We start from the raw sequence: 57,419 nt of genomic DNA on the forward strand, positions 1-57,419 counted from the left end.
AACCACTTTCTCCACTCTTCCTCTCTTTTACTTGATGTTTATTATATTTATGGCTTTAATGTATGTAACTATGAGTTGTGAGTAGAATAAATTTGGGGCTAGGGCTTTGTATATGAACAATGTGATTTGATGTAGTTTTGAGCATGCTTTTGAATTTCTATATTGCTAGTTTAATTTTCCCTTCATTTATGTCATTACAAGTCAATGATCTATGTGGTGATTAGACGATAACCAAGTGAATTGCTTGATTTCCTTACAAATGAATCTTAATACATGTATGTGTGAACTTTTGTAAACCGATAACCAAGGAACTTAGGTTTTATTTATGTGGATTTTACCTTTAATCAATAACCAAGGGATAGGTAAAAATAATAAGCATGTGGAATTGCTATTTTCAGTAACCAATGGTAGTTTAACACATGTAAAAGCCTAATGTCTCTCGGCATCTACTTGTTGGAGCCGGGAGATTTGATCAAAAGCTTGTCCAATTTGCATTTTGTCACAAAGTTTGGCACAAGGGAGGCTAGGTGCGATGCTTTGGCACCCTTTTATCTCATTTGATCAAAACTCTATGCCTGTTAGTTTAGTTTAGTTTAGTTTACTTTTTGGCACTTTAGTTTAATTTAATTTTTAATTATTAACTCAAATTCGAACCACTAATATCCTCATTAATATCATCATTTTTGTGATGTTGGCTTCCAAATGGCCAAAACCATTAATTTGTAAAAGGGTTTTTTGCACCAACAGTGTCTGGAGACTTGGGTGACTGACAATATGATACCCGAACTTACAAAGTTATCAAAGTGATACCCAGACTCAATTTTTCGTATCTCCGTCGTACCTACGTCAAATTGTTGTTACTGAGCCGTTAAGTTTACCATGTGTGATGCACGTGAGGTACAAAATAGAGGTAAAAAGACTGATTTGCCCTGTAACTAACATTTTGTTAAAGAACAATCGAAAACTAAACAGAGAGAAGGAGAGAGTGTAGATGGAGAGATTGAAGAGTGAATTGGTGAGTTTATTCTTCTCACATTGGAGGGTTTATATAGGGATAAAAAGCATAGAAAATACACTATTATATCCCCACATTCCATTACACTTATCTCTTTACTATTGTACCTAATACATGATATAGACATTAATAGTATAAAATCAATTACACTATAACACTCCCCCTTGGATATATCATGTTAAATAGTATTGTCTTGGTGATGTGCTTCTAAGTTGCCTCGTTAAAAACCTTGCCAAGTAATAAAACCCTGTGGGAAAAAACAATCATGGTCGAAGGAGAAAAAGAGCACAACGCGCATGAGTGTGGAGTAGCAATACCGTATCTTCGGAGATAAGTGGAGTCTTCTTATCAGCATCATAAGTAGGTAGTATGTCTACGAGAGGGATGCAGTATAAGTGGGGCGACCATACTAAAGATGTGCCTCATTAAAACCTTGCCAGGTAAAAACCCAGTGGGAAAAATAACCCTGGACGAAGGACAAAAGAGTACACGATGGTCTGGATATTCCCCCCTTGTGTCGCTTAAACTCGGCGGTGACGCTTCATCCGTTGCCTCGTTAAAACCTTACTCGAGTGTAAAACCCTGTGGGACAAAAACAAGCTCGAGGAGGAAAAAGAGTACAACACGTCCTTCGCTCTTCGAGATCGAACATGTAGACATCATAACTCCCCCTGATGTCGATATCTCCCCCTGATTGCTTCAATCATGGGAGTTCGGATAACCTTTCCAATCCGATGCTTTTCACATGTTTCTCGAAGGTGGATTTAGGTAACGACTTTTAGTGAATAAGTCCGCTACATTATCCTCTGATTGGATTTGATTCATTTCAATCTTGAGGAGAGTCTGTTGTTGCTGATTATGTTTGATGTTGTCGCTTTTGATGTAGTCTTGCTTCATTTGTTCAAAAATAAGCAGCATTATCCTAAATGCTTGTAGGCTCATCTGTGGTAGACTTCAAACCACAACTATTCGAACATGCGTAACTACGGATCCAATCCATATACATTCACGAACCACTTTGCGAAGAGTAATAATCTCTGCATCGTTCGAAGATATAGCGACTAAGGTCTATTCTGTAGACCTCTAAGATATCGCGGTCTCATCCATGGTGAACATTTAACCAGTTTTTGGGAAGACCTTTGTATGGGTTATGAGATACCCAACATCAGCAAAACCTTCCAAAACACTTATGTTGTTTTGGGGTGGGGATAGAAAACGAAGGCCAGCGTTGGCGGCGTTTCTGGTTGTAGGGATAGAATAAGCCCATATCGATCGTATATCTCAAGTACCGAAAGATATCTTTTTACACCAATCTAATGGCGTTGCGTTGGCGCAGAGCTATACCTTTAGCTAACAAGTTTATGGCAAAGTGAGATGTCCAGTCTTGTGCATTTGAGCTAAGTACAATAATGCGCTTTATTGTACTTGAGTAAGGCACTTCAGCCTCTCTAGCACATCTTCGTCCGATCATCCATTCAGACGAAGAGGATCCTTTTCAGGATCAAGACTACGAATGATCATGGGGTGCTTGAAGGCTTGACCTTGTCAAAATGCCTAAGCATCTATCAACACCGTACGGTGCTCAAGTTCAAAAAACCGAGGCTTAATCGTGTTTCCCCAAAAATCCTTCATCTCAAACTCGGATTTCAAGTGTTCAACGGTTTCCCTTAACTCTTTAAGAGCTTCTAATGAAGATCATGTTTAACATGAAAACCGTGATAGAATCCGAAACTTGTTATGGAAACGCACGGGCATATCCCTTCCCAATCAAGTAGTCACTTTAGTGAGCGTTTCAATTCTATTGCAAACGCGCTCCGTGGTCTAGAGCCACTTGATTTGGGTAAATAAAGTTTCACTATGAACTTTCATGTATATTCCGTATCTAGATCCCCATAGAGATACGTAGTGACCATATTTATAAGCTGCATGTTCAGTTATTTGGAAACTACCAAACTGACAGGGTAGTGGATGTAATGTCATCCATTACGTGAGAATATGTCTCATCGTAGTCAATTCCAGGGCGTTTTGTGAGAAGCCTTGCGCCATAAGGTGAGATTGCCATCTCGTTTTCTCAACATGCTTTCTAACGAAGACCCATTAATCAATAGGTTTTATGTAAGGAGGTGTTGGCATCACTGGCTCAAACACCTTCCTCTTCGTTTAATCTGGATCGCATCTTTCCATTTAGGCTAAATTTCTCTACGTTGGTATTCATGCTTCAACGGAGCGTGGTTCGATATCATCGGTCTCAACAAACTCATGCGCAACAGAATGCGCAACTACATCATCAATTATGATGGAGTTATTGTTCCACGTCTCATGTACACTAGTGTAATTTTCATAGAGCTCTATATTCTCAGGAATAGGTTCTGACGTTGAGGCGTCCCCCAACGATAACCATAATCCAGAAGATACTCATGAGACGGATGTTGAGTGTCGATGATCTGAGGATGCCAAAATATCCTTCGAATCCACGGGCTTCCCACGCATCCTAGCTGGGGCTATGACCTGTAACGCCAGAGTGCCACTTTCTATGACGTTGGCGCCTTGCCTACCTCTGTGTAGGGTGGGGCTACGTCCTCTTATAGGGACGTCCTTCCTTGCAGGCATTTGTGCAGCAAATGTGTGTGATCTCGTCACTTTAATAGGGATCGAGATGAGACATAGTGGGGACAGACTACGACATTTCCTGTCGTTCCTGCTGAACAGTTTGTGTTCTTATCTCCCCCTAACGACGGGAAGACTGTCTCATCAAAGTGACATCCGTAAATCAAACGGTAAGGAGATCGCCTTGCAAGGGCATTAAGTGGCGGACGATTGTTGGAGTCTCAATTCCAACTAAGTTGCTCACTTGTTTTTAAGGACCTACCATAGGCGCTGTGGCGGCGCAATTGGCACATAAATGGCTCACATTGGCACATAAATGACTCACTCGAATGTGCGTAAGTACAAAATATTTGTACCCAGTCACTAGCTGTAACGCAGGGATACATTGAGTGGGGGTAGGTCATAGAGGAATTAGCATAGTTATATGCGATATTGCATCACCCCAAGCGGATATAAAGAGATTGGTGCGCATCGCCAATGTCTGAACTACCATCGTAGTTATTTCCACGAGACCATTTAGGTGTGTATATGGGAATGTGATGTCCAACATCACTCCCTTTGCAATAACCATCGAAAATCTTCGATGTATACTCACTAGCATAGTCAAAATCCAAATGACTAAATAGGATGATCCGGGGAGTGAGCCCGTTGTCATATTATATGTGCTATGAGTATAGCATAAGCAGCTTTTATAGATGGACAATGGCACAACACGTGATTAGTGTGTTTGCGTGTCAACCAACATCATGAGATATTTAAACGTCCGCAAGTTGGTTGAATATGTTCACAAATATCACCTTGAATTCTTTGCAAGAATGGCATATTTTCTTTAGTGTCCTTTGCATAGGATGGTCTCAATCCTATTTTTGCTAAAAATAGCAAGCTTTGCAAAACGAATGATATCTTTTAGAAGTAACTCTTTGGACCAATCTTTGGTTCGTACTTCTTTTCACTGTGAAGAATGGATGTCCGTGTGAAGTCTTTAATATACGGAGCATCATATCACAACCTGGATATCTCAAACGTTCTTGCCAAAGCCTATATGTGTCAGAATCCCATAAGTCATCTCTTATGACATGGTTTGATTCAATGACTTGAATAGTGGTTGCATGCAACCCACTAGAGCGACACATAAGTTTCTCTAATACTCGTTTTATGTCCGTAGTCATTAGAGGTGATGCAAAGGAACTCTTGTCCATTCTCACAATGTGTTTTCACATGAAAACTATTGGCTCTTTATATAAAGTTCGGAATTTAACACATGTCCATGACATTGAATAATAATGCGACACTTTATTAATAAGGAAAATAGCCAATGATTACATCAAAGTTTTCCAAAGTCTATTCCATAATAAAATCAAACTTTAGACAAATTGTAGTTACTCAATCCGTTTGGTAACTCCAATGAAATATGACCAGGAAAGTAGAGAGATGTTGGTGGAGCGAGGCTCGCTTAAGTACCCCGATCTCAATTACTTTCCTAGACATCATACTACATTGGATGCGCCACATGAGAAAAAGTTTTAATACAATTGTCATTTGACTAAGGCACATTTGCCATTCTTGGAAAATAGAAAGGACTATTCTAATCAAAGTCTGCGGCATCCTCGTGCTCTTTATCTGCAGCTTTGAAGTCCTCAGTGGTGAGAGTGATATCTTCACCATCTTCATCGTCAGCAAGATTGATATCTTTACCTTCAGCAAGATTTATATCTTCATCTTCAGCAAGATTGGTTTCTTGCTCTCTCAATTGCCTATACTCCTTGTAGCTTGCAGCTAGTTGGGTACTTGCATGGCATTGCTTGAACCAGTGCTCAATTGATCCACATCGATGACACATGTCATTGTGGTTAGCTCCCTTTATTTGAGGTGCAATATAATTCGCCTCACGAACGCTCTTGGTTCTGATGGGCCTTGAATTATAATTCTTTACGAGGATGTTGTCGTGCTGTTCAGCTACCGACAAAACATTTATGAGTTCATTAAACCTCATAAGTCGTCCAGCATTGAAGTCAGTGCGATGTTGCTTTGACAGTATAAATGCTACAACAGGGAAGGTGGAGAGAGTCTTCTCAATTAGCTCTTCTTCTGTGAGAGGTTTTCCACAAAACCTTAACATGGCTTTGAGGCGAAGAGCTTCTGAATTGTATTCAGAGACAGACTTGAAGTCGGAGAAGCGTATATCATTCCACTGAATCTTCAAGTCAGGGAGGAGGGTATCTTGGATATTGCCAAAGCGCTCTTCTAGCGCTACCCATAGCTCTCTTGCATTCTTGTTCGACATATACTCCAACCTGAGTGCTTTGTCCATATGACGTCGCATCAAGATAACTGCTTGAGCATGCTTTGTGGGCATTCGTTGGAACATAAGTCCCTGGCAAGGTGCCTGGATTATGGGCAATATCTCCCTCGAAGTGAGGTGGTTCTCAACATCGGTTACCCAGCTATAGTAATCTGAGCCTGTTGAGTCAAGCATAGGAAAATCGAGTCCAGGTCCATTCGACATCCTGAGAAGAAGATATATTAGTTTCGGAGTTAAACTTCCACGAAAACTAAGATTTCCGAGCTATGCTACCAAGAAATCAACTTCCAAGAATATTTAAATTAGACCGAAACAATGATGTTTATATGGTCATAAATCGATGCTTACGGACGCTCTTAGTCCGAAGTCTTATGAACACTCTTAGTTCATTGATTACGAACGCTCTTAGTTCGTATAACGTGAATCCCCACGATTCCGCTTTATATAGTCATACATTGATGCTTACGGACGCTCTTAGTCCGAAGTCTTATGAACACTCTTAGTTCATTGATTACGAACGCTCTTAGTTCGTATAGCGTGAATCCCTACGATTCCGCTTTCTAATTGCAAGTTCCCGAGAAAAAGAAACATAGGAAAAAGGTAAAACTCAAAAGCGGGAACTTTTAGTAAGAAATACCTCGAAATAGTGTTGTCGAAAAATCACCGAAAAATGTCCAAAAAGTTGTTGGAAAAGTGTTCGGAAAGTCGCCGGAAAAGTGTCCAAAAAGTCGCCGGAAAAGTGTCCGGAAAGTCGCTGGAAAAGTGCCGGAAAGTCGCCGGGAAAGTGCCGGAAAAGTCCCCGGCAAGTGCCGGAAAGTCGCCGGGAAAGTGCCGGAAAAGTTGCCGGAAAAGTCGCCGGCAGGTGGCTCGGCAGCTACTCGGCAGCTGCTGCGCAGCGTCTCGGCAGCTGCTCGGCAGCTGCTGCGCAGCGTCTCGGCAGATGCTCGGCAGCTGCTGCGCAGCGTCTAGGCAGGTCCGCTCGGCAGGTGTCGGCAGGTCCTGCGCAGCTGCTCGGCAGGTCCGCTCGGCAGCTTCTGCGCAGCCTCTCGGCGGGGTGTCGGCAGGTCCTGCGCAGCTGCTCGGCAGGTCTCGGCAGGGCTTCGACAGCGGTTCGGCAGCGGTCCGATTTTTCCGGTCGCCGGTTTAGGCCGTTTCCGGCCGGTTCTGGTGGTTCTGAGACCGGTTCTGGGCTCCTTGGATCAAGGGCTTTGATATGTGGTAGGTTTTGGGGGTTTTTTGTAGGTTTGGAAAAATGACTTTGATCGGATGATGAACTTCCTCTATTCTTGTTTTTTCGATTCTAATTCTAGAGCAATCGTGCTGATAACGTGTTAAAGAACAATCGAAAACTAAACAGAGAGAGTGTAGATGGAGAGATTGAAGAGTGAATTGGTGAGTTTATTCTTCTCACATTGGAGGGTTTATATAGGGATAAAAAGCATAGAAAATACACTATTATATCCCCACATTCCATTACACTTATCTCTTTACTATTGTACCTAATACATGATATAGACATTAATAGTATAAAATCAATTACACTATAACACATTTTAAATATTTTTAATAAAAAGATCTATTTACCTTTAATTTTTAATTAATTTTTTTTTACCCTTCCACCTCTCGTCTTCTTCCTCTCCCCTCAGTCAACGACTCTCTCTAAAACGACTGACTTCGCTCGCCGATTTGTCCCGCAAAAACACCTCTGTCCTCCTCGATTTCAGGCACACGACCCCGACAAAAGGATAAGCGGGGGCGCACTCCATCGCCAATTTCAGATCTCCAACGAGCGATGCTTCCAGAAAACTCTGTCCGCCATTCTGGAGGACAGAATTGAAATTGGGATTGGGATTTGGATTTGGGTTGGGTTCTCTGTAAATTTTGACGATGGAGGGGATCGGTTATTAGATCTCAAAGCGGGACTTGAGGTTGAGGAAGGAGGAGGACGAAGAGATTGTCTATATCATTGCTTGCTAGTCTTGTTGTTTGAAGAATTGATGGACTTTCAATAATGGATAATTATGGAGATCTACAATCAGTTGCCAAAGTTTCAAGAGTCTTGCTTTCTTTTCATGGCATGTTATGTTCATTGTTTAATTGTCAAATGTGATAGATGGAGAATCTAATAAGTGAATTGCAAGCTAATTCTGAATTTCTCCTTGCGACCGGAACGGATTCCAAAAATACCAATTGTTTTAGTACTAGTTTCCACTTTCCAGAATACCTTGGTTCTTCTTGCTTTTATGGAATGGGATTTGGATGCAGAGCCTCCTACTTCTACCAAGCTTCCAATGTTTTTCAATTTTAATTTGATTATTACTGATTAGGAATCTAGAATTAATGTTGTTTATGATATTTCCAATGTAAGCTAAAATAAAATGAAGAGGAATGAGTAGGTACGGGTTGAAGCTCAAGCAACAGTAGAAGAAGGTTGGATGAAGAACATTCATTGTGTTTTTGATCTGGGTAGGAAGACGAGGGAGAGATGAAGAGGGTACTGTGTTTGGTTTGGGGTAGTCAAACGAAATGGAACAAAGAGAATATAAAACAATAATATTTATATTGATTAATTGTTTTTTATTAACAGCTTCAGTTTATTTTCTCAAATTTTTTTTATTTAAAATGGTGTAAGAAGACAATTTTACCCTTGAAAATAAATTCACATGCGTAGCACGTGCCTCATTTTAACGGCTCAGTGACGGCAATTTGACGTAGGTACGACGGACATACGAAAAATTGAGTCTGGGTATCACTTTAATAACTTTGTAAGTTCGGGTATCATATTGTCAATCACCCAAGTCTCCAGACACTGTTGGTGCAAAAAACCCTTTGTAAAAAGATAGACTTCTATGTGTTTTTTAAGTTTTGTACGTTTTCGCGGTAATCTAGCTTAGTGGAGTTTCGTTTACTAAAACTTAATCTCCTATACTTGGGAGTATGGCACATCATACATAAGTTTCCATACATTTCCATACTCAAGGATGTCTCCATCAGTCATTTTCTATAAAACTAGTTCTTTAACAATCTTTTACTAAGTTACTTAAAATACATGTAAGATTAATCTAGTCTTAGTAATAATGCTAATACTATCATGAAAATAATTATGTTCGCATTTCTTAATATGCATGTATGTGTATTGAAAATTAGAATATATTTAGCTAATATTTAAATAATCGGTAGAGTCGGTATTTATCAAAACCAAAACAATTTTTTCGGTAATATTTGATTTCGGTTTTATCAGTCGATTACTAAAAAGTTGGTTTACCAAACGTAAAATATCAGTTGGTATTCGATCGGTTCAATAGTTACCAAATCAAATGGCAGCCCTAGTATTAATGTGAATTTTGTTGGCACATTTTTGAGATTTCTTCATCATTATCGACATTCAAACACGTGTTGTTCCCCTTACATGCTTTGTTCTTAACATTGCTGCATATAGTCATGCTTTGTTTCTAATTGAGCAATCCAAAACGACCAAAATTGAGGCTTATTTATCCATCAATATCGCCATTAATATGTCAGAGATAAAGTTGAACTCAGCCTCTTGGACAAGAAAGACCTCATCTCGCTGACCCTCCTCATTGCCATTATCTTGGTCATGTAAAGAATCCAATGTACTCGATCGACTAATTGTTTATGTCTTCTGAATTCTATCTACATCAAAGTAAAAGAGGATCAATACAAGAGAAAGAGACCTATAGATAAGATTTGACTTTCTCAGATGTACATTGCTTGCAAAGGGAGGAAATTCAAAAAGAGGAAAGGAGGAATCACTGAGCACGTGAACTATTATTACCCTCCCGAGGTTCCCTATCCCCCCTTCGCTATCTCTCTTTATTGCATGTCTGGTTGCTTTAGCAAGTAGAGGAAATAATTACGCCGAATTGAGTTTTCCCAGGTCATTGGACCAAGAGAGACTCTCATAGCATTATATCTTTATCCTTCCAAGTCCCCATTTTCCCTCTTTCGTGTCTATGTCTCAGGTTTATTAATTCAAAATTTAAAAGATGATAAGTGGTCTCCCTCTTACATCTTACATATTTGTCTCCCATTTATTGCTTTGTTCACTTGCACAATGGCACTACTACCCTTACTTTATCTCCTATACTAAAATATCTACGGGCTTTTAAGTCATTTTTATGTGGAATTAAATACTAGATCCACATTTTATTCTTCCATATTTGTTCGTTCTCTACCCTTACATTACTACCCTTACATTATATCTAACCCTTCATTTTATTCGTTCTCTCTCCATTTATCACTTTTGGCCTATATATAGACTCTCCCCTCACTTTGGACGTTTCTTATATTCCTTCATCCATTTCATCTCCTTTCTCTCTCCATTTTCCTTAGTTCTTCATCTTATAGTTCATAGTTCTTAACTTTTGTGTAGAGAAAATTGTATAGCTTCTTGGGTTTTGTTCTAAAACCGAAGAGTCTATACATTTTTGATCAATCATAACTTTTGTTTTCGTACATTTTATTCTTTGTTCTTCATAGTTTCTAAGAGCTTAGTGGATTTGTATGGCAATTTGGGTTTGAAATAACCAAAATTTTCATAGTTTGAAACATCTCTCACTAGTTTTGCATCAAAGGGAGCTAAATAGAGGTCTTAAAATTTCGGTTTGGTATCAAAACTACCAAATGCGTTGGTAACCGTAACCAACCACATTCTCCACTCTTCCTCTCTTCCTCTCTTCTTCTTGATGTTTATTATGTTTATGGCTTTGATATATGTAACTATGGGTTGTGAGTAGAATAAATTCGGGGTTAGGGCTTTGTGTACGAACAATGTGCTTTGATGTAGTTTTGAGTATGCTTTTGAATTTCTATGTTGATAGCTTAATTTTCCCTTCATTTATGTCAGTAGAAGTAAATGATCTATGTGTAATAATTTAAGATGAAACAATAAATGTTGAATCGCTGACAATTCTTAAAATTTTTGAAATAAACGTCTAACTTTGTTTTTTATGGCTGCAAACCCAATGGGAGGCTAGGCTATCACGCCTTATATACATTCTTTGTACGTACATATCATACATTACACCTTTAATTACATGAGTAACTTAGAGAGAACCACATAGATGACCTACGAGGTACAAAATCTGCACTATCTTCATCATCTCTATGTGTAGGAATGTATATTTAAGATACCAAATATTAAAAATAGTAAATGTCATTTATTAGAACAATGAAATTAAACAATAAGAACCAAATGCTTAACAATGTTAAGTAATTACTTACCAAGTTTTGGTTCACTATATATAAGCATAAGATTTTGGAAGTGCAGAAGAAGTAGTAGGAGAAAGAAGTGAAGAAATAAACTTGTAGGTTCATTTGGTGCAAGAAATGAATGGAATTTTGAACTATTTATAGAAGTAAAAATTTGAAAAGTTGTTGCAAAAATTTTGAACTATTGGTAAATAGAAATCTTGGTAAAAATTGATTGTTGTAAGTTAATTATTTATTGGATATTTATCTAAGTTTTCAGATTCGTAGGAAGAATATATATTAGAATGTTGCAAGAACAAAACAAATGCAGGTGCAGCATAGATGGCCAAGGCTTTTAAGAGTGTTAACGATGACCAAGGTTTGAAACTTAATGATCCCTATTTGGCTTTTCGATTGGAATTTTAGTCCAACTAATTATCAGTCATGTGGTAGAGTCATGAGGTTGGCTTAGCATGTGAGAAAAGGAGATGGATTCGGAAGTTTCCGGAAATAATTCAGAAAAATCCCGATATTTCCCCAAATTTTAGAAAATTTTGAAAATCTCAGTCGAAAATCAATTGGTAGGCAAAAATAATATCGCCTCTTCAAAAAAATGAAAATATCGGAGATATTTTTGATATTTTAGTCATTGCTTTTTATTAATAATAATTATATCAAATTGATTGTTGTAGGCACAAGTCTTTCAGTGGGTACGTTTTACTACATGTTTCATCACCGACAATCGTCAATCAAAGAACAAGCTCTGGGAAAAAATTCATGCCGACTTTAAGGAAAATTTTATAAGGAAATCCCACCAATTCAAAGCCAACAAGCTCTACAATCCTATTGGTGCAATTTGAAAGTCACAGTTAAAGTTTGGCATGAAAGTTTGCAAGATATCATGATGCTTTGAAGAGTCGACAATTTAAACAAACGAGCACCGTCCAATAAATTATGAACTATGAGTTTTTTTTTTATCACAAATTGTTTAAGTATGTATGCTATTACATTTTTAGTTTATACTAATTAATGTAATCGGTCCATCTCAAAATAGTTATTTGGTTTTGGATAAATGGATGATCAAGCACTTTAAATTTTAGATTTACATGATAAGTTGAATTTAGAGTAACATATATGGCCTCACTCACCTCATATTCTATGATTCTATCCCTTGACAAAATTAGAACGATTCCAATGTCACTTAACACAACTCGATCCAATACCACTTATGCATGACCAAGAAAAAGACATAAAGTCCAATGCTAAACCTCATTCTATGATTCTAATGGCACTTATCCCTTGACAAATTTAGAACGATTCCCACACAGCTCAATCCAATATCACTTAGGCATGACCGAGAAGAAGACATTAAAATTTAACTTTATCTCTCTCAATGTAAGCGAAACCGTATTTTTTGTGCAACCCTAAGAAGACCATACTAGGGGGTTCGGTGCGCCACTAGAAAGATTGAACCACCATATTGGCATGACAAGCCTACTGCAAATCTGCTGCTAGCGCCATTGTAAATTCACCCTAGGGCAATCATCAGAGCCACCAAATCCACCGGTAATGTATATATATGCAATAATTAATTGACTTCTTAAATGTGACGCCTTCCATGAAAGATTTAGCAGCCCATTTTGATCCAAACTTGCTAGCTTGAAAGAGTTGAACACCCTTAATTAACATTGGGCAGAGCTACCTATTAGTACGTGTGACGAAGTACACCTCCATAATTTTGATTATAAAAGAAAAGAAAACAACTTCTTCCTACCACCCTGCCCATAGTCTTAATCATATATATTATTTTGTCAGTAATAGATAAATGATTTGGTCATTTCCCATATGCTGCCATCCATTGGTAGTGATCACCAGAGATTAGTAAGCTTTGATATTGAGTCACTAGTACAGAGATCCCATCCATAGAATTCAAGACAAGTCATCAAAATAAAGTTGGAAACTAACATCCTTTCTAGTTACTAATGCACTTTTTAGATTTATGGGGTGAGATTCTTAACAATTATTTCTTGGAACCCAAGTTTATATGAAGGAGTGCATGGTTCACCTCCATAAAGAAAATAAAATCTTCTTAATTCCAAAGGTTGCTCCTTGATTCTGTAGGTTAACTGTAATAACTAATAGTCGAGTAATATATAAACGATGTATGTAGGATTAAAGTCTCAAAAACCTATGATTGCTTGTCATGCAAGTAATGGCGAGTTGTTTACATTTAGGGCACCGTCCAAGATAATCAACCGAGAAGTACACTACAAATTGGAGGACTGATACGTGAAGCCCTATTTATCTCTATCATATCTCTCTCTCTTCTTCATTGACAACGTCTTAGTAGAGGTCAAACAGTCAATGGGGTGATTCCCCCCCCCCCCCCCCCCCAAAAAAAAGTTTTACAGCCTTAAAGTTATTGTGTTCCCCAACACTCAAATTCTTGCTAGATCCACCACTGCTACAGTTGAGTTAATTAGGAAAAGGGATGAGGATGCCCAAAATCACGTAGTGAAAGTATTGGCACTTGAGGGGGGAAAATAATACACACAAATTATGTCTACCGATACTTCTGCAATGACTTCGGACTAAAAGCAATGGTGGAAAAGAAGAAAGGTTGTGATTAAAGCAAAAGCAAGGGATGATGTCTGTAATAGTGTTAAAGACACACAATGGTTCGAAGACACCCCATGATTTTTATTATTCTAAATAAAATGTTGCTAGTCTTAGCTTGTTATTTATATATGTAATTTTCAATTTATGGAATAAAATTTTGACATTATGAAATAATGTTACTTTTATTAATGATAAAAGCATATCACACAATTTAGAAAAGAATTAATTAAAATTACAAAACACACTAAGAATGACAATACATTTACCAATAATTTAACAAGAAAGTTTAAAATCCACTTCGATCACTATTCATGAGCTACTAAATTCCAATTGTGCACAACTAAAGCATCTTGAAGAGTCTTGTGGAGATAGGCCGAATGAAGTTGCTCTACACGGTTAATGAGTTGTGCAAGATTTTGTTCGTCTCTTCCCACTGGCTGGAATGGTACATGATGTCCTTCCTCGTCTAAGGGATAATCATAGACGTTTGCCCCTTCCGAGTTCATGTTGTCAAATTTCGTTAGACTCTATAAAGTCATCTTCAACATACTCATCCTCCACAATCATGTTGTGAAGAATTATGCAAGATATCATGATGCTTTGAAGAGTCGACAATTTAAACAAACGAGCACCGCATGTAGTATCACAAAACGAGATTGAAGGATACCAAAACAGCTCTCCACATATTTCTAGTATGCTTCTCGCTTTTTGGAAAATAATTTCCCCGCAAAATCCCTTGGATTGAGAATTGTTTTGAAGAAATTTAACCATCAAGCGTAAATTCCATCAGCTAGGTAGTATGGTTTGGAAAATTTTATGTCGTTAACCTTGAATGTCACTGGAGGAGAACTTCCAGAGATGACATGTTGGAACACTTTAGATTGTCCGAGCACGTTGATGTCATTTTGAGCTCTTGGAGTTCTGAAAAATACATGCCATATCCATGTGTTGAAGGACGTCACTGCCTCAAGAATAATTGTTGAGCAACCTTTATGACTAGTGTAAAATCCGGCCCAGCCAATCGGACAATTTTTTCACTCTCAATCATGCCCGAAGGACCACATTTATCTCCTCTTTAGAGAAGCCTGTGGAGGTCTGCTAGTGTTAGAGTGCGAAGGTAGCACTTTGAGTAAAGAGTTTGTTTGGTCTTGTTGGCAAAACTTCTTCAAAGATTTCAACATGGTATATTCCCCCATCCTGGTTATTTTGATATATTGATCGGCAGATGCACCATATGCAAGCATATACATAAGGCACTCGTCATTTTCTGTTGGGGTAGGAATCCATTTTGGCAGAGTAATCGGGTTTTTATTGCCAGAACTTGTCGTGGTTGAAAAGACTCTCCATGATGCGATTAAAGATTGATCTTCTCATTCTGTACCTCCTCCGAAATTCCACTTCATCGAAAATTGGACATTCGATGAACTAATCCTCCATAAGACACTGGCCACGTGATCCCCTATATATGTCTTTCGACATTCTGACCACGACCAGACCGTGAACCACACTTTCTTAGTGGATAAGAAGAATCATGCTCCGTCAAATTTGCAACAACCTGAGTGCATGTGGCTTGGATCCACTCAATGTCTTCTGTACTTTCTTGTTGCCTGTGCAACAACCAATTGCTCAACTCTTCCATTTGAAGGAGGAGGAATGTGGTGAAAAGTTTAGGTGGAAGAAGAGATTTCAGAAGAAATAGAGATGTAGAATGAGGTTATGTGAGTAGATGATGAAATATGTAGTCTATTTATTATTAATCATTGTACTGAAGTTATGGGTACAAGACAAAGACAAAATCTGAACATATAAGGACAAAAGCAAGTGGATCTGCTCATACAGGGACAACAAGAAGTGGTCCTGCTGTACATGCTACCTTGTTTGTCATTTTGGCAAAAAAAAAAAAAATTTGGTACAATCATTTTGGCAAAAATTTGGTTGCATGAGATTTACCGATTTACGCCATTTACAGATTTACTTGTGTAGTTTCTGGTAATTCCCTCAAGATTGCCCGCACCATGTAAAAAATGACATGTGCCAGTCACTAAGAAACTATGCGTTAGAGAGTTTTTTTTATTAATTATTATTATAATTTGTGTGCATCCACTCAAGTACCATTGCATTTTCACTCGTGGGAATTGCTTCGAAGGATCTTTTCTACTGTGACTACTGGTTGGTTTGTGTTTGGGGATTTCAATGAGGTGCTAGCAATAGAAGAAAAAAGGGGCTGTAGAGCGAGACCATTGGGGCAAATCTTGAGGTTTCGTGCAGTGATTGAGGAATGTGCACTACTAGAAATTTCCCCATTACACACCAATAGGAATTAGTCCCTTCTGTCCCAATACACACTGATAAAAGTGGCTAATTGCATTAGCCACTATGCAGCCACTAATGAAGAATCAGTGCCCTCTATTGTAGGTGCTATTGGGGCAATCCACACTGATAAAACATCAGTGGCATACCAAAACCCAATGCAGCAATACACCTTTATCTTTCCCACTGTTACAGAATCAGTGTGTTTTTTCAATGCCACCAATATCAGTGGCTTAATTTGGAGAATAAATTAAAAAAAAAAAACATTTCAAACACCTACAACCACGTATTTATACAATGAACTGTACACATTGTATACAATTTTAAATAAAATACATCAGAAAACATAAATCTCTTCATGTTCCTCTCCATGGCTGCATCTGTTATCTCTAGCAACTTTTCTATGCTCTATCAAACAAACATTGAAGGCTCAGATTTGAAAAGCAACCCTGTCAAATAAACATTGACCCAATTAATTCTTGAGTGTAACGGAACATATTTATATATCCAGTATAATCTCCACAAAAAGCCAATGTGGCAAACAAAAGCACCCAAAACCAATGATCTAATCTAATTGGTATCCCAATCTATGTTCTGTGGAGTAGGGAGCTACCAAGACAACCATTTTTCAGTGTATAAGCAAAAAGAACTACAACAACCATGAATAGATAGAATCATCATTAACCTAACAAGTTCCTAGCAAAATGATGTGCATGCAATTGAAAGCTTAGGCTGATAAGGGACAGTAAATTCTCAATGAATATTCTTGACTCACACAGATTGATAGAAACTAGTTTAGGCCGGGCCAGCTCCGGTAGCATTGTTAGGATTAAAATATATACAATCATGATCGAGGGATGACAAAGATATATAAAGTAAAAAAGGCATGTCTTATAGTGCAATATGTTGGCGTTGACGCATTAACCACTACATAAGATGGCAGAAGGTGCACAAATAACAAATATAAAGTTTTACAATGCAATCAATATCTTAATCAATATCAGAAATATATACCTTCAACAAATTGTGATCAGAAAAATTGTTGGTAAAGATAGACATCACAATTTTATCTACAACCCAAATAAATATAGTTACCAAAGAAAGACAACAACATACCATCGGAATCTAATGTATGGATGGCATTGATTAAGAGTTGGAAGCAGGTTAACAGCATCTTGTATATATGTTCCCCCCCTCAACTGGTTTCCCTACAAAACCAAGTAACTTCTTTAGTTCCAATTTTCCAAATAACAAACCAGACACCGATAATTAAAATTCAAAAGTGATCCTCAAACCAGATTAAAGATAAATACACTTACATCCTACACTACAAGAAGAACTTCATTATTTTCAACTTTAAAAACAAAATCACAACTTACAGGGATATCAATTGCAGCATGTAGTCGAGAGGCAAGAAGCTCAAGCAACTCTTGATGGGAAACTTGATCCTTATCTAGACTCAACCCCAAGTTGTTCTTGAGAGAAAGAACATTACCTATAAAAATAAGAACTTGAACAATGTTAGATTAAATAAGAACATTAGTTATATTAGCCTGGCTTTGGAAACAGTAATGATGTCATGAAGCTACTACCAGGCTTCACCAGATAAAGAATACGGTACATATATGATAAATGCAAAACAAAAAAGAAGTACCACCTTGGTTATTCTGTCCCTCTTAATCTGGTTATTTTGTCCCTCTTAATCTGGCACAGATAATTGAGAAAAAATAAAACTCAATTATTTGAATCATTCAATTAGACAAAATACACATATATTGGTACTCTATTTTTGTAATTTCTCATGTCCTTCACAATGATAGGACCAACCAGTCAACCAACCTAGTCATTACACATTATTTCTACAAGACTTAGAACACTCACTTGATGAAAAACTTCCTCAGTGAACGGGAACCAGTACCGCATTCCCACATAGACATTCACCGGCATGTCCTTTGATTCATATATCCAAAGCCATTTTCAGTGCATTTGCCTATATATCACGTAGTAAACAAACTTTTTAGCACAAAAATTCATGAACAGAATAGAACTTGAATACCAGCAAATACTATACAAATAGATTCATTCTCGCAGAGCAATACAGACTATGCAAACAAAAGTTAAACAAAGAATTTCAACAAAAATTAAGCCGCATTATATCTACCTGCTCGTCTGTCATCTTACGCAAGGGTGAACCACCTCCTATAGAAGCATACCCTTCCTTGTTTAACATCAACCCCTGCAAACTATAATTAATTAATTTAACTACATCAATAAGGTCCTCACACAAAAGCACTATTATAAAAACTAAAGACAAATAAACAAACAATAGGTTCTAATAACTTTTACATTTCCAACAATTGCATTCGAAATAGATAACAAATGTAAACTTCAATATAACAGAAAAAGAGACATGAAGTCCCAGATTTTGCAATAATTCTCAAGTTCTTGATCAAGCCACCTGATGAAGAAGAGTCAGATATGTTAAGCAAGGAGTACGCATGAAAGTAATTACGAATAGAGGCTGAGAGAAGCATTCAAAAAACTAAACTAGTCCCAAGAGATTAAAATTTCACAATTCTTAACTTAATAAAACACCCAAACTGAAAATTAACAAAATCCCACCACATAAGACCCAGAAAAGCCATAAATTGATAGATCGGGTATGTTAGCGAGCTACTGATGTACGAATAGTCCTCAATCATTCACCTTAAGGCCTTAAAAGTAAAGGGGACGGTGACGCATGTCGTGTATCCGGCGATATCGAACCTGGGAAGTTGGAGGCTTTTGTAGATCTGAGTCTTCCAGGTTCGAAACGACGTCAAACAACCATTACTTTACCCTAAGTAAGTATCTCTGCAATTACTTTACCCTAAGTATTCAGATGTCAAAACAAAATCAAAAAACTCAAAGTTAATACCTCGCCTAGACCTGCAAATCTGCAATCGAACAAGAAACCAAGCCCAGAAGGCCGGAGAAGTCGCCGGTAGCGAGGAACAGCGACGTAGGCAGAAACAACCCAGAAACCAAAATGTCAAAACTCGATCTAATTGGAAAACTAATCGTATTGGGGTGTAGAGCATGACGAGGAGGTGAGGTTTCATACCACAGGTGGCCCAAACGGTGGCCGAAAATTGCAGACCTCTTCGGAGAAGTCTCGAAGCTTTCAGTCGTCGAGTCTCCTTCTCCGTTCAGTGCATGTACGATCCAAGCATAGGAGGTTTGTGGCGACAGCGAGACGAAGACGATGCCAGTGGTCCGCCGCTGTGCCGTGGCCGGAAGGAGTGGCGCCGGTCGGGTCGTGCTTCGGGTCTGAGAGCACCGAGCTCTCGGGCTCTCTCTCTCTCTCTTGAATTAGTCTCTCTCTCTCTCGAGCTTACTCTCTCCCTCTCTCTTTGATCTAATCAACAACTATATTCAAATTGGTCCATTTAACAATGGACGGCCCAGATCAAGCGGTGAGTGGATCCATGGCTCACATCGTTCCACCAAATTTCCATTTCTGGCTTTAATTTCTCATTCCCACTGATAAGTCACTGAAGCAATTAAACAGTGTGAAACTGTTTCAAATGCCACTGATAAATTTTGGTGGCTACTAATTAGTCCCTATTGGGGAAATTTCTAGTAGTGGTGGCTTATCCTCACTTCCATTTGAGGGTTATCCTTTCACTTGGAACAATGGGCGTGAGGATGATGATTTTGTGGAGGAACGGATCGATAGGGGTTTTGCTAACATTGAACTCATGGCTCTTTACCCTCATATTTCTTGTCATCACCTGGTGAGTAAGGTCTCTGATCACCGACCCCTTCTATTTGGAATTTTTACAGAGTTACAATGGGTTGCTGCTAATTCTAAAAAGAGACGGCGGTTTCTATTTGAGGAAGTATGGCTTTCAGATGAAAACTGCCAACGAGTTATTGAACAGAGTTGGGGTGCTTCAGTGGCTTCTGAAGTGATAGATTGCATATTTGATTGTGCTCAGTCTCTTTCACGTTGGAGTAATTCTGAGTTTGGGAGTATAAGATTACAAATTAGACAGGTTTGACGCCGACTTGATATGATTTATGCGCATGGCCAGGATTCTATTCCTTTGCTGCATACTTCTCAGTTGGAAAACGAACTGTCAAAGTTACAAGATAAGGAGGAGATAATGTGGAGACAGAGATCAAGGTCTACTTGGTTGAAATTTGGGGACCAAAATACTCGTTATTTTCATGAACGGGCATCCGGTAGACAGCGTAACAATGCTGTCCATGGCCTTTATGATTCTCGGGGTGTCTGGCAAATGGACTCAGATGTCATTGGAAATATGTTCTGTGCCTACTTCTCTGGTCTCTTTACGAAGTTTGGTGGTACTGGTATGGAGAGGGTCTTGTCCTGCGTTCCAACACTAGTTAGCAGGACCCAGAATGTCATGTTGTTACAGCCATTTGAGAGACCAGAATTAGAATCCACTTTGTTCCACATGGAGCCTTCAAAATCACCGGGGGAGGATGGTATGTCGGCAATGTTTTACCAGAGGCATTGGCACATTATTGGGGATGAAGTTTCTGCTTTGTGTCTACAAGTGTTGAATGGAGTTGCCACTACTAAAGACTTCAACCACACACTCCTTGCATTAATTCCAAAAGTAGCTATACCATTGACGGTCATGGATTTTAGGCCAATTAGCCTCTGCAATGTGATTTATAAGCTAATTGCAAAAACATTTGCAAACCGCTTGAAGAAGGTGCTGGCATCGGTAATCTACCCTTCCCAATCTGCCTTTGTTCCAAAAAGAAACATCCTGGATAATGTTATGGTGGGCTTTGAAGTGACACACTTTGTCAAGCGTTTAAAGGAGGATAACTTGGGAGCTATTGTTCTGAAGTTAATTGGATATGGCAAAGGCTTATGACAGAGTTGAGTGGTGTTTTCTCGAAGTGATGATGTTAAAGTTGGGCTTTCATCCGGAGTGGGTTCGAAGGATAATGGACTGTGTCATAACGGCTTCATTTTCAGTGTTGTGGAATGGAAACCAGCTCAGTTGCTTTGTCCCCACTCGAGGAATTCGCCAGGGCTGCCCTCTATCTCCTTATCTCTTCTTATTTGTGGCAGAGGGTTTCTCCAGTTTACTAAGATTCGCTGAGGTCACAGGTCTGTTGTATGGGTTACAACCATCGGATTCTGCTCCACCAATTGCTCATCTCTTCCATGCTGATGACAGTCTCCTGTTCTTTGTGGCTGATCAAGATACCCCCCAGGTTCTTCGTAATATTTTCACTATTTATGAAGAAGTGTCTAGTCAGAAAATAAATTTCCAAAAGTCTGCCCTCTCTTTCAGTCCCAATATTGCAACTGTTTATATAGACTTTATCAGCTCCTTCTTGGGAATTCCAGTGGTTGAATGCCACGAAAAGTACCTGGGTCTACCAACCTTGGCTGGGAGAAACAAAAGATCTTTATTCAAGTCTGTGAGTGACAGAGTTTGGCACAAGGTCTGTGGTTGGAAGGAAAAACTGTTATCTCAGGCAGGAAAGGAGGTTTTATTGAAGTCTGTTGTTCAAGTTATCCCCTCTTACTCTATGAGTGTATTTCGGTTGCCTCTATATCTTTGTCATGATTTGTCAGGTCTTTCAGCAAGGTTCTGGTGGGGCAGAAGGAAGGGCAAGAAAAGCATTCATTGGTTATCATGGTCTAAACTTTGTCGGAGTAAGTTGCAAGGCGGCTTGGGTTTTAGAGATTTTGTGGACTTCAATCAAGCTTTATTAGCTAAACAAGCATGGAGATTGCTTTCACAACCAGACTCTTTCGTTGCTCGATTTTATAAAAGCCGTTACTACCCACAGACTTCGTTTCTCAATGCACCGGTTGGCAGATCATCTTCATACATTTGGAGATCCATACTTAGGGGAACCTTATTTCTGGCCTAAGATGGAGAGTTGGGGATGGCAGTTCAGTTTCAATTTACAGGGATGCTTGGGTGCCTTTACCTCATTCTTTCCGCATCCAGTCAACACCAGGTATTCTGTTCAACGCTCCAGTTTCTTGCCTGATAGGTGCTGATGGTTGTTGGAATTATGAAATCATTGTCCACACCTTTTGGGATTCGGAGGTTGAGGCAATACTATCCATCCCATTACCTCTTTCTCCGGTTCCAGATAGGTTGTGTTGGCATTATACCAAGAATGGATTATACTCAGTAAAGAGTGGATATAAGTTGGTATTGCTTAAAAGAGATTTGCAGAGTGGCGAAGAAGGTAGCTCGACCTCACATGACAACCCCATTTGGAGATGTATTTGGAATCTTAAAGTCCCAACAGCGGCAAGAATGTTCATTTGGCGAGCTCTTGTGGATATTCTACCTTGTGCTTTTCACCTTCATAGGCGTCATCTGCTTTTAACTCCAATTTGTGCCCGCTGCAATTTATTTCCTGAGACGATAATCCATGCTCTTTGGTCTTGCCCCAAGGCCAAGGAGGTCTGGCGGCTCTCTCCATTCCGTAGTGCAGTTGGTAGTTGGAAACAAGGGTCTTTTATGGACCTTTTTCAATATGCAGCTTATGTTTTATCCACTTCGGAACTTGCTCTTATGGTGTGTTTAAGTCGACGCATTTGGCAAGCTAGAAATGAAGAGATTTTCCAACACAAGTTCACCGCTGCTAACACTCTGCTATCTCAGGTTGCTTGTTCTCTTGCTGATTTTCTTTCGACTGCAGTTGCTCCCCCAAGTTCAGTTCGCATGATGGCCAATGGTGATAAATGGTTAAAACCTCTGTTTCCTTTTCTCAAGCTAAATGTAGACGGTGGTGTAAATGTTGCTACTGGTGGGAGAGGTTTGGGTGCTTTATTAAGAGATGAAAATGGTGACTTACTTTTGGCAGTATCTAAGGGTATGGTGGGGCGGTTTGGAACAAAGGCCACTGAACTATATGCTGCAGCTTTAGGACTTCAGGTTATCTCTCAGGCGGGCTTTCATTCCTTCAACATCATCCTTGAGTCTGATGCTTTGTCTGTGATTTCTGATCTCACTAAAGATGAAGTTGACCTATCTGTAGAAAGTTGTCTTGTAGAAGAGGTGAAGAATTTATTTCACCTCTTCAATTCAGTTGTTTGTACATATTGCCCTAGGAAATGTAATCAGGCAGCGCATATGTTAGCTAGGAAAGCGCTTTTGTTTCCTGCATTTCAAGTTTGGGTAGAGGAAGGGCCACAATGGCTCTCCGATGTACTAACTGCTGATGTTTGTATCTAAGTTGCTTAATATAATATGCAATTTCTTTCTCAAAAAAAAAAAAAAAAGTACCATTGATTAGATGCATCTCCACATTATCACTCAATGAATGATATTACTGGCAAAACCATACATTTTCGGAGCTTGTTTATCAGCCAAACCTACTAACAAAACTTAAGCTGTGTAACTGAAAAACCTACCTATAAGGATCTAAGCAACTGTTTTAACTTGAGGGTGATTCAATGTTGGACTATGGCATGATGCAGTGAAGGAGCTAGAAATGACCAAGTCCACTACAATATGCACAATTTCTGTTAAATGAAACAAAATACTCCTTGCTCCTCCTTGGTGCGTGACATCAAAACCGACTGTGTGCAACTCAATCCGATTGACCAGCATAGACATATAAAGATAACCTCCTTTTCTGAAGAGCCAAATTTGGGTATGGTACTTTTCTGAAAATCAGATCGTTCTTGTGTGCAGACTCGTCGAACTGAGTTGCCTTATTTTGAATCTTGAACATCACACAAGTGCAGCAAAAGATATTACTTTCATGCATATATGACTATATCAGCCGCGCAAGCGAATAGAGTACTGAAAGCAGTGTTCTTTGACCATAAAGTCACCAAGAAATCTTTAAGAAGGCCATGGTGGAGAATAATCAGCGACTGGGCTTAGCTTCAGACATCAATATCACTGATAGTCTTTTAGTGTTTACTATACGGTTTTGCCATGTTAAGCACTGAACATCTCAATTCCATAAGACATCGGACATATCCTAATGATTCATTTAACAAATTGGCCAACATAAAACACCAACTCCAGATAAATTATGTCTACAAAACTTATCAGAAGCTTCTAAATTGTGAGTTACAAACTGCAATCAATTCTGATTCCTCTTAAATTTGAGGCCACCTGATCTATTCTGAGCAACTAATCTTTGCAAAATTGGGTATTAGGAGTTATATGTGGTACATGAAGTTCAAGGCTCGCCCAACACCAAAGAACTTTGGGATTTCTTCAGAATCATCACGAAAAACAGGCCGGATTCTCACTCTTTAGGTTTTCTTGCCACCAATGCAATTGGCCCTTCACCTTCTATGATCCTGCCAGCTCCGTAATTGTTGGCCTCTTCATATGGTTTGGGCACACAAGCAGGTCCCCATATTCAATGTATAATAATGGAGGATATCATTAGTCAATTCGAAGAAGCAACTACGTTTGAAGATGCAACTGCCTGCAAGATATAAATATTTCATTACTGACTCAATCTAACAGATGTCTATAAATACTGACAAGTCATACAAAATGTCACAGTAGAGTATATTTCAAACAAGAGGCATGCATGAAACAGTTTCTTGAAAGAAGTATATAAAGTTGGCTAATGTAATGCCACATTCTCTTGCTCAATTTTCTTTCTCAATGCTTCGGTAGAAGGAAAATAAATATAAAAAAAAGGCAGGCATATACATCAGAAGCATGGGGAAAGACTAGTGAAGGAGGTTTGAGAGCAAAAACGAAAAACAAAGAAAAGGGAAAAAAAAATTAAAAATTAGCATCGGTTGTGGGGTTAATTTGGGCTAATAGCCTTCAACTACAAAGGCTGCAAGTTGTAGGCAACTCCCTCGTTAAAATGCTGCACTGGCAATATGTAAGTTCATTTCAATTTCAAAAGAAAACCAAAAGGAGATTTTGGACACACGTCTGTTTAACTCTTACTATTAGTGGTATCTAACTAATTAAAAAACTACTTTGCAGTCTAGTGAAATTACTCTTGCTCGAAGAGGGAGATCCGTCTAGTGGAATTACTCTACCTCGTAGAGGGAGATCCCAAGGAAAAGAAGTTTCACTAGACTGCAAGAGCTTGACAAGAATTAATACAACTCATGGAGAATGTTTTACCTTGGAGAAAAAAGAAGGGAGGGGAAGGAAGAAAAGAGATAATCAAAGTAGACTCCAAATAATGATACTTAAAAGGGGAAAAAAGAAGATGGGAATCCATAAAAAAAGGAAAAGTTGAATTATGAAATCTATCACTGTTTAAGTAGTCAGACCGAGCAAAGTTACGATATTAAACCATTATGTCTTCAACATACTTTGTTTGACTTATGTTCCGCTCATGTGACAAAGTGCAACCAAGTGTTAAGAAACATCACATAAGTATGTGCCTATTAACAGTCACAGGACTCCAAGAGCCTCAGGACCTTATCTAGTAAAGTCAAAAACAAATATTGCTATATTAAGTCTGAAAACTGCAACCTAGAAAATGGCATGCTCACCACTTTGATAACACTACATATTCAACCTCAACACCTAGAATTATCCAAAAAAAACCTTAAATAAATCACCTAGAAGGGTAAAACCTATACTGGTCATCCTCCAACAACCAAAAAATAAATAATAATAATAATAAAACAATAAAAAAAAATAACACAAATTCAGTTCACATACCCAAATTTCAATTATAACCACATGCAACGATGTAAGTCTATAAAGAAACAGAAGTGAATGCCTCAATAAGGGGATCAACGAAACAAGTGCAAACAGATGACATTAAGTAAATAAAAAGAAAAGAACATGAAGGAGGTAATCTGAAATACATCATGCAATATGGCATTAATGCCATTATTACTACACTTCCTAGTCAGCTTGTTTAAATGTCAATTTTCTGCGACCCAATTTTCAAACTAAGCTAGTAACATGCTAACCACTAAACAGAAAAGAAAAATGTACACACCCACTCCATTCAGGCAGAGGATTCCATGCTGATTAAAGCATATCAGACTTGGCAGATGGAAGGCTCTTTCTGACAACATGTTTGTTCTACACAATGCAACACCAGCATCACTGTTATTCTGGTTGAAGATATAAATCTATCAAGAGAAGAATGGAGAAGCATATTAACCTTATGTTGCAAAAATGATTGCAGAAAACTATAATAAAAGTATAGGCGCTATCCCATGGAATAGTACTAAATATAGAAGGAAAAATTTTGAAGGAGATCACACTGGACTCAATAAAGATGAAGAGAAAATGTGAGAACATCCTACCCGAAGCAGCATTATGTGGTACGATTCCTAACTAAATGAATGCAAAGATCAACCAACACTAGCAAGAAAGAGTGACTACAACAATGATACTGATGAAGCAATACAAACATTTTTTATAACTATACAACCCACACGGAGAAGGCAAACTCAGTCAAATACCACTTCAAAATTAAAAACCTGAGCCTGGAGATAATAAGAAACTTATTGGAGAGATTTCAAGTGTTTTAGAAGGCACTTTAAGCTTATGGGATTTGAACTGTTTTATGAGGCAACTTTTTCTTCTGTTATTCAGGAAAGCACTTGTGGATAAGTTTTCCTCATGCACAATGCATCAATTTAAAGAATCTAGTTTGCCTCCCATTAAAGAAATATAAAGAGAATACTTGGTCTTAAATCCAGAGTTGCCTGGCCCTAAATCAATTTTCTCAGATGGAATTAGAGTAAAAACACAGGGTACAGAGATAAACCGCCAACATAATTAGGAGGCGACGAATGAAATCTAAGAAACCAACATTTACACCAAATCCTGAATTGAATTGAAACCCTGAATTAAATTGAAACAGAAAGATTTATACCAAATACTTAGTTTGAACCCAAACACAGACAAACTGTTTTTCTAATTAAGAAGTGAGGGAAGAGAAACCTGGTTTTCAGTTGAAACGGCTGTTAGCTATCAGAGAAATGAATGCAGCTTTAGAGGTTCATTCTCGAATTATAGCTGCCAGGTCCTAGCTGGTCCTAACTGGTATAACCAGAACTATTCTTGTTGAATCAGTGTTACAAGGAGGGGCCTCAGCTTAGAGGGTTCGTCCTTGAAAAGGGAGTATAATTCAAGCATGTCATCTCTACACTGATTCTGCTATAGCTAGTTAGTGTTGTAAGGGAGAAGTTTCCCTTCTTACTGGGGTGACCAACCCTTTCTAAAGGAAATCAGAAGATATGAAGCTACCAGTTTTGCAGGTGGAACCCTTGGTCAAAAATCAGACAACCACATGAATTTGGGATTTCATCACTCAAAAGATAAAATCACCCCCACCAAAAAATAAAATAAAATAACATAAAAAAGAAAAACAGTTGATGCAACTACACTTTGTTGTGGTGCAAGAAAACAAAGGTTTTACCTGTCACCTCATATGAACTCAGTACAATGACATGACTTTCCCATTTGGTTATAGGTTCTTCATGAAATCTTCAATGCTGTCAGCAGCTGCAGACATATTCTTCAGTTTGACTTCATCCCAAAGCAAACGACATGTCTTATATCTAGGCTTCATCTCTTGAGCAATCATCTCTTTGAACAGACTGTAAGCCCACTCACATTTACCTGCTCTGCATAGACCGTGAATTAGAAGTGTATATGTTGAGAGATCAAGACTGAGATGATGTCCATTGACCATGTCATTCACTAACTCAATCAAACAACTGTCTGTTTTGCCAGTTTTGAAGCACATTTTAAGCAACGGATAGTATGTCTGAACATCAGGCTTACAGAGCCCTGAACTTTCCATCTTCCGGAGGATTTTCAAGGCTTCCTCCTCCTGAGCATTATTGCAAAACATGGCAATCATCGTATTGTAAGTTGATGTATTATGAGGAACCTCATTCTCAGGCATCTCAACCTCAAAAACATGAATAGCTTCACGTACTCGTCGAGCTCTTCCTAGTGTGTGGATCAGTGAGTTGTAGAACAGGGTATCAGGTTTACATTCAGCTGATTTCATTCTCTCATATAATTGCATAGCTTCCTCGAATTCCTCAGACTTTGCAAGATAACACATAACAGTGGTGAAAGTGACAACATTTGGAGGGCAGGCTTGAGCTTCCATTTCATCAAACAGTTCATAGACCTTACCAAAGTTGTACTTGTGGCAATAAAAGAGGATAATGGTTGAGTAGCTAATGGCACAAGGGCGACAGCCATGACCCTTCATTTCTTGGATTGTCCAGTGTGCCTCATCAACCCGATTGACCTTGCCCCAGCCGTGAATGAAAATGTTAAACGTATGAGCATTTGGTGAGATGTGTGATTTTAGTTCTAAAAAGATATCGCGGGCGACCTCAACTTTGTTCTCTTTGCAGAGGGTGTCAAGCAACAAGTTCATTGATTCTGTGTTCTTCTCTAATCCAAATCTTCCCAACCCATCAAATATCCTCACAGCATCCTCCCATTTCCCCGCACCAGCGAATCTTCTCATAACCTTACCTACAGTGTTGAGTGTTACCAGACGATCGTGATGCATTCTTTCTAACAAATGCATAGTCTGATCCATCTGCCTCATTTTACCTAAAATGTCGATGATCATATCATACGCATCTGGGGGGAGTTTATAGCCAGGTCGTGACTCAGCCCATCTAAACACACCCAGTGCCGACTTCCAATCATTCTTAAATCGATGGAACAATTGATGAACAAGGAGATGTGTGAGCTGAATGCTATTACATGCTTGATCATGTGAAAGAGACAATAGTACTTGATCATCAGTACTTCCAACAGGAACTCTAGATATGATAATGTCAAGGTCTGATAGTCTTGTAGGGTCTTCCAATTGCTGCGACGACCCGAGTGGAGACACAGCAGATGAGCAACTCTCAAAGGAGGTATGGAAAAAGGCAGAAGAGTTTGAAGTAGTGGGTAGGAAGCGGACCCTTTTAAAGCATTTGTGAACATGAAAGATCATGAAGATGTCCAAGGAAATTACAAGATTGACTGCAGTTCCTGCACACCGTAAACAAGGCCTCAGTCAGCTTGTATATTAAGGAATACAAAATTGGGGAAGAAGAAAGAAATATAATTTAGCTTGAATATAGAAACAAGAAAATGGTACTAAAAAGAGAAAACGAATACAGATCAAAGTGTATTGACTACGAATCAAACACAGAAGAGAGCAAAAAAAAAAAAATGATATCCCCCAACAAAATGAATGCAAAGACAGGAAGTCTGATTTTGAAGAATCAATACAAACAATTCAAAAACAATCAATACAGAGCAGATATGCCCATATTAATATTATAGAGAGTGAATTCAAGGAAGCACCCAGAAATCACTAGTGTATCATACAGAGAAAATATTACCTGATCGAGGGTAGCAACCAAGGATATGCCTCTCAACTCACACACACAGTAAACAACAACGCCCAGACTCCAGAGAAGAGACCTGAGAGAGACAAACTGTGCCTGCTTGGCTTTCCTTTTATTTATTTAGCTTCATTTTTTCTCGATTAAAGTATTTACGAAATGACTTTATTACCCTCCGATCTCTCAATCCCTCTCTCTCTCTCTCTACCTACCTAGTCTAGTGTTAGCTCAGTGGTTAGAGCACCCACTACCTAATGACGAAGTCATGGGTTCGAGTCACCATAAAGGTAGGAGTGAAATCTTTTAATCCTCTCTATTTTGAAAGATGAAAAAAAAAAAAAATATATATATATATATATATATATATATATATATACCCACACTAATGTTTTGAGAAATGGTCTTTGTCTGGGCAATTGACCCTAGCTAGTGTTATTAACCATGATATGTTGGTTACAAGACTTGTGGGATGGTAGTAATTGGGATGCAACATTAGGTTCGAGTCACCATGAGGGTAGGAGTGAAATCCTGCAGATAACTGATGGCACTTTTTGAGAAGTTTCACTTGAATCATACTCATCCAAACTTGGTGGCACACACTTGGGCAAAGATGGGGGAGCAGATCACTTTCCAATTTAGGTCAAACAACGCAGCAAAACAGCATTGTAATGATGCTCCCCAGCAAGATTTATATCAATTGAGCTTTGATAAGTCATTGTTTAGGGTTTAGGGGAAAAGATTAGAACGCGCCTCACGCGCCTGAGAAAAAAGCAAAAGCAAAGAGAGCTCTCTCCCGACCGAACGCCGCCGCCGCTTCGGCCGCTGCATCCCGGTCCGGGAGAGGATGGTGGTTCCGGCTAGCAGCAGCGTTCAATGGCAGCGACTCGGTCCGGGATCTGAGAGAGGTTGTTCGAACTTGGAGAGGGCAGATCGATCTAGATCTGTTCTGGTTTCGGGGGCGAACACAGGGGTCTGCAGGCGTGGTTCTGTGTTGTTTCTGGAGCAGTTGGAGTGGCTCTGGGACACGGATAGCCGGCGGCGAACAATGGAGGCACAGGAGGCAGTTTCGATCTGGGTTCGGGTGGAGCTGGATCCGATCTGGGTTTGGGGATGGACGGGGGTCTGCAGGTGTGATTCTGTGTTGTTTCTGGGGCAGTTGGAGTGGCTCTGGGACACGGATGGCCGGCGGCGAACCGTGGAAGCTCTGTGGCAACTGGGGGCTGGGGGTCGGTCGCTGCGATCCCGATCTGGTCGGTTCTGGATCGGGTTTTGGGCACCGATAGGGTTGAAGAAGGGCCTGCACAGTGTCATGGTAATACGGCGGTGCAGGGTTGCTGCGCGGTGGCGTCGGTCTACTCGGGGGCGGTCTGGTACCGGCGGTTGCAGATCGATGCTTGCTTGGTGGGCTTCTGCTTTGGGCCTCTGGGAGAGATGGTGGATGGGCCGGGCTTCGGCTGTTTGGCTTTGCTGCTGTTTTTTATTTTATGTTTGTTTTATCTCTGTTTATTGCTTTGTTTGTTTAGTTGTTTGCTGTTTGTGGGTTGCTTTGCGCATGCTGCGCGAAATAAGTCCCTGCATTCGTTGTGTAGGGATCGTTGGGCTTTTTGCCCGTGGGTGCACTCTTTGTGCCTTGTCTGCTCTAGGGTGGCGGCGAGTTCTTTGCTTTGTCAAATGGTCGCTGCCTCCTAGTGGCAGGTGAGACTTCTTGCCACTGGATGGAGATTCAAGTGGCAACATGATAGGAAAGCTGGTAGTATGGAAATTACGCTTTGCTGCATTAAAGTTGCAGATCGAGTAATCTTTCCGTTGTGTCACCGCTGGGAAGCAAATAGAACCGTCTGTCGCGCGTTCTTTGCTAGCTGGTGTGGATTGGAGTACAAGTTTTTAGTTGAGTCGTTGCATGAATTTTTTTCTGGATGTACTCTAGTTGCATATTGTAATCTGGGGTTTAGGCACAATGTCCCCCCTTGTATTCTCCGGCTTCATTAATGAAGGCTTGAGGGCAGCCGCACCGGCCCTTGTTTCAAAAAAAAAAAAAGTCATTGTACAAGATCCCAAGTTTTGTAAATTCATTTCAATTTCAAAAGAAAACAAAATGGAGGTTTTGGGTACATGTCTGTTTAACTCTCAATAGTCAATACTACTGGTATCCAACCAATTAAAAATTATAAAATTAAAAAAAAAAAAAAAAAAAAAAAACTAGACTGCAGGAGCTTGACATGAATTTAAACCAAGATAGATTACAAATAATGAAAATTTAAACCAAAAATGAAAAGAATAAAACAGGAATCAACCAAATAAAAACAAGTTTAACTAGGAAGTGTATCCCTGTTTAAGTAATCAGACCATGCAAAATTACCATACTTAGTTCTACTTGTTCCTCCCAAGTGACAGAGAGCAACTAAACGTTAACAAACATCACACAAGTATGAGCCTATTAACAGTAACAAGGGAGTTGCGATATAACAAGACTCCAGGAGCCTTATCTAGTAAAGTCAAAGACAAAAAATGCTAAATTCGAGTCTCAAAACTGAAAACTTAGAAAGAGGTTCATACTGATAGAGATACATATGGTCTGATCATTCACCGGCTGAAAAAGTTACAAAGAAGTTCCAGAATACATGGTTCTGATCATTCACCAGCCAAAAGAAGACTTACATAGGGCCTCCAATTCGAATGAGTCAATGCTCACTCACGCCCTCTCATCAAACTATCAGAGGCTTTTTAAAATCAACATCACCAAAAAGCCGCCCCCCCCCCCCCCCCCCCTAAAAGGTCACTACATCGACACCTTCATATGTAATTAAGCAGAGGAAGAACCAGCTGTGGAGCTCACCTTCTGTAGGAGGCCTTTTATTTCACACTCCAGTTTGGTTCTCATCTCTGGAGAAAGAGTATCACCCGACTTCTCCAGCATTGATGTCATCATCTGAAGATTCTGCCTTATGACGTCAAGGCAAGGTCCCTTGCCAGGTGATTGTACAGGACTCAGCAATCTCTTTGTAGGCGGAGAGGCTAGGCTTGTGGCTAAAACCTTGGACACTGATGGAAGATTAAAGCGCCTGTAAGATACAAGGTTTGTGCCAAAAGGGTTGTTCTTTTCTAAACTCTGAAATGCTTCTCCAGCATCAGCACTTTCCATGAATACAACCTGTGCACTACTAGGATCTGTCAAAAACTGTGTCTCCGATTCTTTCAAGGGTCCAAACCTACAAAATGTTGAAATTAAATCGTCTTTTGAAGGCATTGGGACTCCTGAGGCAAAGGTCAAGAGGAGAGCAGTTGCCAGACCTTCTCCTTTTCTCCTCCTCTTCTTCCGCTCGGGTTTACTTGGAGGTGTGAGGCATTCAGCACCATTTCCATTCAAATCTGGTATACTGTCAGCTTGAACAGGAACCCCTGGATCTACTTTCTCCTTTCTCTTTCTCTTTTTCGGGGCAGGTTTACTATCAGCTGAGAGTAGGCTGGTAACCTGGTTAGAGTCCAGGCATGGCAACGCCTGAAGAGGAATCCCCAGATCTACAACCAATGTACCAGGTTTCAAATTGTTTCCATTAGCATCTACTAAGCCAGGAGCCATATTGGCTATTGAGTGCTCTGAAGAAGTTTCAGTCCCCAATCTCTTTTCTAGCTGAATTTTACTTTCAGAAGCAGCATGGCCAATAGTCTGTTGATCATTAACCAAAACGGTCGGTAGAACACTGTTACCATTCAAATCAGGTATACCAATTGTTTGTTTAGTCTGCAAACTTGCTTGACTTGCTCCTTCCACCTTCTCTCTTTTCTTTCGCTTAGCCTTATCACAACGCATGAGAGGGCTGACAGCTGAAGAATCTTGTACCATTTGGACATCAGGGGCAATGCTTGTATTGACATCTGACATCCCAGAAAGGGATTTAGTCTTGGATCTCCCTAACTTTGGTCGTCCCCTTTTCTTGCCAAGGTTTCCATTCATACCCTCTACAGCAGTTGCAGGGCTTTGAACTAAGCTTGACGTGTTGGCAGCGTCTTCACCCTCTGATTGCTTCGAAACTGCCTTTTTATTTCTTTTCTTTGGCTCAGATTTAGCCTCATTCTGACCACCATTTTCCAACAGGCAAGGCTCGGCATCTTTATCCTCATCCTGACCAGCCATGTTCTTACTGTAGGTTTCACAAATAGGCTCGTCATGAAATACTGATATCCGGAAGTTAGAGATGAACCAAGCAACTGAATCAAATGCTTTATTTTCAATCGGATACTGGCAGCCGATGGCTGCAGAGCAGAATTCAGAAAGCAGCTCAGCAGAAGATGTATTTTTCACATTTGAATTACCAGATATGTTATTCACACCAGTAAACCTCCTATGCCATTTCCTCCAGAATTTCTCACCGGTGCTTTTAAAATTTGAAGGTGGTCCACCATCAGTAGTTGCTGCCATTCCTTCCGCAGACAATCCTTTCTGCCCCCAGTTTACGTATGGGTAAGACAAGTACCTACTCTTCTTCCTCTCTCTCGACTCAGCGCCTATTTCAATCATTCCTTCATTTCCGCCATCACCATTTCCTAGACTGGAAGCATTGCTCTCTTTCACTGTCGAGGATATCACTAGGCTAGTCTCTTCAATTTCAGAATCCCTCTTCATCTTTCTCTTCCTGGACTTTGAACTTGAGATGGAAGTTTTATCAGCACTGCCCCCACCAAAAAGCTTTGCAAAAGCTTCATTCTTGTCATTCTTTTCTTGATGTAAGATAGTTTCATCTGTTTGCATCAGCAAGGTTCCGTCGGCACCACTTTCAGCATCATTTCCTTCCTGAAGTAGATGCATTGGCAGCTGGCTGTGCCCTGTGGAGCTATAGAAGGCTGATAATCGACCAAGTGTAACAGTATAATCAAGTATGCCAACTTTGGAAACAACCTGAGCAAGATTTTTCAGATGTGCAAGGAACTTTGCAGAATCAAAATGAGTAACTGAAAATTCACCAAGTTCACTAGAGTTGCGGTCAGGAACTCCTTCCTTAGATGCTGGACCATCAACTGACAGTCGATTTTCTTTCAAAATACAGGCACAAGTCATATTCAATTTTACACGGCCACCAAACTCTTCAAGAGCTTTCTCTACAGCTCCAACAAAAATTCTAGCCTTGCTTTGCCCTGAAATCTGCTCAAAGTACTGAGGGAAGGGCTTTAGTTGGTATCGACGGCACCAAGCAACATGACCCATCCCAAAGTACCCAACTAGTAGACAGCCTTCTTGGTCACTAACCATCCCGTACTTTGATGCATCTACAGGATCATGAATTCTACCAGGCCACCATGTCTTTATTTTAGTTTTAACCCATACAATATCACCCACAGAAAAATCATAATCTTGATCATCTTCACCCTTCTCCAGTTCATCATCTCCAAATTCTTGTGCATTGCCCTTGCTTGTGATCCCAGGACCCATATCAACAATAAATCCTGGTGGAGGGCCAGTAAAATCCACAAACAGCGAAATACCATCACCAGAAACTTCTTGCTTGTTGCCAGTTAAATCAACAGCCGATTCAATCCCATCTGATCCCAATGCTTTGTCTTCAGTGATATCATCGTCCACAAGGATCTTCCCAACATCATCTTCTCTTTGACTACCACCGATACTCGATGCCAATGCTTTGGCCTCATTCATACCATCGTCGTCCTTTGCCTTCTCTACTCCATCATCTTCAACCGTCTTCTCAACTCCACCATCTTTAAACATTTTCTCAACTCCACCATCTTCAGACATCTTCTCATCACCACCATCTTCAGACATTTTCTCAACTCCATCATCTTCTCTCTGACCACCATCCATACTCAATCCTGAAGCTTTGTCTTCATTCATATGATCATCATCCACTATTTTCTGAACTCCATCATATCCAACCATCTTCTCAACTTCACCATCTTCAACCATTTTCTCAACTCCACCATCTTCAACCATCTTCTCAACTCCACCATCTTCAACCATCTTCTCAACTCTAAAATCTTCAACCATCTTCTCTACTTTAACATCTTCAAACATCTTCTCAACTCCATCATCATCTCTCTGACTACCATTCGTACTCAGCCCCAATGCTTTGTCTTCATTTGTATGATCATCATCCACAGACCTTAACTCCACAGAAACATTCTGATGATCATTTTCCTTTTCTGATTGCAACAGTTTGGATACCATCTGAGCCTCATCTCCCACATCAACATGAGTATTAACGATATAAACCTCTTCCACCCCAACCCCATTCACGCAACTCTTCTGTACACCAGAAATCGCTGCATCAGCACCCAATTCCAAATCTTCTCTTTTAGTACCATCTAATATTGTTTCCTCCGGTTCCACCATTTGATTTGCGACTTCCACGGTGCTGAACCCAAAATCATTCACGCAACTCTTCTGTACACCAGAAACCGCTGCATCAGCACCCAATTCCAAATCTTCTCTTTTAGTACCATCTAATATTGTTTCCTCCGCTTCCGCCATTTGAGTTGCCACTTCCACAGTGCCGAACCCAAAATCATTCACGCAACTGTTTCCGACACCAGACATTGTTTCATGCACACCTAATTCCAAAACTCCTCCTTTAGTACCATCTAACATTGTTTCCTCAGGTTGCACCACTTGAGTTGCCACTTCCATAGTCCCAAGCCCAACATCATTATGACCAAAATCAACTCTTCTTCCATTACTTTCGAAAATGTTGGAAAAAGACTCTTCTAACCCAGGACAGCTTTCATTCCAGTCTAAGAACCCAGCAGCCTCTAGGGTTTCTGGGGTTTTGGGAGTCTCCATTGTCAATAGTGCCCCAAACAAGTCCTACTACTTATCTTGCAAAAATCCAAAGCTGATCAACACAAAAAAGAAAAGAAAGAAATATATATACATGTCATTATCACTCCCCTATTCAAAAGAAATGTTCCCAACCAAAAACAAAAAGAAATCTACCAAGACAAAAATCAAGAACCAAAAGAAAATTAAAGGAAAGAACAATACTTTCTCATTTGGGATTTCACAAAATGGATGAATGAAATTACCTCAACAAAAAACACCATACTGGGTCTGTGATCCGAGTAGTCCAGCTTCAAAAAGTGCCATGCTTTGTGAAGGGTTAGAGAGAGAGAGAGAGAGAGAGAGAGGAGGAAAGAGTTAAAATTTAGGGTGTTTTGTGTTGTTGGGGAATCTCTTGTGTTGTGAAGAGGAGGGAGGGAGGCCAAAGGAAAATGTTTAGGCGAAAGCTACGTTAACAAAAGGGTCCGGTCATTCATTGTTCTTGTTTCTCGGTTTGTATTTTGCTCTTGGTTGGTTCTAAGTGAGTGGTGAAAGTGTGAAGTGTCCGTATTTAAAGCTGCCTTTGTGGTTTCCACTTCCAAGTACCATTTGCACGTGATACACTGTTTCCTTCGCTTCCACCACATCCTAGTTAGTTTCTTTTGTCTTCAACTAGCTTTACCTACCCTAGTACTGTATTCAACTCATACTATTTTTTTCTTTATTTTTTTTCAATTTTGGTTTACATTTTATGCGTCTAATGGGGATTGTTGGCACACAAACTAGTTTTCTTTTTCCCATTGTTAGGTTAAAGCTTATAAAAGAAAAAAAAATTTGATTCACATTGGTGTCTTATTTCCCTTATTTCAACCGTGTACAATTTGCAATACGTGTTGATAACAAAGTTATAGTCTCAAATGAAGTTATGTTTTTCAATGTCTTTTCTTTTTCACCCTTACGTCATATATCGTTAGTGTTTAATTCTTTATTGGTTATTCTCTAATAAACATTATGACACAACCCCACTCGAAATCTTCCCGTCAATGAAGGGTTTGACGAAAGTAAAATTTTAAAATAATTACTTAGTAATATTTAACATGAATGCTCTTTAATCTTAACCGTTGTTCTGATCAACAAGTATAAAGGTATAACTAATTAGCCAACAGATTGCACGTAAGGTCGTACGGTGAATAGCATTGAAACTGTAGTGCACGGTAAAACATCCCATCATGACAAAGATTGATTGTTCTCATTGCATATAATTTTGACAATGACTTCTTTACCTTGGCATTATTTTGACTAGGTTAGACATGCGAAAAGCCACTTTGATCCAAATGGCTAGATTCCGTGACATAATTATTATTCAACTCACTGGCTCATAATCGTATGAAAAGGTCAAGCAAAATAAAACGAGTTTTTATGTTGCAATGGCCTAGATTCCTTTGTATTATATTAAAAATCATTTTCTTTCCTCGGGTGCTTCCATAATGAAATTCAGGATGACGAGCACCTTATTCTTCGTTACAGTAGGGTGGGCACACAGAGAGAGAAAAAAAAGAGCATTATTAAAGAAAATACAGCATCTCCAACAGAAACTAAACCTGGGATTATCTCTACAAATTCTATCATATTTTGTATCAAGTATCAACACAGTCATAATCTTGTTGGCGTGAGTCATACTTACCTTATTTATGTAGATATTCTGTAATATTATGTGATCTGTAATATTCTGTAATATATGTAGTATTATTAGATTTACTACTTGCCTTAGGAGTAGTACTTGTCTTATTAGGCACAATTGTAATTTGTATATAATTCCTTCTTGTAAGGTGAATGAAATATCAAAAAGTAATTCAGCCAAAATTGTCTCTTGTTTCTTGTTATATTTTGACTTGGTATCAGAGCCAGAGATCTGATCCTGGACTCTGACTCATTGTCCTTTGATCCTTGACTCTTGTTCTTTGTGCTTGGATTTGTTCGTTGTCCTTTGATCCTTTCATCACTGTTGCCTTCTTATATTTCCAAGTACTTTGTTGTTTTTCCTTCCGCTGCATATTCATCATGGTGAAAGCTCCTTCTTCCCCCGTGTTCTCCTCAAGTCTGACTTGTAACTACTGCAAGAATCCAGGCCACATCAAAGCAAACTGTTACAGGTTGGTTGGTTTTCCAGCAGGCTACTTTGATAGGCCACGACCTCAGGACAACAAACCTAAGGGAAAGGCTGTTGGTCGTCTTGTTCAAGACCAAGATTACTATGCGGTGACAAAATCAGATCACACCAACTTTGCTGGTAAGGATACCGCATCCGTAAGTTGCGGTGGTAATGGTAAGATTGGAGTTGCTTTAAAAATTTCTGGCTTTACTGGTGGCAATACTTGGATAATTGATTCTGGAGCATCTGACCATATGACCTATGATCGTAGTTTCTTTCTTTTTCTCAATCCACCCTCTATTTCCTCTGTTGTCAATGCCAATGGTGATTCTTTTCCTGTTTTAGGAATAGGATCTGTTCGTCTCACCCCTTCTTTGACACTACATGATGTTCTTTATGTCCCTGATCTCTCTCATCATCTTATATCTGTGCCTCAGCTTAATACTCAATCTCGGTGTTCTGTAACATTTTTTCCTTTGTATGTGATTTTTCAGGACCTCCTCACCAGGGAAATAATCGGCAGGGGTTATCTGAGGGGTCGACTATTCCATCTGGATTGCATGTTTGCCGGAATGAAGCCGGAGAAGGCAGTCCAAGCAGCTTTGATTTTGACTGGGGTTACTAATCAAGTTGAAGAATTATGGCTATGGCATCGGAGATTGTGACATCCTTCCTTTAGTGTCATGAAGAAATCTATGCCATCCTTGTTTCTGGGCATTGATGAGTCTAAGTTGCATTGTGAGTCATGTGTCTTAGCTAAAAGTCATCGTACTAGTTATCCTTTGAGTACTACTAGGAGTTCTTTTCCTTTTGAGCTTATTCATTCTGATGTCTGGGGACCTTCCCGTGAGTCAACCTTGTCTGGCAAACATTGGTTTGTTTTGTTTATTGATGATTATACCCGTCTTACTTGGGTCGCTTTGTTGAAACACAAATATGAAGTCTTCTCTGCTTTCCAAGAATTTTTTGCTCTTGTTCAAAATCAATTTGGAGCCAATATTAAAGTCTTTCGTTCTGATAATGGGGGGGAGTTTGTCAATTTTCAGTTTCACCAATTCTTTCATTCTCATGGGATTATTCATCAAACTACTTGCCCTCAAACCCCTGAACAAAATGGGGTGTCAGAATGAAAGAATCGTCATGTTCTTGACATAGCTCGATCTATTCTATTTAGTGCTCATATGCCTAAGTATCTTTGGGGAGATGCAATTCTCACTGCTTGTCATCTCATCAATAGGCTACCTTCCTCTGTTCTCAATGGTCAAACCCCCTATGCTGCCCTTTCAAATCATGTGTCTGTCCCTTCGTTTTCTAATCTCCCTGCTCGTGTCTTTGGGTGTGTTGTGTTCGTCCATGTTCCTAAGAATCAACGGTCCAAACTCGATGCCAGGGCATTAAAGTGTGTATTTGTGGGCTATGGTGTTCATCAGAAGGGCTACAAGTGTTTTCATCCTCCTACACAGAAAGTTTATGTTACCATGGATGTCACCTTTTATGAGGATGCATGTTATTTTTCTTCCACCAATCCTTCACTTCAGGGGGAGAAGCACACTTTTTTGGAAGAGAAGTCTTGTGGGATTAATATTCAGCCAATTGAAGATGATGGTCATGTAATTTCGGGTCAAATGATCGATCACCAGAATGCCAGCGATCGATCACCAGACATGGTAATTGAAGAAGACAGTAGCCAAACGATTGAAGAAGACAGTAGCCAAACGATCGATCGTTCCATTCCTGGCGATCAATCGTTCAGCGAGGCAGAAGCTCCCAGTAGCAAAACGATCGATCCTTCCATTCCTGACAATCGATCGCCAGCAGAACTAGAACACGATGACCGAAATTTAGCAGTCCAAGAAGGCCAAGCTCCTGCACCCCTCTCAGATACAGATAACCCTTGTCAACCAATCCCTGAGGAGCGTCCCAATCTTGAGGTTAGTGGTGTTTCTTCTAACTCTAATAATAGTGATAGTGTGTATGTTTTGCCTCCTAGGTCTACCCGTGGTAAACCACCTCGTCAATATGAACCAAGTTTAGATGTTAAGTCTAAGTATGCCGTATCCACCCATCGGTTATCCAAATCCCATGCTTCATTTGTGAATCAAATATCCTCTGTATGTGTTCCCAGTAAAGTGCAGGATGCTCTCAAGGATCCCAAATGGTGTCAAGCGATGAATGAAGAGATGGAGGCATTGGAGAAGAGTAATACTTGGGAGTTGGTGCCACCTCCACAAGGAAAGAAAGTTGTTGGATGTAGATGGGTGTTCACTATCAAACACAATGCAGATGGCTCAGTGAACAGATATAAGGCAAGACTTGTTGCAAAGGGATATACTCAAACATATGGCGTGGATTATGAGGAGACCTTTGCTCCAGTAGCAAAGATTAATACTGTTCGAGTGTTGATGTCTCTAGCAGCTAATCTAGATTGGCCTTTGCAACAGTTTGATGTGAAGAATGCCTTTTTACATGGAGAGCTATCTGAAGAAGTCTACATGGATCTACCACCAGGATATGAGGCAAGCACAAGAGGAAGATTTGTGTGTAAGTTGAATAAGTCCTTGTATGGACTAAAACAATCACCACGAGCTTGGTTTGGTAGATTCTCTCAAGCTATGCGTCGTTTTGGGTACAAACAGAGTAACTCTGATCATACATTGTTTCTGAAACGCCATGAAGGTAAATTAACTGCCTTGATTATTTATGTTGATGATATGATAATTACTGGTGATAATTCAGAGGAGGTTGAAAGGTTAAAAGACCTGCTTGCATCAGAGTTTGAGATGAAAGATCTTGGTGCTCTTAAATATTTTTTGGGGATTGAGGTCGCCAGGGGGAGTTCAGGAATTTTCTTGTGTCAGAGAAAATATGTGCTTGACTTGTTGACAGAGACAGGAATGCTAGGTTGTAGACCTGCTGGTACTCCTATTGAGCAGAATCATAAACTGGCTGAGTACCCTAATCAAACTCTTACAGATAAGGCTCGCTATCAGAGGTTAGTTGGCAGATTAATCTATCTCTCACATACTCGGCCAGATATTGCATATGCAGTTAGTGTTGTGAGTCAATTCATGCATAATCCAAGTGAAACTCATATGGAAGCTGTGATCCATATTCTGAGGTATTTAAAGTCTGCACCTGGAAAAGGCTTGATGTTTTCAAAGCATAATCATCTGGATGTTAGTGGTTATACAGATGCAGACTGGGCAGGTTGTATTACGGATAGAAAATCCACTTCTGGTTACTTCACTTTTGTAGGTGGTAATCTTGTTACTTGGAGAAGTAAGAAACAAAAGGTTGTGGCTAGGTCGAGTGCTGAAGCAGAGTATCTCATGGAGTTTGTGAGTTACTTTGGTTGAGAAATTTACTTCGTGATTTGGGATTTAAACCCAAACGAGCCATGGATTTGTATTGTGATAATAAGGCAGCGGTGGATATTGCTCACAACCCAGTACAACATGATAGAACTAAGCATGTTGAGGTTGACAGACATTTCATTAAAGAGAAGCTTGATGCTAAACTTATCTCTTTTCCATTTGTCCACTCAGAAGAACAGTTGGCTGATGTTCTCACTAAGGCAGTATCGAGTAAGGCATTTCATGACTCACTTGACAAGTTGGGCATTCGTGATCTGTATGCGCCAACTTGAGGGGGAGTGTTGGCGTGAGTCATACTTACCTTATTTATGTAGATATTCTGTAATATTATGTGATCTGTAATATTCTGTAATATATGTAGTATTATTAGATTTACTACTTGCCTTAGGAGTAGTACTTGTCTTATTAGGCACAATTGTAATTTGTATATAATTCCTTCTTGTAAGGTGAATGAAATATCAAAAAGTAATTCAGCCAAAATTGTCTCTTGTTTCTTGTTATATTTTGACTAATCTCTATTGTTTAAGTATAATGTTGATACATACAGGCAAAACCTTTCTTCGTATGATTGTAGCAACCTCTCCGCACATAAGGGCCTAGCTAGGGACGCGAAGGGTTAAATGATCCCCTTGACCTTAGCTTTTCCGCTATAGATCTCTAATACTTTTTCACTTAACATGCTTGTAAATTGTTTGTTGACCATTCTGACTTTATATTTCTTTCGCTTCAAATGAATTTTTTACTTGATTTTTGAATAAAACCTCCATGTGCTATAGATTTAAGTCACATTTATAGGAAATTAAGATTTTTCTCTATTTTTTTTTATTTAGTATAAAATTTTCACTTAAATATGAACCTTAACTTTCATGCCCCCCTTATCACAAGTTCTGGCTACTCACTGCACCCACACATGACCATTACTCCATTAGACCCTACAACTTGTTTATGAACCGGAGCTTTTAACTTGCCGGTTCGTGTCTGCAACCACATTCGTATATGTTTTCTTTTAATCAATATATCTGCCATCCTATGATTCTTCACCATTGCAAGCTGCAAAAGTTGTTCGTGTTAACTTGGTTTTCACTCGACACAAGAATAATTTCAAAGAAACAATCTGAAAGAAAATGCTGAACTGGTGATCAAATAAAACCAGTCCCACATTTCAAAGTAAGGCTACCCAAGAATCTCACCTTTAAAGCATCACACTTAAACCTGGCATTGAAGTTGGTATGAAGAGCTCTGCCATACCTTCCAAGATAATCTGCATGGATGGTGTATAATAAATATCAACAAAAGTGGATTCAAAAGTTTTATGTTTAGTAATGCTATGATTTTAGTAACTGGAGCGAATATCATACCAAATCAGCCTCTTTTGCAGCAGCAGCTGGCTCAGAGCTGACCTGCATTAAGTCTATGCAAGGACTGCCACAACCATTAATGGAACCGACGATGAATTTCCTTTAGGTTGCTAACCATGGATCCAGAAGGACGCCTCCCACTTCAGTAGCTCTCCAAAGAATGTCACAACGCTGTTGACTAGAAAAATCACTTTCTTGTCTATACTTATGTACAGGAAAGAGAAAGTTAAATGACTTGATCGTGTTTGGATTTAAAAAAATATTAAATAGTTTGAATATTTGACTAAGGGATCTAGCTACTTATGCATAGAATTCAGATTTGATAGTAGGTAAAAGAACTGAAAATCTAATACATAACCCCTTATTGCTTTTAATGGTCAGTAACCTAACCACTGAACAGAAACGGTTAGACAAGGAATAGTGAGAGAAAGAAGGCAAAAGGCTTGACATTGAGGGCCATGGCAGATGCAAGATGGAAAGAGAAACATAGAACTGGGTATGCATTGAGACCAACCTTGGCAGCTTCAGCAACAATCTCAGGAAGCTCCATGGCAGTGACATCATTTAGAGCTGGAAGGGAGTTGGCAACCAAAACAACCTGCAAAGACAATCTCATTACGGACGTTTTACTGCAACATTTACTCATATGCAAAATAAGCTATCTCAGTCAAGCATGTGCAGAAAATGAAGTCTGGAAAACAGAGATCACAAAAGAAGACCCCTTTTTTTTTCTTTTTTTTTTTCTTTTCTTCTGGCAGCTATAATTATTTCGCATATCCATGTTTTATATATTAGTGTAAGACCTAAAGCACCTTGTGCTTGCAGAAATGAAGCCACCACACTCTAAATTTCATAGAAGACAAACAAACCAAACAAAGATATTGAAAATAATAGAAGATGGACTAGTCATCCAACAAGGTGATTAACAGCTTCACCAATAAATCCAAGGGAACTTACCTCTGTTCCACAGGCAGAGAAGTTCCTGTGCTAGGGGAAGCATTCCTAGAACAACGTCAGTACCTGAGTTATCCACAAAGGGCAACGCTCTTTCATGTGGGCGAGGTTTCTTGTCTCCAGATCCTAACATTCTCTTTTGAAAGACATCAAAATCATCCACCTAAATTAAGATGAAGAGCTCCTTTACACAAGATTAAATTATATTAAAAAATATATATAAAAAAACTGAAACAACACAGGAGTATTATTTTGGATCCACTTACCCGCCAAGGTCTTTGCATCTTATCACGACTCATTCAGTAAATTTCAATAATTGTTCCTTTATGATAGAATCCACACAGGCACGGGACCCCCAGTCAAAATAGTTTGCAGCTAGAACACCTTCAATAAGGGAAAGTGTTATTGTTTCCTGCAGATAATCACATCAATGGTTTGAAAAGAGGCGGGTGTAGTGGTAACTGTGCTGGAAAAAAAAAATGAACATGTGTTTGCCAAATGGAGAATAAAAGGTTCAACCAGCCACCCACTACAAACCATATTTTTGATAGTTTATCTACAAAGAACAGGCTTTTCGTACTTTCAGGTAAGGTTTTGCAATGATAAAGCATGCAATATGAACAGAAAAATATCAGGTGATACCATAATTATGCATGGGAAGTGTACCTCACTAATAATTATGGATACCATAATTATCCATAGAGATTAGAGGTGGTGATTTCACCTCTAATCTCTATGGATGAAGTATGGGAAGTGTACCTCACTAATACTATCAAGTTCCAGGAGCAGATCGGGTAAAACAGCAAGTGATGCCTCATTTTCCCTGCTACGTCATAAAAGAGGGGGAAAGAGGGTTAGACCAAAAACAGGAGACATGCATCAGGTGCACCACTGGTGCAGTATAATGTCCTCTGAACCCTGCAAATCTTGTTTTTTTCAGATGTTTTTGTGATTTTTTTTTTCTTTAGACAAAATTACATTCCAAACAGTATAGTTATTAAGCTCGCCAGGAATAAGGTAGCCTCAGACTGAAACTATCTTAACAGCTTCATCGAATAAAGTGCAGTTACCTTTGTTTTATACTTCTATAAGCATCAACAAGTTGGAACTCCCTCAAGCATTCTTCCCTCAGTTCCAATAGATTAGCCAACCCTAACTTTCCATATGCAGCAGGCTCTTCCATCAACCTACACAGCCAGTTGTAAGTTGTTGAATGCAACAAGCACGCATAAAATTTCATCAATCTGTAAGAACTAGTGATCTACTCATTGAGAAGACCAGATCTTTTGATTTGTGGATAACTTTATCTAGGAATTGAAAGCATTTTTCACTATGGAAGTCATTGTCGAGACCAAAATATATAGAGAAGAAACATAAACCTATGCTACAATCATGATACTGGGATACCCAATGGGAACCTCAAACTCCATTAGATTCCAAGCCAAATTACATTTTTTCTTTAGGAATACCCAGAGAGCATCTTTACCATGCCAAGTGAGCAGAAAAAGAGCGAGCAAAGGCATCACCCCTTCTTTTAGCATCATCCGTCCCACCTTCACTTGCCACTGCCTACCATGTTTCACATTGACCTCTCAAAATCATAAAGCAATGATAAAACGTATCCAATCTGATTTTTCATTTATATGAACATAATCAAGCAAGAAACTTAAAACAAAATGAAACAACAACAATGGACAACCACATAAACAAGACCAAAAACATGAAGGACATTAACTTTCATATCAAGGACCTATGAAACAGACTGGCATATGCTCATGCTTACCTTATCAACAAGGTCTGGCAGAAGCCCTGCCAAAACAGTGAACCAATACCTAAAGTAAAAGCCAATTAGCTACAGCAGACATACGCCCAAATTTGTTTGGAATCATAGTTGCAGATTATCCACTATAGAGAGATAAACTTTAAGGATTCCGAAAGTGAATACATGTACTCATTCTATTTCACTCTGATCTGAGAGATATAATCGTGTCAGACTTATATGAGTTATATCTGCAAGTCAACAGATAAGTCAGAAAAATGACTATGATGAGCATTTAGTATAAAAAGAACTGTTTTTCTAACAATTGTATAAGTGGCATGTAAAGATTAACATATAATTAATAAACTGCAAGTGTCCGTATAACAAGCATGAAGTGTAATTTGGCCACGTAAAAAGCATAATTAGTAACCGTCCTTCCTCACACATTGTCTTACTCCTTAATACAAACAAAATTAAATGGATATGGATGACAAATTAATACACATAATTTGTTGCAGAATTGCAAAACTCATTTCATTAACGTCACTATCCACTTCAAAAGCATTGGAAATAATTCGTGCTGAAAAACCTATGGAACTTTGTTAGCTCATAAAGCAATGTGGGGAAAGACCAGAGGGAAAAACATACAAAATAAAGGTGTAAATATGAAATGCTACATTATTAGAGATACATAAGGTCAGATCATTCACAAGCTGGAAAAGTTACAAAGAGGTTCCAGAATACATAGTTCTGATCATTCACCAGCCAAAAGAAGACATACATAGGGGCTCCAATGCAAATGAGTCACTGCTCATGCCCTCTCGTCAAACTATCACAGAGGTCTTTTAACATCAACATCACCAAAAGAACCTGCCCTAAAAGGTCCTACATCGACAACCTTCACAAGAAGTACATAACCTAATCTAATTAAGCAGAGGACGGACCAGCTGTGGAGCTCACCTTCTGTAGGAGGCCTTTTATTTCACACTCCAGTTTGGCTCTCATCTCTGGAGAAAGAGTATCACCTGAAGTCTCCAGCATTGATGTCATCATCTGAAGATTCTGCCTTATGGAGTCAAGGCAATGTCCCTTGGCAGGCGATTGTACAGGAGTCACCAATCTCTTAGTAGGCGGAGAGGATAGGCTTGTGGCTAAAACCTTGGACACTGATGGAAGATTAAAGCGCTTGTAAGCAACAAGGTTTGTGCCAAAAGGGTTGTTCTTCTCTAAACTCTGAAATGCCTCTCCAGCATCAGCACTTTCCATGAATACAACCTGTGCACTACTAGACTCTTTTAATAACTGAGTCTCCGATTCTTTCAAGGGTCCAAACCTACAAAATGTTGAGATTAAATCATCTTTTGAAGGCAGAGGAATTCCGGACGCAAATGTCAAGAGGAGAGCGGTTGCTAGACCTTCTCCTTTTCTCCTCCTCTTCTTCCGCTCAGGTTTACTTGAAGGTGTAAGGCATTCAGCACTATTTCCATTCAAATCTGGAATACCGTCAGCTTGAACAGGAACCCCCGGATCTACTTTATCCTTTCTCTTTCTCTTTTTCGGGGCAGGTTTACTCTCAGCTGTGAGCCGGCTGGTCACCTGTTTAGAGTCCAGGCATGCCAAAGCCTGAGCACGAATCCCCAGATCAACAACCAATGTACCAGGTTTCAAATTGTTTCCATTGGCATCTACTAAGCCAGGAGCCATATTGGATATTGAGTGCTCTGAAGCAGTTTCCGTCCCCAATCTCTTTTCTAGCTGAATGTTGCCTTCAGAAACAGCATTGCCAATAGTCTGTTGTTTATTAACCCGAACGGTAGGTAGAACACTGTTACCATTCAAATCAGGTATACCAATTGTTTCTTTAGTCTGCAAACTTGCTTGACTTGCTCCTTCCACTGTCTCTCTTTTCTTTTGCTTAGGCTTATCACAGGGCATGAGAGGGCCGACAGCTGAAGAATCTTGTACCATTTGGCCATCGGGGGCAATGCTTATATTGACATTTGACATCCCAGAAAGGGATTTAGTCTTGGATCTCCCTAACTTTGGTCGTCCCCTTTTCTTGCCAAGGTTTCCATTCATACCCTCTACAGCAGTTGCAGGGCTTTGAACTAAGCTTGACGTGTTGGCAGCATCTTCACCCTCTAGATGCTTCGAAACTGCCTTTTTATTTCTTTTCTTTGGCTCAGATTTAGCCTCATTCTGGCCACCATTTTCCAACAGGCAAGTCTCAGCATCTCTATCCTCATCCTGACCAGCCATGTTCTTACTGTAGGTTTCACAAAAAGGCTCGTCATGAAATACTGATATCCTAAAGTTAGAGATGAACCAAGCAACTGAATGAAATGCTTTATTTTCAATCGGATACTGGCAGTCGATGGCTGCAGAGCAGAATTCAGAAAGCAACTCAGCAGAAGATGCATTTTTCAAATATGAATCACCAGATATGTTACTCACACCAGTAAACCTCCTATACCATTTCCTCCAGAACTTCTCACCAGTGCTTTTAAAATTTGAAGGGGGTCCACCATCAATTGTTGCCGCCATTCCTTCCGCAGACAATCCTTTCTGCCCCACATTTATGTATGGGTAAGATAAGTACCTACTCTTCTTTCTCTCTCTAGACTCGGCGCCTATTTCAATCATTCCTTCATTTCCGCTATCACCATTTACTACACTAGAAGCCTTGCTCTCTTTCACTGTTGGGGATATCATGAGGCTAGTCTCTTCAATTTCAGAATCCCTCTTCATCTTTCTCTTCCTGGACTTTGAACTTGAGATGGAAGTTTTATCAGCACTGCCCCCACCAAAAAGCTTTGCAAAAGCTTCATTCTCATCATTCTTCTCCTGATGTAAAACATTTTCCTCTGTTTGCTTCAGCAAGGTTCCGTCGGCACCACTTTGAGCATCATTTCCTTCCTGAAGTAGATGCATAGGCAGCTGCCTGTGCCCTGTGGAGGTACAGAAGGCTGATAATCGACTAAGTGTAACAGTATAATCAAGTACGCCAACTTTGGAAACAACCTGTGCTAGATTTTTCAGATGTGCAAGGAACTTTGCAGAATCAAAACGAGTAACTGAAAATTCACCGAGTTCACTGGAGTTGCGGTCAGGAGCCAAAACTCCTTCCTTAGATGCAGCATCATCAACTGAAAGTCGATTTTCTTTCAAAACACAGGCACAAGTCATATTCAATTTGACACGGCGACCAAACTCTTCAAGAGCTTTCTCTACAGCTTTAACGAAAATTCTAGCCTTGCTCTGCCCTGAAATCTGCTCGAAATACTTGGGGAAAGGCTTCAGTTGGTATCGACGGCCCCAAGCAACATGACCCATCCCAAAGTACCCAACTAGCAGACAACCTTCTTGGTCACTTTCAATTCCTCCGTACTTTGACGCATCTGCAGGATCATGAATTCTAGCAGGCCACCATGTGTTTATTTTGGTTTTAACCCACACAATATCACCCACACAAAAATCATAATCTTGATCATCTTCACCCATCATACTCGATTCGAATGCTTTGGCCTCATCCACCTTCTCCTTAACTCCATCATATTCAACCATCCTGTCAACTCCACCGTCTTCAACCATCATCTTCTCAACTCTAACATCCTCAACCATCTTCCCAACTCTAAATTCTTCAACCATCTGAGTTTAAATAGAGAAACTAACTAAATAAATCACAAATTAACATGCCCAAAATTGCAGAAAGAGCCAGGAGTAAGCAAAGCCTGCAATTTGAGGGAAAAATCGAACAGCCCCAACGAAACCCTAACCCAAAACGAAGAAAAGAAAACGGATTCAAGACAAGGCGAGAATCAATGGAGAGATATGGGGCAAGTGATATAAAAAAAGATTTGGTAAGAAACATAGAACAACAACAACAACAACAGAAGCTCTCTGTTTCTCTCTTGGATTAAGGGAGTGTGAAATATTCACAACATAAGCAACACAAAATAAGAGAGTTAGAGTTAGAGCAGCTCACTGTTACAAGTTTGATGCAGATCACTCAACTTGATGCATGCTCCCTCAGAGCAGCTCGAAACCAACCATATGGCACGTTTTATTGGAGCATCATTCACATCAAGTTACTATTATACAAGTTATATTGGAGAATCATGTTTTTTTTTTTTTTGAGAAAATTCTACAAATAGCTCGACATGTTGGTCACTCAACTTTCAAATATATAATACTCTGTCAATCACTTTAGTCACTTCTCTCAATCATTCTAATACAGATTTCTCAATTTTTCATAATTAGTTAGACGAAAATATTAAAAAAATTAACAAAGTGACTAATGTGAATAACAGAGTTAAAGTTGAGTGACCAAAGTGATATATTTAAAAGGTGAGTGACCAAAGTGTCGAATAGGTAAAAGTTGTGTGACCATTTGTGATATTCTCCATTTTTTTTATTACAACTATTAGTTCCGAGGACCTCTCGCTTTTATTTGTAAGACTTATGTCACTAACCAAATAATATTGAGCCATTTCCATTGAGAAGTTTTATATACACACCCCCAATTACTTAATGCACACGCCGATATTTTTTTGTCATTGTACATATTAGGGAAGTCTCAACTAAGTTTGACACTATCGGCTGGGCCCCATCGGTACTCCCATGTACTATACCATGGGCCGGGTTCACGACCCACCATGGCGAGGCCCATTTGGGATGCCACCCCGGGCACCCAGGGCCCTGGGCAAGGCCAACACAGCCCAACTATTTACACAACAGGAGGACTGATATGGCATCAGAAGAACAACTAGTGTCCCACATCGAGGATGGGGGAGACTTCCTTCACATGCTCGAGTATAAGGGCATTAGCACAACCACCTTTTACGGGTAATAACTCATTTGTCTACTATTTACTTACTATACATCCATATTAGCTTCTCACTCAAGCATCGGAGAGGTGTAAACCGTCCGGTACGGTTTACCCCTCTAAGCGTGTGTTCTTGGTACAGGATTTAGGAGGTGCATCGGTACCCCAGACGGTATAGCATTCTGTGTGAGGTACCCGGAGAAAGCCACCAGAAACATTGGCGCGCCAGATAGGGGACGTGATCATGACTGAGCCGGAAGGAACGGCAGGAGAGGGTAGAAGTGTCGCCCGGGCACTGATATTCTCTCCGGGTACTTCATCAGCAGAAGCGCCGGGTATTGAAGAAATTCATGGTCTCGGATCCTCGGACCCGCATGTCCCGGACCAAGTGTCTCCGGTATCGGAATTGGAATCCATGCGGGCGGAGATAGCAGCCTTCAGGGAACAATCCAGGATCGATCGGGAACAACAAAGTACCGATAGGGAAACAAACCGCCTTACGCAACAGAAAATGCAGGAGCTGGAAGATGAAAACACAGCGCTGGCCCGAGCACTGGAAAGGAGGCATCAGCACAACGAGGCGCTCACCCAGGCCCTGGCTAGGGCATCCCAACCAGCAACGGGCGTGAACGCTGCCCAGCGGGTAATCCAAGTACCGGTAGAGTTGTTCCCGGAAAGCTTGAGGCATCTACCACCACCACCGTTGCCACAGCCAGTACCGAATATTCCCCCGGTAACCGACGCAAACACGGCATTACTTGTGCAAATGAGCAACTCTTTGCATGCTCTGCAGGCAAGGGTGCAGGCCACAGAAAACAGGGACACATGGAGGGCCCTGGCCACCTACGAGGACCGCCCGGGTCCTTTCACCCAACAAGTCAGAGGAGCCATTCGAGCGGATATGTCGAAGCCGCTGAAGATTGACTACACGGGGGTTGGAGACCCCTATCAGCATCTACAGGCCTTCCGCTCGCAAACAAGCGCCAAGGGATATACGGATGAGGTGTGTTGTAATATGTTCCAGGAAACCTTGTCAGGGGAAGCTTTGAGTTGGTTCTACGAACTGCCGGTCGGTTCTGTAGGGAACTTCAAGGAGTTGGCTGACAAGTTTGTAGCTCGATTCATCTTACGCACCGATGGGATACACACACCAAAGGGCCTGTTAAAGGTCCAGCAAGGAGAGAATGAGACTTTGAAGTCTTTTGTAAACCGGTGGCAGGCGGCTACCGCCAAGTGCCGGGACCTTAATAAGGAACTGGCCGAGCTGGCTTTCAGGAGAGGCTTAAGGCGCGGAGAATTTCTCTATGGGATTAACCATAATCCTCCAGCCAACTACGACGAGCTGATCGCCACCGCCATCAGACACGCCCAGGCCGAATTCGAAACCTACGGGGATACCCCCAGACCAGAGCTAAGGGTGCCAACCCCGGCTTCAACTGTCAGGGATGAGCCACGAAAGAGGGAGTGGGCCCATAACCATGACAGGTCACCCCATACCTCGGGCAAAAGAAGCAAAGAGTCCTCGTCCAGGACTAACAGTTATGGGACCACTCACCATCAGCGTGAGCCAGGGGTACAGCAGGCCCAGAGAACACCACCCCCCCCCCCCCCCGGTATGAGGTGTTCACAATCCTTAACGCTTCATACGAGACTATTTGGAACGAAAGTAAGGATGAGATACCGGGCCCACCCCCAAGGAAGTTCCCGAAGAGTAAACTTACCCAGCAAGATACCGGAAAGTTCTGCACTTATCACGAGGATGCCGGACACAATACCAATCTCTGTGTTGCTTTAAAAAATACTATCGAGTCCCTTATCCAGAGGGGCAAGCTTCAGCGGTACCTGCCTGCTAAGGAGATAGGAGCGGTGGACGTGTACGGCCAAATCTTCACGATCCACGGTGGGGGCCCGAAGGAATTACATCCCCAGAGGAAGAGGCGAAATTCTAGTTTCGGTCATCCGGAAGTTTTCAACTTCCACAAGGCCCCGCGGCAGGATGGAGGTACCGGATGGACATCGGTGACATTCCTACAGGAGGAGGAGGCCGATCTGAAAATGCCCCATGATGATCCCTTCTTAATCACGCTCCAAATGGACCATTATATAATGTCCCGGGTTCTCGTGGACACCGGGGCCTCAGTTAGCGTATTATTTCGCGATGCGTACAAAACTTTGAACAGAGGGAGAGCCAAGCTGTCGCAGGATAATGAGCCGCTCATTAGCTTTTCTGGGGATATCGTCCAACCACTCGGATCAGATTACCTATCGATCACGGTAGGCGAAAGCCCAAATTGTTCAACCATCAAAACAGAGTTCATCGTGGTGGACTGCGTCTCATCCTATAATGCTATCCTAGGCCGACCGGCACTTTGGCGTCTGAAAACCTTCATTGCAGGTCACATGCTGATGATGAAAGTGCCAACCCCGGTCGGCATTGCTACAATCCGGGGTGACCAGGCCGCAGCGAGGAAGTGTTATTCATTGACCGTATCTCGCGGTAAGGGAAAGTCTGAGATGTTGCCCGTGGCTACTAACCCTCTGTCGGAAAGGTACGAGGATCCCAGGGACGATACCGATTCAGACGAAGAACGGCCCAGTGCCGTAGAGGACGTTGAGGAGGTGGTGCTATCAGAGCAGTTCCCAGATAGGACTGTTAAGATAGGTACTAAGCTCTCTCCGGTTATCAGGGAAAGATTGATCTCGTTCCTCCGCTCAAACTCATCTGCATTCGCCTGGTCATATGAGGACATGCCCGGTATACCAATGGAGATAGCCACGCACAATCTTAGTATTGTCCCTTATTCAGCACCGGTAAAACAAAAGAGGAGGGCCTTCACACATGATAAGTACCGGGCTATCCAAGCCGAAGTAAAAAAGTTGATGGCCATCAACTTTGTCAGGGAAGTCACGTATCCCCGGTGGTTAGCCAACGTGGTCATGGTGCCAAAGAAATCTCAGGAATCATGGCGCATGTGTGTGGACTACACAAACCTCAACCGGGCATGCCCCAAGGATAGCTTCCCGCTCCCGCGAATTGACCAACTAATCGACTCCACTGCTGGGTACCGGTTACTCAGTTTCATGGATGCGTTCAGTGGGTACAATCAAATTCGAATGAACCCGGCAGACGAGGAGCACACTGCCTTCACCACAGACAAGGGTCTCTATTGTTACCAGGTCATGCCTTTCGGATTAAAGAACGCAGGTGCCACTTATCAGCGACTCGTCAACTCTATGTTTGAAGAGGTTATCGGTACTATCATGGAAGTTTACGTGGACGATATGCTGGTAAAAAGTTTAACTCCGGAGGACCACGTAACCAACTTGTCAATCGTCTTCACCATCATATTACGCAATGGTATGCGGCTTAACCCGCAGAAGTGCATCTTCGGGGTCGAGGTAGGAAAGTTTATCGGGTACATCATTAGCCACAGGGGAATCGAGGCCAACCCGGAGAAGGTGCAGGCTATATTAGACATGGTATCCCCAACCTACCGGAACGAGGTCCAATCTCTTACAGGCAAGGTGGCCGCCCTGTCAAGGTTCATCTCCAGGCTGACGGACAAGTGTACTCCTTTCTTCAAACTGCTAAAAACCCAGCACGTCGAGGTAATAGCCTGGACAGCTGAGCACGAGACTGCTTTTATTGGCTTGAAGGCGTACTTATCAGCGGTACCTCTACTTTACAAACCTGTTCCAGGAGAAATGCTCTACATATATCTGGCGGCATCTTCAACGGCTGTAAGCTCAGCTTTGATTAGGAAGGACTCCGATTGCGAGTACCCGGTGTACTATGCCGGAAAGGGGTACACTGGTGCAGAATCCAGGTACCCGGACATTGAAAAAATAGCACTGGCCCTCCTGGTATCGGCCCAGAAGCTAAGGCATTACTTCCAAGCACATTCAATCACCGTTTTCACTAATCACCCGCTGAGGCAGGTTTTGCAGAAACCGGAGACATCGGGCAGGTTAATTAAGTGGGCCATCGAACTGGGAGAGTTCGATATCAAGTACCAACCCCGGACAGCTATCAAGGGCCAGGCAGCGGCAGATTTTATTTCTGAGGCGATTCCCTCCCATAACCCTTCCCAGGAATCACCTGAACCACCAGCCCCGGATCCGCCTCCACCGAGCACTTGGCGATTATATGTTGATGGAGCATCCAACAAGAAAACAAGTGGAGCCGGTATCCTGCTAATTAGCCCGGACGATCAAGTGTACGAGTACGCCCTCAAATTTGCCTTCAAGGCATCCAACAACACCGCAGAGTACGAGGCACTCATAGCAGGTCTGCAGATCGCCCGGGAACTAGGGGTGCAGCACCTTAGTATTTTCAGTGATTCCCAGTTAGTCGTAAACCAGGTCAGCGGTAACTTCGAGGCAAAGGAGCCCCACATGTCCTCCTACCAGGCTCTGGCTCGGGCATTAGTGCAGAGGTTTACCTCCTACATTTTTACCCAAATACCGAGGGCAGAAAACGACAAGGCAGACGCCCTTGCTAAGCTCGCATCAACTTCCCCAAGTCCTACCTATGGAGCCACTAAAGTCGAAATACTCGAGAGACCTAGCACCTCTAAAACGGTGTCAGAAATATTCGCTGTGGATCACACAGCTTCGTGGATGGACCCAATTCTGAAGTACATGATCGACGGCCTGGCACCGGATGATAAGGTCGAGGCCAGAAGACTGCAGTTAATGTCAGCTCGATACATGATCATGAATGGCAAGTTATACCGGAGAGGCCACTGCTTCCCCAGTCTGAGGTGTGTAACACCGGAGGAAGGTCACAAGATAATGAAGGACATACATGCTGGTGTATGCGGTAACCATGCCGGAGCCCGGTCTCTTGCACACAAGACCCTAAGGGCAGGATATTTCTGGCCAACCATGTCGGCCCTAGCCCAAACAATATCCAGCTCTTGCCACAAGTGCCAAATGTATGCAAATATCCCAAGGGCACCGCCCATTGCTCTCTCCATCCTCCTGGCACCGTGGCCGTTCTGTCAGTGGGGTTTGGACTTGATTGGTAAACTTCCCACTGCAGTGGGACAATTCAAATACGCCATCGTCGCTGTGGACTATCAAACAAAGTGGGTTGAAGCCGAACCCCTCGTCGCCATCACCACGGAAAAGGTAAAAAATTTCCTGTGGAAGAACATCTACTGCAGGTTTGGAGTCCTGGACACCATAATCACGGACAATGGTACCCAGTTTGACAATGATGAGTTGAGGGCTTACACAGAGAACCTGGGCACCAGAATTCTATATGCATCCCCGGCCCACCCCCAGACCAACGGTCAGGTCGAGGCTGTCAACAAGATTATCAAGAAGATACTGAAAAAGAAGCTCGACGATGCCAAGGGACTTTGGGCTGCTAAACTCCCGGAGGTGTTGTGGGCTATCAGGACCACGGCAACAGAGGCCACCGGAGAGACCCCATTCTGCATGGCTTTCGGGACAGAAGCGGTACTCCCTATTGAAACACAGGTCCAGAGTCCCCGGATCGAATACTTCGATGCGGGTACCAACTCGGAAGGCCTACAACTCGATGCCGATTTATTAGAGGAACGAAGGGATGTGGCACACATGCATAACTTGGCTAACAAGCGGAGGATAGCTCGCTACTACGATGCCAAGGTACAATCCCGCACACTGAAGTTGGGGGACTGGGTCATGAAGCAGGTCTACCCAGAACCCCGGGGACTGGATCCATCCTGGACAGGCCCTTACGAGATCATTGAAGAGGTAGGCCCCGCAACCTTTTTTATCCGGGACATGGACGGAATCGTATCCCGGCATCCATGGAATACCCAGCGCCTGCGGTACTATTACAAGTGGCTCCGGGAGCATCTTGTCCTAGCTTTTGCTTTTTGACCATACAGCTATGGCAAGCTACCCATCGGGTACTCATTCTGTATTAACCACCATGTGGTACTTGAATGGAAAAATGAATTATTCAGACCATTTCTAGCATTTTTTTTTACCTACGCCGGGCATTCCCGGACATAGCTGTTGTCAATTACTCTATTCCGGTAATAAGTGATGCAAATAAACGCTTAAAGCAAGGTATAAAATCCTAGAAATTTTAATCCCTTTCCAATTCCCATTCAAGTTCAAAAAATTCCATTCACAAAAAGCCTGGACTACCAAGCACAGGAATCACGCCATTGTTCAAGAAAAGGATAATTTCAAAAAAAAAGAAGTAGTTAATGGTAATTTCCACTACTGCTTGCCACCGGTACTTTGGGATCCACCCGCACCGGACTTGGTTGCCACCTCCTTCTCTTTCTTCTTCTCGAGAAGGCCCCGCCTGAATTTGGCTTCATCCAAGTACCCGGCCGCCACCCACTCCTTGAACTTCATGATAACAGCCTTGTCTTGGGCAGCAGCTAGCATCGCAATAAGCTCTTCGGAAGCCTTGTAATCCTCCACAGGCTCGCGCTTCTCCACGGGAAGACGCTCCTCCAGGTAGTCTGCCCTCTCCTTCCATGATGTGGCAGACTCTGCAGCATCCTTCTCAGAGTCCCGAGCATTTTTTACCTCATCCCGCGCCTCGGTGAGTTCACCCTCAAGCTCCGCGATCCGCTGCTTTGCCGCGTCCATCTCGGCAACCAGTGGAGTCAAGGACTCAATCTTTTGCCTCAAAGAGTCCCGCTCCTTCTCCAGCTTGGCCTTCTCACCATGCAGATACTTCACCTGCCCGGAGAGATTGCTAACCTCCTCCTTCAGTTGAGTATCTTCCTCGCTGGCATCAACCGCGTACACATTGAAGAGTGCCTGCAAACACACCGGTTAAAATATATATACAGTAAGTACCGATCGCAAGAGTCA

General features: G+C 40.9%; 3 protein-coding genes and 1 long non-coding RNA gene across 16 annotated transcripts; all 4 read right to left on the reverse strand.

Annotated features, from left to right (window-relative positions):
• Nucleotides 1-16,107: 16,107 nt before the first annotated feature.
• Nucleotides 16,108-19,437, reverse strand: LOC133745837 (uncharacterized). 9 transcript variants are annotated; one of them, XR_009863808.1, is made up of 9 exons: nt 19,168-19,437; nt 18,982-19,000; nt 18,411-18,522; nt 18,226-18,300; nt 17,946-18,054; nt 17,722-17,768; nt 17,444-17,559; nt 17,181-17,272; nt 16,108-16,513 (listed from the first exon to the last, which is right to left on the reverse strand). It is a non-coding gene; the product is annotated as an uncharacterized LOC133745837 (long non-coding RNA). The 9 variants fall into 9 exon arrangements; XR_009863804.1 differs by having other exon boundaries at nt 18,226-18,307; XR_009863811.1 differs by having other exon boundaries at nt 18,771-19,437.
• Nucleotides 19,438-24,030: 4,593 nt separating this feature from the next.
• LOC133745481 (pentatricopeptide repeat-containing protein At3g04130, mitochondrial) lies at nt 24,031-29,523 on the reverse strand. 4 transcript variants are annotated; one of them, XR_009863642.1, is made up of 4 exons: nt 29,398-29,523; nt 27,447-29,041; nt 26,013-26,098; nt 24,031-24,512 (listed from the first exon to the last, which is right to left on the reverse strand). XR_009863642.1 is itself a non-coding variant. In XM_062173564.1 (3 exons), exon 2 carries the CDS (start codon nt 29,001-29,003, stop codon nt 27,495-27,497), a length of 1,509 nt encoding a protein of 502 aa, XP_062029548.1. In that variant the 5' UTR covers nt 29,004-29,041; nt 29,398-29,523; the 3' UTR covers nt 24,031-24,512; nt 27,447-27,494. The 4 variants fall into 4 exon arrangements, 1 of the variants encoding a protein (XP_062029548.1); XR_009863643.1 differs by having other exon boundaries at nt 26,013-26,130; XR_009863641.1 differs by having other exon boundaries at nt 26,013-26,148.
• A 2,244-nt stretch (nt 29,524-31,767) lies between these two features.
• On the reverse strand, nt 31,768-36,812 carry LOC133743579 (serine/threonine-protein kinase ATM-like). Its single transcript, XM_062171560.1, has 2 exons — nt 36,433-36,812; nt 31,768-36,242 (listed from the first exon to the last, which is right to left on the reverse strand). Exon 2 carries the CDS (start codon nt 36,188-36,190, stop codon nt 32,204-32,206), a length of 3,987 nt encoding a protein of 1,328 aa, XP_062027544.1. The 5' UTR covers nt 36,191-36,242; nt 36,433-36,812; the 3' UTR covers nt 31,768-32,203.
• Nucleotides 36,813-46,408: 9,596 nt separating this feature from the next.
• Nucleotides 46,409-49,876, reverse strand: LOC133743580 (serine/threonine-protein kinase ATM-like). 2 transcript variants are annotated; one of them, XM_062171562.1, is made up of 2 exons: nt 49,749-49,876; nt 46,409-49,411 (listed from the first exon to the last, which is right to left on the reverse strand). In XM_062171562.1, exon 2 carries the CDS (start codon nt 49,409-49,411, stop codon nt 46,691-46,693), a length of 2,721 nt encoding a protein of 906 aa, XP_062027546.1. In that variant the 5' UTR covers nt 49,749-49,876; the 3' UTR covers nt 46,409-46,690. The 2 variants fall into 2 exon arrangements, with proteins under 2 accessions (XP_062027546.1, XP_062027545.1); XM_062171561.1 differs by having other exon boundaries at nt 46,409-49,534; nt 49,749-49,844.
• Nucleotides 49,877-57,419: the final 7,543 nt, after the last annotated feature.

Source organism: Rosa rugosa, chromosome 4 (genome assembly GCF_958449725.1).
Source record: "Rosa rugosa chromosome 4, drRosRugo1.1, whole genome shotgun sequence".
NCBI classification, from domain to species: domain Eukaryota; kingdom Viridiplantae; phylum Streptophyta; class Magnoliopsida; order Rosales; family Rosaceae; genus Rosa; species Rosa rugosa.

Coding starts and splice junctions, on each gene's coding strand:
- LOC133745481 (XM_062173564.1), bottom strand. CDS start 29,003: ATGATCTTTCATGTTCACAAATGCTTTAAAAGGGTCCGCTTCCTACCC.
- LOC133743579 (XM_062171560.1), bottom strand. CDS start 36,190: ATGGAGACTCCCAAAACCCCAGAAACCCTAGAGGCTGCTGGGTTCTTA.
- LOC133743580 (XM_062171562.1), bottom strand. CDS start 49,411: ATGGTTGAAGAATTTAGAGTTGGGAAGATGGTTGAGGATGTTAGAGTT.